The sequence below is a fragment of the Ovis aries genome, chromosome 5 (assembly GCF_016772045.2).
Source record: "Ovis aries strain OAR_USU_Benz2616 breed Rambouillet chromosome 5, ARS-UI_Ramb_v3.0, whole genome shotgun sequence".
Taxonomy (NCBI): domain Eukaryota; kingdom Metazoa; phylum Chordata; class Mammalia; order Artiodactyla; family Bovidae; genus Ovis; species Ovis aries.
This window is the reverse complement of record NC_056058.1, coordinates 84317888-84389976: the sequence shown is the minus strand read 5'-3', so window position 1 is coordinate 84389976 and position 72089 is coordinate 84317888. Positions and strand designations below refer to the sequence as shown.

General features: G+C 38.5%; 1 long non-coding RNA gene across 2 annotated transcripts; it reads left to right on the top strand.

Annotated features, from left to right (window-relative positions):
• Positions 1–16107: 16107 nt before the first annotated feature.
• On the top strand, positions 16108–65625 carry LOC121819674 (uncharacterized). 2 transcript variants are annotated; one of them, XR_009600921.1, is made up of 3 exons: positions 16108–16257; positions 37277–37465; positions 62582–65625. It is a non-coding gene; the product is annotated as an uncharacterized LOC121819674 (long non-coding RNA). The 2 variants fall into 2 exon arrangements; XR_009600922.1 differs by lacking the exon at positions 62582–65625 and adding an exon at positions 37976–51944.
• The last annotated feature ends 6464 nt before the right edge of the window (positions 65626–72089 follow it).

Sequence of the window (72089 nt, the reverse complement as noted above, 5' to 3'; positions counted from 1 at the left end):
CAGTGGATGTTGGCAATTTGATCTCTGGTTCCTCTGCCTTTTCTAAAACCAACTTGACTACCTGGGAGTTCTTGGTTCATGTACTGCTGAAGCCTAGCTTGGAGAATTTTGAGCATTGTCTTGCTAACGTATGAAATGAGTGCGATTGTGCAGTAGTTTAAACATTCTTTGACACTGACCTTCCTTAGGATTGGAATGAAAACTGACATTTTAATGTACGGTGGCCATTGCTGAGTTTTCCAAATTTGCTGGCATATTGAGTGCAGCACTTTAACAGTGTCATCTTTTAGGATTTGAAATAGCTCAGCTGGAATCCCATCACCTCCACTAGCTTTGTTCGTAGTGTTGCTTCCTAAGGCCCACTTCACCTCACACTCCAAGATGTCTGGCTCTAAGTGAGTGAACACACCATTGTGGGTTTCTGGGTCATGAAGATCTTTTTTGTACAGTTTTTGTGTGTATTCTTGCCACCTCTTCATATCTTCTGCTTCTGTTAAGTCCATAGCACTTCTGTCCTTTATTGTGACCATCTTTGCATGAAATATTCCCTTGGTATCTCTAATTTTCTTACAGAGATCTCTAATCTTTCCCATCGTATTGTTTTGGAAGGCTTTCTTATCATTCCTTGATATTCTTTGGAACTCTGCATTCTGATGGGTATATCTTTTCTTTTCTCCTTTGCCTTTGCTTCTCTTCTTTTCTCAGCTATTTGTAAGTCCTCCTAAGACAACCATTTTGTCTTTTTGCATTTCTTTTTCTTGGGGATGGTTTTGATCACTGCCTCCTATAAAATGTCATGAACCTCTGTCCATAGTTCTTCAGGCACCCTGTGTATCAGATCTAATCCCCTTGAATCTATTTGTCACTTCTACTGTATAATCATAAGAGATTTGATTTAGGTCATACCTTAATGGTCTAGTCTTTTCCTCTACTTTCTTCAATTTAAATCTGAATTTGTCAATATGGAGTTCATGATCTGAGCCATAGTCAACTCCTGGTCTTGTTTTTGCTGACTGTATAGAGCTTCTCCACCTTCATCTGCAAAGAATACAATTAATCTGTTTTTGGTATTGACCATCTGGTGATATCTACATGTATAGTTGTCTCTCATGTTTTTGACAGTTTGCTATGACAAGTGTGTTTTCTTGGCAAAACTCTGTTAGTCTTTGCCCTGCTTCATTTTGTACTGCAGGTGAAAAACTTGCCTGTCCTTCCAGGTATCTCTTGGAATGTCCAGTCTGTGAATCAAGGTAAATTGTAAGTGGTCAAATAGGAGATGGCAAGAGTGAACATCATTATTTTAGGAATCAGTGAACTAAAATGGACAGGAATGGGTGAATTTAATTCAGGCAAACTTAATTCAGTCATAGATAAGGGAGAACTGTATCTATTTCTTCACCTACTTATTTGGAACTAGTTTCCCAGTTATAGTAGTGTGGAGTGTTTGGAAAATCTACATACAGTTGGGTTTGATTAAGGTAAGGCAGAGGGAGTTTCTTGTGAGGCTTGGATATAGGTTGATGGATATAACATTTAGGGCAAGGATAATCTTTTGCTGAAAAAGAAGGACACTTCAAGTACAATAGCTCCAATAAGATTGAAGTTTCTCTCTTTTGTTGCAGTCATAGTAATATGTGAGTTCTTCAGTGTAAGGTCAGTTGTGTCAGTTGTCCTTGTCCACATGGTCACCAGTATCATGATCATGTTCCAACCTACAAGAATGGAGAAAGGGCACCAAAAGTGCCCACAGCTTTTAAAGCCAAAAGCTGGAATTATCACACACCACCTACAGTCATATCCCATTGGCCGAAATTCAGTTGTCTGACTATATGTAGTTGCAAGGGAGGCTGGTTGGTCTACCTACTCTACAGGTTTGTGGCCACATAACCAGCTGGATAATTTTTGATATTCTGTCATAAAAACAATGAAGGAGCAGGTTGGAGGAACAAGATGGTGGAGGGGTAGGTAGATGTGGAGTACATCTCTCTCTATTGATACATCAGGAATACACCTTCAGACACAGAAGTGCATGCAGAACACCAGCTGAGAGCAGGCAGGAGGACCTGCCCAGTGGAAAAGAATATATAGAACCATGCGAAACTCAGTAGGATGAAGGAACTAGGGGGGAAAACAGGAGTATGAGTAGGCCTGGTCCTGCCCTTGGTGAGTGGGGGAACAGAAGCTGGAGTCTGATCCCCACATCAGGGCAATTATCTGAGTCAGAGGAGAAACATTTAAGGCTGAGAGTGAAACAACTGATCTGTGGCAGCCTAAATGGAATGAGAAGCAGGCAGTCCTTGACACAGCCATACATACCCCGGACAGGGATGTAGATCCCCTGGAAGGTGCAGTGGCTGGGAGCTGGAGTTTGGGGATTGTGGAGCAATCCCAGGGCAAGGGCTGCTGTTGACTGCAGAGAGACAGGTCTAGGAGATGTGAGAGAGGAGATCATGGTGGGAAATGCCTGTGGAGGAGAGCCGGGCAGCCAAGGAAGCAAGACGATACTGTTGAGTCATGCATAGGGAGTGGAGCCATCACCATAGCCTCTCTTCCCTCACAGGCCAGCATTGACAGCTGGACAATAGAGAGACTGGCCCATCATATACCTTATGTATTGAATTACAAAGTAGGACCCCAGCAAGGGGGGGCCCCTCTATGTGTCTGACACGCTGAACAACAGAGAAGGATCCCAGGCAAGGAAGTCCTCTAAGTGCCTGAACAGGTGGAGCTACAGAGAAAAACTGGCCAAAGGGGCTTTCTGATCACTAGCTACAAGAGGCTTAAAAAAAGACTGACCAGGGCCATAGCTCCTGTGGTGGAGGCAGTCTGTGTCGCTGCACATTTGGTGATGCCAGGGTCCCCACAAGCCCAGCAGCTGCACCACCTTCACGCTCAATTCTCACTGGGGAAGTGCTGCCACAGGCAGAAAAAGTCTCATGTCTATGTGGGCAGGGTCGCTTCGGTTGTGTCCAACTCTTTGCAACCCTGTAGACTAGCTTGCCAGGCTTCTCTGTCAGGGAGAACGGGTTCTCCAGGCAAGAATACTGGAGCGTATTGGCCAATACGGGTTGCCATACCCTTCTAGAGCACTGTATTTCCTGCTGCCATAGCCCCTAACTCCCCTGAGTAGCTGGTGCTGCCAGAACCCCTGCGACCCAAGCAGCTACACCCCTCCACACCTGGCCCTCTCATAGGCAAACCCAAGTCCTCCAGGGCAGCCTCAGGAGCAAACCCCAGTGGACCACCCACATGCAGAGGTGGAAATAAAACTACAGTTGGAACCCAGGAGCAGTGTGACTAAGGAAGAAGACCCAAAACCTTCCCACCAGCTATACAAGCTGCAGATTAAATCCATGTGATCAACTAGGCAGACTCTGTGTCTATGGAATATATAAAAGGTCATTGAGAGCTCCCACAAAAGAAAACACAATAGTTCTGATAGCTGTGGACATTGGAGGCAAGAACACAGAGGAGTAGGACCAGACTAGAATCTGAGCTGCCCCAATAACGGGTCCAGAAATCAGCACAGTATTGGAGAGCATCCAAGAGAGATAAGGTGGATTGTGACTCCCAGTGAAGGAAGGGACACTGACTGCAGTGACTCAAGAAAAACATTTATTTTTCTTATGTTTTGACTTGTTCTGTAGATCCTTTTGGATCTTTTTCCCTTTTTTTCCCCTACCTCTGTTGTAGTTGTTGATTTTATTGGCACTATGAAATCTAATTATGCTTTTTTCTTCTTTTTTTTTCCTCAGTCACATTTTTTTTTATTGTTGTTTTATAACAATAATAACCCCTGCCTCTAAATTGGGCTTTTGCAGTTCTGGGGAGTTTTCCTTTTTTTTCTCTCTTTTTAATAATTTTAATTTTTTAAACCTATTATATTTTTTTCTACATCTCTTCCTTTGTTTGCCTTTCCTACTGTTCTTTCCCCCTAGCAGTTAATCTTTAATGTGTATAAAGCTTCTTCATCTACCTCTACTTAACTTTGTATAACTATTCTTTCTTTCTTTCTTTCCTTTCCTCTCAATATATTTGTGAGTTTTATTTTCATTGCTTTATTCCCCACTTGGCACCTTGCTTTAGTTTTGTTTTCCACTTTGTGCTTTAGTTAGTTTTGTTCTTAACTGGTAAATATAATTTTTGGCTTCCTTTGTTCACTGGGTCAATCTATTGTGCTTTATTTTTGTTGGACTGTTTTCACTTTGCTCATGGGTGTATATGTATATATGTACATTTCATTACTTCAATTATTATTTGCCTGGTTTTGTAACTGCCATTTGTCTGGGGTTCATCTTTGACTTCTCATTTTTGGATATTTGTTTTAATCTCACTTAATGCCATAACAAACCACTAGTGGAATCTTCATTCCTGACCAGAGATCAACCCCCGAGCCTTTGGAGTAGGAGCACTGACTCCAAGACCCTAGACTATCAGAGAATTAACCCTAGGGAGTATCAAATAGTGAGAACTCACACAAAGGAAACCACTTGAATACAAGACCCAGCATCACTGAATCACCAGTAGCACTGTGTGCAGGACACCTCATCTAAACAACAAATAAAACAAAAATATAAACCCAATCATCAGCAGACAGGATTACCACCTCACTCAGCCCTGCCCATCAGAGGGAAAAAAAAAAAAAAAAAACACCTCAGCACAAATCTCACCCTATACAAAGCTCACACAAATCACTGGACCAACCTTAAGAGGACAGAAGCCAAAAGGAAGAAAGAATTCAACCCTGAAGCATGGGGAAAGGAGACCTCAAACACAGTAAATTAAAAAATAATGAAAAGGAAGAGAATACTACACAAATGAAAGAACAAACTAGAAGCACAGAAGTCCAAATAAATGAAAGGAAATATGCAAACTACCTGAAAAAGAATTCAGAATAATGGTATTAAAGATGACCAAAAACCTTGAAAACCAAACGGAGAAAATACGAGGATCAATTAACAAATACCTAGAAGAATTAAAGAATAGACATACAGAGACAAACAATATAAGTACTGAAATTAAAAATACTCTAAAGGGAATCAATAGCAGGATATCTGAAGCAGAAGAATGAATCAGTGAGCTGGAAGCTAAAATGGTGGAAATAACTTCTGAAGAGCAGAATAAAGTAAAAATAATGAAAAGAACTGAGGATAGTATCGGAGACCTCTAGGACAATATCAAACACATCAATATTCAATTATAGGGTCCCAGAAGAATAAGAGAAAAAGAAAGGGTATGAGAAAATTTTTGAAGAGATTATAGTTGAAAATTTCCCCAACATGGAGAAGGAAATAGTCAATCAAGTCCAAGAGGCATAGACAGTCCCATACAGGATAAACCCAAGGAGAAACATGCCAAGACACATACTAATCAAACTAACAAAGACTAAACACAAAGAAAGAATATTAAAAGCAGCAAGGGAGAAGCTACAAGTAACATACAAGGGAAACCCCATACGCGTAATAGCTAATCTTTCAGCAGAAACTCTGCAGGCCAGAAAGGAATGGCAGGATATATTTAAAGTACTGAAAGGGAAAAATCTACAACCAAGATTACAGTACCTGGCAAGTATTTCACTCACAATTGATGGAGAAATAAAAAGCTTTTCAGACAAGCAAAAGTAAATAAAATTAATAACACCAAACCAGCTTTACAACAAATGTTAAAGGAACTTATATAGTCAAGAAATACAACAGAAGAAAAAAGATCTACAAAATCAACCCCGAACAATTAATAATATTGCAATAAGAATATACATCTCAGTAATTACTTTAAATGTAAAGAGATTAAATGCTCCAATCAAAAGACACAGACTTGCTGAATGGATACAAAAACAAGACCCATATATATGCTGTCTACAAGAAACCCACTTCAGATCTCAAGACACATATACACTGAAAGTGAGAGGATGGAAAAATATATTCCATGCAAATGGGAAGCAAAAGAAAGTTGGAGTAGCAATCCTCATATCAGACAAAATAGACCTTAAAACAAAGATTACACGAGATAAGAAAGGACACTACATAATGATGAAGGGATCAATCCAAGAGTAAGACATAATGATTGTAAATATCTATGCACCCAACATAGGAGCACCTCAATACATAAGACAAACACTAACAGACATAAAAGGAGAAATTGACAGTAACATAATAATAGTAGGAGGCTTTAACACTCCACTCACACCAATGGACAGATTATCAAAACAGAAAATTAATAAGGAAACACAAGTCTTAAATGTCACATTAGATGAGATGAATCTCATTTATATCTTCAGGATATTCCATCCAAATGCATAAGAATACACCTTCTCAGGTGCACATGGAACATTCTCTAGGATAGATCACATCTCGGGTCGCAGATCAAACCTCAGTAAATTTAAGAAAATTGAAATTGTATGAAGCATCTTCTCTGACCACAACTCTATGAGACTAGATATCAATTACAAGAAAAAAAACACAAGAAAGAAACACAATCACATGGAGATTAAATAATATGTTTTGAAATAACCAACAGGTTCCTGAAGAAATCAAAAGGGAAATAAAAAAATTTCTAGAAACAAATGACAGTGAAATCATGACAACTCAAAACCTATGGGATGCAGCAAAGGCAGTTCTAAGAGGGAAGTTAATAGCAATACAATCCTACTTCAAGAAACAAGAAAAACATTGAATAGACAACCTAACTTTACACCTAAAACAACTGGAAAAAGAACAAAAAAACCCCTCAAAGTTCATAGAAGGAAAGAAATGAAGATCTGAGTAGAAATAAATGAAAAAGAAATGAAAGAAACAATAATAAATATTAATAAAACTAAAAGCTTGTTCTTTGAGAAGATAAACTAAATTGACAAACCTTTAGCCAAACTCATCAAGAACAAAAGAGAGAAGAATCAAATCAACAAAATTAGAAATGAAAAAGGGGAGGTTACAACAGACAATGAAGAAATGCAAAGGTTTATAATAAAATGGATAACCTGGAAGAAATGGACAGATTCTTAGGTAAGTTCAATCTTCCAAGACTGAACCAGGAAGAAATAGAAATTATGAACAACCCAATTACAAGCACTGAAACTGAAGCTGTGATAAAAAAAAAAATCTCCCAGAAAACAAAAGCCCAGGACTAGATGGCTTCACAGGAGAATTCTATCAAACATTTAGAGAAGAGCTAATGCCTATCCTTCCAAAACTCTTTCAAAAAATTTCAGAGGAAAAAACACTTCCAAACTCATTCTACGAGGCCACCATCACCCTGATACTGAAACCAGACAAAGAAAGACAACACACAAAAGAGAAAACTATAGGCCAATATCACTGATGAACATAGATGCAAAAATCCTCGACAAAATTTTAGAAAACAGAATTGAGAAACACATCAAAAAGTTCATACACCATGATCAAGCTGGGTTTATTCCAGGAATGCAAGCATTCTTCAATACATGCAAATCAATCAATGTGATATACCATATTAACAAATTGAAAGATAAAAACTATATGATCATCTCAATAGATGCAGAAAAAGCCTTTGACAACATTCAGCATCCATTTATGATTAAAACTCTTCAAAAAAAAATGGGAATAGAAGGAACCTACCTCAAAATTGTAAAGGCTATATATGATAAGCTTACAGCAAAAATTATTCCCAATGGTGAAAAACTGAAATCACTCCCCCTAAGATCAGGAATAAGACAATGGTGTCCACTTTCACTATTATTATTCAACATAGTCTGAAAGTAATAGCTACAGCAATCAGAGAAGAAAAAGAAATAAAAGGAATCCAGATCAGAAAAGAAGTAAAGCTCTCACTGTTTGCAGGTGACATGATACTGTACATAGAAAACCCCAAATATAGTACCAGAAAATTACTAGAGCTAATCAGTGAATTTAGCAAAGTTGTAGGATACAAAATCAATAAACAGAAATCACTTGCATTTCTATATACTAACAATGAAAAATCAGAAAGAGAAATTAAGAAATAAATCCCATTCACCAATGCAACAAAAAGAATTAAATATCTAGGAATAAACTTACCTAAGGAGACAAAAGAACTGTACACAGAAAATTATAAGGCACCGATGAAAGAAATCAAAGATGACATAAACAGATGGAGAGATATTCCTGTTCCTGGATAGGAAGAATCAAACTTGTGAAAATGACTATACGACCAAAGGCAATCTACAGATTCAGTGCAATCCCTATCAAATTACCAATGGCATTTTTTTTTTATAGAACTACAACAAAATATTTCACAATTCATATGGAAACACAAAAGACCCCAAATAGCCAAAGCAGTCTTGAAAGAATGAAGCTGGAGGAATCAACCTTTCTGACTTCAGTTTATACTTCAAAGCTGCAGTCATCAAGAAAGTATGGTACTGGCACAAAAACAGAAATATAGACCAATGGAACAAGATTGAAAGCCCAGAAATAAACCCATGCATCTATGGGAACCTTATTTTTGACAAAGGAGGCAAGAATATACAATGGCGCAAAGATAGCCTCTTCAATAAATGGTGCTGGGAAAACTGGACAGCTACACATAAAAGAATGAAATCAGAACACTTCCTAACACCATTCACAAAGATAAACTCAACGTGGATTAAAGTCCTAAATGTAAGACCAGAAACTATAAAACTCTTAAAGGAAAATATAGGCAGAGCACTTGACATAAATCAAAGCAAGGTCCTCTACGATCCATCTCCTAGAGTAATGAAAATAAAAACAAAAGTAAACAACTGGGACCTGATTAAACTTAAAAGCTGTTGCACAGCAAAGGAAACTATAAGCAAGGTGAAAAGACAACCCTCAGAATGGGAGAAAATAATAGCAAGTGAAACAACTGACAAAGGATTAATTTCCAAAATATACAAGCAGCTCATACAACTCAATGCCAGAAAAACAACTCAATCAAAAAGTGGGAAAAAGACCGTAACAGACATTTCTCCAAAGAAGACATACAGATAGCCAACAAATTCATGAAAAGATGCTCAACATCGCTCATTATTAGAGAAATGTAAATCAAAACTACAATCACCTCATACTGGTCAGAATTCCCATCATCAACAAATCTACAAACAGTAAACACTGGAGAGGGTGTAGAGAAAAGGGAACACTCTTGCACTGTTGGTAGGAATGTAAATTAATACAGCCATTATGGAAGACAGTATGGAGATTCCTTTAAAAACTAGGAATAAAATCATCATATACCCAGAAATCTCATTCCTAGGCATATACCCTGAGGAAACCAAAGCTGAAAAAAAAACACATGCATCCCTTTGTTCATTGTAGCACTATTTACAATAGCTAGAACATAGACGCAACCTAGATGCCCATTGACAGACGAATGGATAAAGAAGTTCTGGTATATATACACAATAGAATATTACTCAGCCATAAAAACAATGCACTTGAATCAGTTCTGATGGGGTAGATGAACCTAGAACCTATTATACAAAGTGAAGTGAGTCAGAAAGAGATAGATAAATATCCTAGTCTAACACATATATATACAGAATCTTGAAAAAATGGTACTGAAGAGTTTATTTACAGAGCAGCAATGGACAAACAGACATAGAGACTAGACTTCTGGACATGGGGAGAGGGGAGGAGAAGGTGAGATGTATGGAAAGAGTAACATGGAAACTTACATTACCATATGTAACATAGATAGCCAATGGGAATTTGCTGTATGGCTCAGGAAACTCAAACTGGAGCTCTGTATCAACCTAGAGGGGTGGGATGGGGAGAGAGATGAGAGGGAGCTTCAAAAGGGAGGGGATATATGTATATCTATGGCTGATTCATGTTGAAGTTTGACAGAAAACAACAACATTCTGTAAAGCAATTATCCTTCAATAAAAAAGAAAGAAAGAAAGGAGCAGCAATTATCCTGTGGTTTCCGGGGCCTGATAGGAGAATTTGAAGCAAGCAGGATCTGAGCTCCTGAAAGATGAGCGTGGTTTGTGCTCTCCTCTCCCTCTAGTATTGACTCAGTTTTTGAATTTCACTCATTTGTTTACAATTTTACTTAACAGATTGATTTTATTTGTTATATGTAGTATTTGTTTTTTACTAAATATATTGAATTTCTAATTCACTAAAAGGCAAGCAAAACCTCAAATTATTTTTTTAAATATTTTACTTTTAAATGACCGTTAATAGTTTGATTGGGTGTAGATAGTGTCAATAACTTTCTGAAAGAAAGGGGGGTTAGTTATTGCTGATTTAGCCCTCCGGATACTCTAGCAAGGAAAGTGTGTTTCACTCTGATAAGCCTCTGGTGATCAAAAATTGCTATTTCAAAGCAGAATGAAATGCCAGCTAGTGGCTGCAGGTGGGGGATAAGTGTGGAAAGGGTGAAACATACTTTTATAATTTATTTAACTGTTTTAAAAATAGATGTGTGATAACTCTGCAGGAGGTCTTGGTAGGGCGGGCATCTAAATGAAATAAAGGCAATCAGACACAGTGAAGCATAGGGAGTACACAAGCACCCAGAGCTGAAAAGCTGGAGCTGTCCATCCTTTCACAGACGTGTGTGTTGTGTGTGTGCACTCAGTCACGTCCAACTCTTGGTGACTCCATGAACTGTAGCTTGCCAGGCTCCTCTGTCCGTGGGATTTCCCAGGCAAGAGTACTGGAGTGGGTTCTCATTTTTCTACTCCAGGAAATCTTCCCAACCCAGGGATCAAATCCACCTCTCTTGCATCTCCTGCATAGGCAGGCAGATTCTTTATCACTGTGCCACCTGGGAAGTGCTCCTTTATAAATAGTGTGTCAAATAATACCTTAATAGTACATTAGAAATAATATGACTTTAAATATATACAAAAATACTACAATTTCCCACATTCTTTTTTTTTTCAGATTGGGCTTGTGAATCAGAAGCAGAAACATAAAACTCATAAAACATATTACTCTGCTATAATCCCTGCTTTTAGGGGCTTACTGCCCCACCATGGGTGTGACAAGGTCATGGGACCTTCTGTGTCCTCTTGGGAGAGACTGAAAACAGTAGGGGCTGTTAAGGGAAAAGAATGGGAAACTATTTTAGGTACATGGTGTCACTTAACATTTACAACACAATCTACCCTTTTTAGAATGTCTCTGGATTCCAAAGTTTGTTGCCGGCTCTAATATTTAGTACTTTCCTATCCTCCTGGCCTTGTCTGATCGATGGTTCTGAACTATCACTTTGACCTCAGCTTTTGGTCCAGCTATTTAGCAAGTGTTTCCTTTTTAGAATGATTCACTAGTTACAGGCTCCACCTGGTGATCACCTGTATCTGCATTTCCACCAGGGCTGAACCACGCAGTTGGCTAAGCTTTATTTGCTATCCCAGCCTTGTCTCAGGTTTTCTGAGTTTGATTTTCATCCTCTTTTTATAAACTGCTCTGTTAGCAGCACAAGTAGTCAGACAGCCGATTCAGTTGTCCAGAAGAGCCCTGAAAATGGTATAGGAAATCAGACTAGAAAGATTATTGGGAATTTAAGGTAAGGAATCAGGCTAGAGGTGAGTTCTTAGCAAGGCCTTAAAGGATGAGGTGTGTCCAAGGTGGAATGAAACCTTTGTCATGCTGGAGTGAAAGCAGCTGGTGACCCACAGAGAACAGTGTGGGGTGAGGTGGAAGTGCTTGGCAGAATGTGTCAAGCTGCCCTTCATCTGAACCCTCCTTCTCATTTCCGGATACCTGTGTGTATTTCCTGCTTCCAATTTTGGATACCTCCCCAGATGAGAGCTTTTGAACTTCCTTGTTCCCTTGCTTTCAGGGTCTTGAGAATGATTAGCAGCTTTTAATATACAAATCTGTTCTTTAGATAATAGCCTACTTCCATCTTTGCTCATAAAATACTTAGTACTGACCCTGCATTCCTCTGGGGTTCATTTTTATTTAGTCCTATGTTGAATGAAATGAGTGAAAAGGTGGGGAAGAAGATCTTTTGGAAGAGAAGTCAAAGGCAATCTAATACTAACATTTAAGGGATCTGGAGTTTTGGTGGATAAAATCAAACACTGAGAAAAGCGACCAAAACTGTAAGATGTGAAACGTGAATTACATTAGACCAGAATCCTGATGCCAGTTCAGGAGATGAGGGAGATGTGAGTTTGATCCCTGGATTGGAACGATCCTTTGGAGAAGGAAAGGGCAACCCATTCCAGTATTCTTGCCTGAAGAATCCCATGGACAGAGGAAACTTGTGGGCTACAGTCCATGGGGTCGCAAAAGAGTTGGACATGACTTAGTGACTAAACAACAATTTGATTTTATCATGTAACATCTCTCCCTTTTAATATTGTTATTTAATTATTCACTAAATCCTATCCTTTGAATATTTTAGAGTACAATTCCATGATTTAGCTGTGGAAGAACAATAATGTGGCACTCTCTAGAAGATTAATTTTCCCAAATGCTCAACACATGGACCCTGAAAGCCAGCTGCATATTTATTTTTCATGTTACATTTGCTGATGAAAGTTATATCTGGAATTAAAAAATATTTGGCAGATTCATAAGGATCTTTTTTAGGTTAAAATTCAACAGTGTCCTTTTAGCATTTAATATCATGCTTGCTATGTGTAGAGATGTGAAAATGGAAAATGTCTTTCCGGGGAAAACACTGACACCTGGAAGGCTTCTGTCAATTTCCAATAAAAGCACTCTGAAAAACTGCACGTCAGATGCTACGCAAATGTGCTTCTATTTAGCATACGTGATCAAGTACATTGTATCCTGTTATTTTGAAACACATTGCAAAGTAATTTTAATATCCATTTTAGGAATTTTTACATGGATTCTTCTCATAAAAAGAAATGTCTCTGATAACCTTTTATAATTATTGCTTATTCCAATAGCAGAGGCTCAGTTCTAGTCATTCCTGATCACACCATGCTCTCCTTCAGTCCCTAGTGCCTTGTATTATCTCACTGATGCTGTTTGTCATTTTTAGCTTTCTTTACCTTTTTGCTTCCTCTCTCCTATTTGACTATGAACTCCTAAAAGACAGACTCCACATTCATTTCTCTCTTCTCCTGTATAACATTTTGCTTAACATTGGTACTTAAGGGAAGGAATTATGTTGTGATACTACGCTTTTTCATTTGTTACTATAACCTCCTTGAGGTTCCATAACAATATCTCATTCATAACTCCCAGCGCTGGTTCAATTCTTTAGTCTTCAGAAGAACCCAATAAATGACTGTCCCATAAATCAATGGGAATTTTATGCAGATGCTACGTTTTGTCTTACATGCTTGTGTTTCTTAGTGCTTTCAAGGAAAGAGATGCTGTGTTCAGACAGACCACAGGAATCACACGAAACGGTCCCATTGGTTCTCCAAGTCCAACAGACGTAGCTGTATAATGTTGCCAACAGATCACAAAGCTCCAAAGAATGATCTGGGACAGGTGCAAAATTTATACGGAGACACAGGGGAAGATTCTAAAGAGTAATTATACTGTTTTCACATTCATGTGTGGGAGACAAATATGATACAAACAAGCTCATTAACATTCTTAACTACAACTATCAAAATTAATTTGAAATCTCTTCACCATTGGTATCTAGGCAGATGGAAGAGATACACTTAAAGGCAATCTTTTGTGATATTATGGGAAGTATATCAAGTGGTTTGAGATTGCAAACGCCACACAGTTGAAGCCACAGATGAATGTGAAAATTATACCAATGAATTGTTACTGATGACCTTTTATAAAATATAGTTCAAGTAGTTAATACGGTAGAAAATTGCAAAAAAGATTGCAAAAAGAAGGACAGAAGTGAAAACTAACGGAGAAACTTTGGTAATAGAGAAGAGGCTGTTTGATAAAGAAGGCAATGTAATTTTGGTTTCCTGGTCTAATTAAACCTGTGCAAGGACCTTACTGACTTATTCCATACATCACATAAATCTGTCCTGATCTGTGGGCCACTGAATTTTCAGGTCTGTGTTATAGGTAAAATTAGTAACTATGTAACAGTTTCTGGTCATTACTGTTGATGTTAGGAAGATAAGACACATAATCCCATTTTGCATGCATCTAGAGGCTAATTTTTTAAAAACAAGGAGGCAGCTTTTCAAAAATGAATAACAGAAGCAAGGCCTTTATATAAAGGCAAACTAAGTTTGGTATAAAAGGAAAGGGAATTTTTAGAAACACAGATGCATGACAAGAAGACAGCATAATATCACTCCAAGATTTCAACAGGAGATTATTTTACTTAATTTGTTTTGAAATCAGCCAAATTTGTTTCAGATTTGGGGGAGATAAAGGGCTGAATGAATTTTTAGAATCTCTTTTATAACTATCATATGGTCTTGTTGAGATCCTCACCCTACGAAAAAATAGGGTTCATTCTAAATTTTGACAAAGCTGTGTCTATATTATTTTTTCTCACTTTTACGTTTTTTTTTTTACTGGAGGATAATTGCTCTCATATCTATATTCTTGAGCAATTTTTTGGATATGAATTGGCAAAGGAGAGTAAGTAATTAAGAAATGAGTGTGGTTTAAAGCTACTGGTGCTCAAGTGCTGGCATCCACCATGACATGTGGTTGTAGTGAATGGGTCAGGGCCAGACTTTGGGTAGAGAGCCACAGTAGGGTAAAGGCAAAGAGAGAGGGGGGAAGTAATTTTGATTCCATTTGCCGTATCAGTGTTATTGTGTCATGACATCTAAATTCTGATCTGGAGGTATTTTGTGATAAACTTCTTTCACTTTATTCTCTGCTTTTTCCAGTTCTTATAAAATATATGACAAAAAGCATGAGTCCTGTTTTTGATCTCTGATGCTTAATAATGATGAGCTACTAATTCAGTTCATTCTGCATGTTATTCCAACTTTCATTACCCACTCAGAGGGCCAGGAATCATCGAGAATTCAGCCCTATCTTCCTTTTTCAGCCAGATATGGATGGGTCTGTGAAATCCATTTTTTTGACAATCTTTTCAGGTGATTCTGAGAGTCAGCTAGGATTTTAAATCCTAAAATATGTCATTCTCTAACCCCTTCCCACCTCATGGAAGAAGCTGAATAACCTTTTCTTTGAGATTAATTGATCTCAATAATTATATCATTAATGTATTACACCTTCTTATATTTGCATTTCAAGATAGGTTTCAATGTTTTAAAACAGAGCATCAATTCTCTTTGGAGATTCCACCTCTTCCAGAATTTTCTAAGAACCACGATATTTCCTGGGGGTGGTTTACTCAGTCCAAAATGTTCTGTCCACTTCCCAAGGACAGCTGGAGAGAATACCAAGTGGTGGAATGTGTTCACGATTGCATGTGCTTCTGGCATTCACAGTATTAATAGATGCTTGCAGTCATGACCTTGGTGGTGAGATCCTTGCCTATACCCAAGCTCCACAGTTAGGCTTCCTGATCAGAACTCCCTTTATTTCAGACTCACATGCTTAAGAAACAACCCCACTTTTAAGACCTTCTAGATTAATGTTTCTGTGAGTGGGTGTGTATGTGTTTGCCTTCATGCACCAGAAGTAATCCTCTCTCAAAAATCTGTAGATCCTCATGATAAGCTATCACCTCAGCCCAGACCACCCTTTCCTCATGGTAAGATGGTGTCCTTTCTGGTTAGCAAACTAGGTCTCAAATGTTAACTTGCATTAAAAATCACCTTGAGGATTTATTAAAACACAGATGGCTGGGCCAGTTTTTTACTCAATACGTTTATGGATTGAGTTGTGTCTCCCCAAAATTTATATGTTGAAGCCCTAACACTAGTACCTTAGCAAATGACTGTATTTAGAGATGGGGCCTTTAAAAAGGCAATTAATTGTAATGAGGGACTTCCCTGGTGGTCCAGCGGCCAAGATTCTGTGCTCCCAATGCCAGAGGCATGTGTTTGATCCCTGGTCAGGGGACTAGAGCCCACATGTCACAACTGAGTTTGCATGCTGCAGCTAAGACCCAGTGCTGCCAAATAAATAAAGATATATATTTTTAAAGTTTAAATGAGGTCAAAAGGGTGGGACCCTAATCCAACATGACTAATTTTCCTTATAAAAAGAGGAAGAGACTGCAGGGGTGCTCACACACAGAGGAAAGGCCACAGGAGGACACAGCAGGAAGTCAGCCATCTGCAAACCAGAGAAAGAGAGCTCAGGAGAAACCAGATCTGTGGGCACCTTGACCTGAGACTTCTAAGCCTCTAGGACTGCAAGTCGACAGATTTCTGTTGTTCAAACCACTCAGTCTGTGTTGCTTTGACATGGCGGCCCTCGCTGACTAACAGTAAGTTTGGGCTGGGCTCAAGAATTTGCCTTTCTAACAAGTTCCCAGATGATGCTGATGCTGCTGGTCTGAGAACCACATTTTGTGAAATACTGAGCTGGCAAATCTTTGGCTTGTCCTGAAAACTAAAATTAACTATTAATATGAAGATGGTACTTCCTATTTGAGTCAAATTGTGTGATGTAAGCTTTTTTTTTTTTTTCTCCTCTCCTCTTTATTACTGGGGGTGCTCAGTTTCTCTCCAAAATCCTAACTCTGAATTGAGAATGAAAGGGAAACTTATTAATTTAAAAAGAGAGAAGAAAAACTGAGAAAGGATCCCTGGTTTAGAGTACTTAATCAGTATAGTAGGGATCAAGGAGAACATCAGATTGAGAGTCTGAAGAATCAGGAGTCTGAAAATTTGGATGGGGTCTTGATTCAGTCCCTAGAGGGACTAGGATAAACTTAAGTCTTAAGGTTCCTATTTGTATACATGGCATTGGATTAGATGGTCTTTAAGGTTCCACACTGTTCCAGGATTTCATAATTTATCCAACAAATGTTAATAAAACCCTGAGGAATGGTGATAAAAAGTACTCAACAATTTTAACCTTTTCCTCTTTCCCCAGTCAGTTCAGTTCAGTTCAGTCGCTCAGTCATGTCCGACTGTTTGCGACCCCAAGAATCGCAGCACGCCAGGCCTCCCTGTCCATCACCAGCTCCTGGGGTTCACCCAGACTCACATCCACTGAGTCAGTGATGCCATCCAGCCATGTCATCATCTGTTGTCCCCTTCTCCTCCTGCCCCCAATCCCTCCCAGCATCAGAGTCTTTTCCAATGAGTCAACTCTTCACATGAGGTGGCCAAAGGAGTTTCAGCTTTAGCATCATTCCTTCCAAAGAAATCCCAGGGCTAATCTCCTTCAGTATGGACTGGTTGGATCTCCTTGCAGTCCAAGGGACTCTCAAGACTCTTCTCCAACACCCACAGTCCAAAAGCATCAATTCTTCGGTGCTCAGCTTTCTTCACAGTCCAACTCTCACATCCATACATGACCACTGGAAAAACCATAGCCTTGACTAGATAGACCTTTGCTGGCAAAGTAATATCTTTGCTTTTGAATATGCTATCTAGGTTGGTCATAACTTTTCTTCCAAGGAGTAAGCGTCTTTTAATTTCATGGCTGCAATCACCATCTGCAGTGATTTTGGAGCCCCAAAAAATAAAGTCTGACACTGTTTCCACTGTTTCCCCATCTATTTCCCATGAAGTGATGGGACCGGATGCCATGATCTTCATTTCTGAATGTTGAGCTTTAAGCCAATTTTTTCACTCTCCTCTTTCACTTTCATCAAGAGGCTTTTAGTTCCTCTTCACTTTCTGCCATAAGGGTGGTGTCATCTGCATATCTGAGGTTATTGATCTTTCTCAGGGCAATCTTGATTCCTGCTTGTGCTTCTTCCAGCCCAGCATTTCTCATGATGTACTCTGCATATAAGTTAAATAAGCAGGGTGACAATATACAGCCTTGATGTACTCCTTTTCCTATTTGGAACCAGTCTGTTGTTCCATGTCCAGTTCTCACTGTTGCTTCCTGACCTGCATACAGATTTCTCAAGAGGCAGGTCAGGTGGTCTGTATTCCCATCTCTTTCAGAATTTTCCACAGTTGATTGTGATCCACACAGTCAAAGGCTTTGGCATAGTCAATAAAGCAGAAATAGATGTTTTTCTGGAACTCTCATGCTTTTTCCATGATCCAGCGGATGTTGGCAATTTGATCTCTGGTTCTTCTGCCTTTTCTAAAACCAGCTGAACATCAGGGAGTTCACGGTTCATGTATTGCTGAAGCCTGGCTTGGAGAATTTTGAGCATTGCTTTACTAGTGTGTGAGATGAGTGCAGTTGTGTGGTAGTTTGAGCATTCTTTGGCATTGCCTTTCTTTGGGATTGGAATGAAACCTGACCTTTTCCAGTCCTGTGGCCACTGCTGAGTTTTCCAAATTGGCTGGCATATTGAATGAAGCACTTTCACAGCATCATCTTTCATGATTTGAAACAGCTCAACTGGAATTCAATCACCTCCACTAGCTTTGTTCGTAGTGATGCTTTCTAAGGCCCACTTGACTTCACATTCCAGAATGTCTGGCTCTAGGTGAGTGATCACACCATCGTGATTATCTGGGTCGTGAAGGTCTTTTTTGTACAGTTCTTCTGTGTATTCTTGCCACCTCTTCTTAATATCTTCTGCTTCTGTTAGGTCCATACCATTTCTGTCCTTTGTTGAGCCCATCTTTGCATGAAATGTTCCCTTGGTATCTCTAATTTTCTTGAAGTGATCGCTAGTCTTTCCCATTCTGTTGTTTTCCTCTATTTCCTTGCATTGATTGCTGAGGAAGGCATTCTTATCTCTTGTTGCTATCCTTTGGAACTCTGCATTTAGATGCTTATATCTTTCCTTTTCTCCTTGGCTTTTTACTTCTGTTATTTTCATAGCTATTTGTAAGGACTCCCTAGACAGCCATTTTGCTTTTTTGCATTTGTTTTCCATGGGGATGGTCTTGATCCCTGTCTCCTGTACAATGTCACGAACCTCATTCCATAGTTCATCAGGCACTCTATCTATCAGATCTAGTCCCTTAAATCTATTTCTCACTTCTACTGTATAATCATAAGGGATTTGATTTAGGTCATACCTGAATGGTCGAGTGGTTTTCCCTACTTTCTTCAATTTAAGTCTGAATTTGGCAATAAGGAGTTCATGATCTGAGCCACAGTCAGCTCCTGGTCTTGTTTTTATTGACGGTATAGAGCTTCTCCATCTTTGGCTGCAAAGAATGTAATCAATCTGATTTCAGTGTTGACCATTTGGTGATATCCATATGTAAAGTCTTCTCTTCTGTTGTTGGCAGAGGGATTTGCTATGACCAGTGCATTTTCTTGGCAAAACTCTATTAATCTTTGCCCTGCTTCATTCCATATTCCAAGGCCAAATTTGCCTGTTACTCCAGGTGTTTCTTGACTTCCTACTTTGCATTCCAGTCCCCTATAATGAAAAGGAGATCTTTTTTGGGTGTTAGTTCTAAAAGGTCTTGTAGGTCTTCATAGAACTGTTCAGCTTCAGCTTCTTCAGCATTACTGGTTGGGGCATAGACTTGGATTACTGTTATATTGAATGGTTTGCCTTGGAAATGAACAGAGAACATTCTGTCGTTTTTGAGACTGCATCCAAGTACTGCATTTCGGACTCTCTTGTTGATCATGACAGCTACTCCATTTCTTCTGAGGGATTCCTGCCTACAGTAGTAGATATAATGGTCATCCGAGTTAAATTCACCCATTCCAGTCCATTTTAGTTCGCTGATTCCTAGAATGTTGACGTTCACTCTGCCATCTCTTGTTTGACCACTTCCAATTTGCCTTGATTCATGGACCTGACACTCCAGGTTCCTATGCAATATTGCTCTTTATAGCATCGGACATTGCTTCTATCACCAGTCACATCCACAGCTGAGTATTGTTTTTGCTTTGGCTCCATCACTTCATCCTTTCTGGAGTTATTTCTCCACTCATCTCCAGTAGCATATTGGGGACCTACTGACCTGGGGAGTTCCTCTTTCAGTATCCTCTCATTTTGCCTTTTCATACTGTTCATGGGGTTCTTGAGCCAAGAATACTGAAGTGGTTTGCCATTCCCTTCTCCAGTGGACCACATTCTGTCAGACCTCTCCACCATGACCCTCCCGTCTTGAGTGACCCCACAGGCATGGCTTAGCCTCATTGAGTTAGACAAGGCTGTAGTCCTAGTGTGATTAGATTGACTAGTTTTCTGTGAGTATGGTTTCAGTGTGTCTGCCCTTTGATGCCCTCTTGCAACACCTACCGTCTTAATTTCCCCAATCAGTGAATGACAAATCACAATAGTAAGAATCTTAGTAAATATTGAGATCTCCAAAGGGGCACTTCCTCTTCCCCATTGGGCTTCCAAACTTTAAGAAATAAGTGAGAGAAACAGAGGGGTAAGTGTCACCCTGATTAATAGTAGAGGCCATATTAGAAGAGATGGCTTTAAGTCTCATTCACCAATCATAACAACGCTGAGCTGGGCCAAGCCTCCCATGTAAGACTGAAGGCACGGGAAAGCACAACACACCTTTGTTCTCCATAACTTTGGTGGCCATGCTTGCTTCTTGAAGCTCAGTGTAAAGAGTTATCCTTTCCAAATTTAGTAATCAGAAAAGTCTTTCCCCAGAGGCAGAGCAAATGGAACATATAGAGAGGCCACTGAAGCTCTTTGGACCTGAAAAAATGCTCAGTAGTAAGGAGATAAGTTTGTCTTCTACAGTTCTCAACATCCCATGAAGCTGATGAGGTTTGCAAGGTGAACCACTTAGCTAGGGTCACACATCTAGGAAGATGCATAGTTGGGCCTGCAGCCCAGATCTGATTGCCTCTGATTATTAGCATCCCTAACTTCTCTTGCAAAGCTTTAGTTGTAGACATGAAATCTGGTGATGTGTATGCAAATATCATACTGATACATACAGAAGCTAAGCCCAGTCTAAGAGTCTGGACATTTCAACTGTGATAATCAACCATCAAAGCAGCCATTTTCCTTGGGCATATGTTCACTTAATTTTAAGGGAAGAAAAACATTCCCTGAATTTCCTCTCCATTCAGTCATGCAAGGTCTGCAAATGATTCAGGTTTAACTGATATATACCTGCTATCTAAGAGCGCTAATGCTCTTTGGGTTTTCACAAACACAAGACTATGTTACTTATTAAAACTGGGCTAAACAAGCATAGAAGCACATTATTTCTCAACATTCACATTTATCCTTCTTTCTAGTTAAATTATAGTCCTTAGAGTTTGGGAAGGAACTACTTCCCTTTAAATCTTTACAGAACTTTTGAGTTTGGAAATTAGATGGAAAAAGAAGCTTAAGAAAGTGAAATTCTTATTCGATTCATATTCACACACACACACACGAAAAATTGCTAGTAACAACAGATGCCTCTCCTTACAGGAACAGATTTATCCTAAATCTGGATACAATGAACTCATTTTATTTCCTTAGAAAAGCAGATCTTTGGCCAGATTTGGTAGAATATTTCTCTCTCGGTGAGTTAACAAAATTATTTCAGCCTGTATTTTAATTATGCAAACTGATGGAAAATGAATTCTTCATCACTTTTAAGGTATTATTTATATAATATTCTCTAGTTCCAGCACAAAGTTGACATAAAAACTCCCATTCATTTGGGTATTCCTTAGCTGATCTTGGCTTGGTTCTTTTTTTTTTTTTAAGTAATGTTTTAATATTTATATCATCAAGCATTCAGAGAATTCTAGGTTTCAAGACATTCACAGATTATTACAGTATGCATTACTGTTAGGTTAATTAGCTTATTGTTAATACAATAGATGATGATAGAAGATTTTTACTTTATCTCTGACAATATACCTGTCATTTATGTTGCTAGACATTTTTTACAGGTATGAAAGTTTGTAAGAATTGGATAAATGAGGAAAAATATGTTATTAGCAAAAACTTGGTCTTTAATATATTTGCACATCTAATTTGTTCCCATTAAGTGAACTTTAGGTATAATTTTTCAGAGAAATTTTGCAAATAATTGGTATTATCTATTTTATTCTATGAAAAAGTAAAAATGTTAGTGTCTCAGTAGTGTCAGATTCTTTGCACCCTATGGATTTTAATCTGCCTGTCTCCTCTGTCCATGGGTTTCTCCAGGCAAGAGTACTGGAATGGGTAGCCATTCCATTCTCCAAGGGCTCTTCCCAACCCAGCAACTGAACCGTCTCCTATATTGCAGGCAGATTCTTTACTGTCTGAGCCACCAGGGAAGCCTCATTCAATTCTATACACTATGCTAATTTGCTTCAGCTTTAAATCATACAACTTAAAAGGGCAATAGTTTATATAAGGGTTTTAGCAAGTACTAGGTTATTGGATTATCAGTTGTACTATTTTTTATTTCTTCCCTAATCATTGCTAATTCTTTCCTCCTGCTGGGGAAGTTAGTTTAGGTGTTCCTTTCCACCCTCTTCCTTTTCTCCTTCTTCTCTTCCTTCCTTCCATCTCTCCTTTTTTCTTTTCCAACACTTTAATTTTTTAAAAAAGTTTCTCTATCATTTTCTCACTGATGTACCAGTTTTCACATACCATTGTTAGCCTTAACAATTATACCTTAACTGAATAAAGTCAGTTTTCTATTAACCTGCTTGCTCAGTGTTTGAATGTACTTTTCTTGTTATTAGATGTCAACTGTCACAGAAACGGATTGATTTTGATGAAATTAGCACATTTACCCTTGCTGATTCTCTGCCTGGAATGCTCTCCTCAGATCTCCCTGTGGCATCCTCCGTGTCTTCAGGTTCCTGCTCAAATATCACCCAGTATGACCATCCCCAACTGCTATTTAAAATAGCTCCTCTGCTTTCTGCTGCTAAGTCACTTTAGTCGTGTCCGACTCTGTGCGACCCCATAGACAGCAGCCCACCAGGCTCCCCCGTCTCTGGGATTCTCCAGGCAAGAACACTGGAGTGGGTTGCCTCTGGTCACTCTCTATTCTCATGCAAACCCAGGTTTGCCCTCAGTCCCATCTTCGTCCATTTCCCACCGGACTGTTGGACACTGGGACTGGCTATGAAAGAAGTGAAAGTGAAATCGCTCAGTCGTGTCCAACTCTTGCGAACCCGTGGGCTGTAGCCCACCACGCTCCTCCGTCCATGGGAGTTTCCAGGCAAGAGTACTGGAGTGGGTTGCCATTGCTGTCTCCAGACGATCTTCCTGACCCAGGTATCGATCTCAGGTCTCCCGCATTGTAGGCAGACGCTTTACCATCTGAGCCACTCACCAGGGAAGTCGCAGGTTGACTATGGCAGGGCTATATTTTCCAGTCTGGCCTGTCAGCTGGCTTCCTGTTGCATTTGGCCAATGAGCGGCACTGATGCAGAGCCGGAATCCCTCCACCCTCCTCTGGAGTGTGTCTCCATGTCTCGAAGCAGTGCCTATTTTTCTCTCTGTGGCTCCAGCTCACTCCAGGTGCACTGTAGTTTCAGCTTCATCCAGATGACCCCCGTCCTTAGAATCTGGTTAACACGACCTCCTTCCTTCATTCTTCCCATCCAGGAGTGGTAATGACAGAGTGCTCTCTTGCTAATCTCTGAAAACTATGTCCTATTGATGCTTCAGCTCTGGCAGTAATTTATTACCTTTGTTTTAAATAGAGTATTTCCTTGATTGTATGCTAATTTATTCTTAGTGCGTTATTTTCTGGAAAGTCCTTATCAGGATCTGCAATTAGTTTTGTTATTCTCTGTGCTGTCTGTACTTCCCTGCGCTGTTATTGGTTTACGTGAATAGAATGTAAAAGCCAAGAGGATAAACACTTTGTCGTTTATCACTGTACTTTCACTAGCCAGCACAATACCAGGCATATTGTTGCTGGGTGAACATTTACTGAATAAAATAAGTCTGGATGAATTTCTGCAGATCTCAAATACAGCATGAGTAATGGCACACATAGTATTCTCATACTCTGAGTTTTTCAAACACCAGACCTAATGAAAAGACCATTATTTTGTTCCCAATCCACTGGAAATATGGGTATTTAAATTTGAGAGGAGGGTGACAAAAAGAAGTTTGATTCTACGAGATTCAGAGTTCTATGCTGGATCAAGACATTTATAAATCCAAATGGATTATTCCTAAAACACTGTGGTGTCCCCATTCTTGACAAAATGGTCTTTCATATATGGAAGCATATGTCATTTTGAATCACAGTGCTGATAAGGTCGAATTGTTTGATTGATTTGACAATGCTGTGATTCTCTTTGCTCGGCTGGTATTGACAAAGAGACATAAGGAATTTCTTACTTTGCAGACAAAATTGACATATCACTTTTTGTTCTAAGCAATATCCTAATGAATATTAGACAGATTTTATTCTGTTGATCTCAATTTTAATGATTGTACTATTAAAGGTGTTTTCAGTTTGGTAAAGACAACGCTGCTTTTGGACACTTGCATAAATTTGTGTGGAATAATCAAGACCTAAACATAGTAAAACTAAAATTTACTGTTTGATTAGTAGTTGTAAAAAAGCAAGTCCTGCCATACTGTATTTATTTATTTGTTTATTTATGAATCTAGCTATTCACCTATCTAGTCGTCCATTAGTAAACATTTCTGCCCCATTCTCCAATTCAGAAAATAGTTCTAAACATACTTACAGCAATATATATCCTATTCAGGATAAAGAGAATGAATGAATGATTGTGACAAGAAGAACAGAAGTAAATAGTGAATAGTAAGGGAAATGGAATGCAAATGTAATATACAAAAACCATGCCATAAATTCTTAATAGCTCCTAGAGGTAGGTTAGTTTTGAGCTTTTAGGTTCTGAGTTTTCTAACAACCAAAACAAAGAAACAATGTGATGATTCACAAGTTTGCAGTGTCTATAAACCTAACATATGAAAAATTATTTAAGCGAATTCAAGGTTTGCAAGGTATTGAAATCTGAAAGGCTTTTCCAGTGGGTTCTTATAAGTGGGACACTGTACATCCTTAAAAAGAAGAAGAACACACATTGGCTTGTAAAGAAATCACGTGGAGTATGTGAGATATGATTTCAAATATGGTAGGACGTCAGAAATTGGTAGATATGGATTGTCATTGTGCCGGCATGGGGGGCTGAGGACACATCCCAGAGAGGGAGAAAGTGTTGGTATGTACTGTCTAGTGAAGTTCTCTGATTTGATAGGGTCACACAGAGTCGGACACGACTGAAGCGACTTAGCAGCAGCAGCAACATCTGGTTTCAGAACAGATTAACAGCTTTCTCAAAGACTTGCAAGGTGTATGAAATTCAGAACTTTCTAATCAATGTCTAATCAATGGATTCTAATCAATGTCTCTGACTCCATACTCACTGTTTTTCCAGCTAAGTGAAAAATGCAAACTGATTTTATTTCCAGAGATCCATAAATCAGTGATAGTTAGAGAAAGGCAGGACATAGGCGTAGTCAGGCTGTGAGTCATAAAATTGATAGGAAATGAGGAGTTTAGACTCATAGGAGTTAAAAAGCAGGAGTTTGAAAGTTAGTGTGGTAGTGGGGGAAAGAAAATGGAGGTTTAATCAGACAGACCTGGTATAAATTCTATCTCTGCCATCTACCGGATGTGTGAACTAGACAAGTTATTTATCATTTTAGAGATCTCCTTTTCTTATCTATGAGATAGAAATAATGATACCCACACTGAAGGATTATTTCAAGAATGCAATAATGAGTGTATCTCAGCTTCAGTTCAGTTCGGTCACGCAGTCGTGTCCACACTTTGCAACCCCGTCAACTGCAGCACGCCAGGCGTCCCTGTCCATCACCAACTCCCAGAGTTTACTCAAAGGTATGTCCATCATGTCAGTGATGCCATCCATCCATCTCATCCTCTGTCGGCCCCTTGTCCTCCCTCCCTCAATCTTTCCCAGCATCAGGGTATTTTCAAATGAGTCAGTTCTTCACATCAGGTGGCCAAAGTATTGGAGTTTCAGCTTCAGCATCAGTCTTTCCAATGAATATTCAGGACTGATTTCCTTTAGGATGGACTGGTTGGATCTCCTTGCAGTCCGAGGGACTCTCAAGAGTCTTCTCCAACACCACTGTTCAATAGCGTCAATTCTTTGGCGCTCAGCTTTCTTTATAATCCAACTCTCACATCCATACATGACTACTGGAAAAACTATAGCCTTGACTAGATGGACCTTTGTTGGCAAAGTAATGTGTCTCCTTTTTAATATGCTGTCTAGGCTGGTCATAACTTCTCTTCCAAGGAGCAAGCGTCTTTTTATTTCATGGCTGCAGTTACCACCTGCAGTGATTTTGAAGCCCCCAAAATAAAGTCTGTCACTGTTTCCATTGTTTCCCCATCTATTTGCCGTGAAGTGATGAGACCAGATGCCATGATCTTAGTTTTCTGAATGTTGAGTTTTAAGCCAACTTTTTCATTCTCCTCTTTCACTTTCATCAAGAGGCTCTTTAGTTCTTCTTTGCTTTCTGCCATAAGGGTGGTGTCATCTGTATATCTGAGGTTATTGATATTTCTCCTGGCAATCTTGGCAGAGAGTAAATTCCTTGCAATGTTAGTCTTTACCGTAATTATGATTATTATCAGGCCAAAGAAATAATTAAGGAAGTAAAAATTTCAATGAATATACAGAATTTGAAGATCAGGACAGGCAAGAAATAAAAGACCAGTTTGGAAACCAACAGTCAAAAATGGTAAAGGACAAATCCAAATTTAAGATAAAAAAGCCACGGGGACAGAAAGGAGCAGAGCCAGGTAGTCAGGGCAACACATTCGAATAACCAGGATGGGAAAAGCTGGATTTGATGCACCATTAGGTTTAATTCAGGAATTTTCCATTTGCTTCCACCTGGCACAGGAAACCGTCCCAGCACTTAACCCATGGGGGCAGGAGTGATGTTCATTAAACTGAAAATGAGAGTGTATCCTTACCCAATGGCACAAAGTGTGCTATTGAAAATCTCATCAAAAGAAACACCTACTTCCCGAATGCTAATTTCAGTGCTTATGGATCTGAACTCATCCAGGGAAGTTGGTGGTACACAGTTCAACCCTTGGTGTACCACGTGCTGTGCTAAAGTCCTCCTGTTCATAAAATCTCAGGTAAAGAAAATGATGACCAAGAAACAAGCACAAATCAAGCACTGTGCTCTATCATTCATCATTTGCATATTAGATTGATTTTGTAGTTACCATGAACAATATCAAGAATTTTGATTACCATTTAAATAGAAAAAAAAAATCTTCATATTATTCCTCAAATCTGTTAAAGTTTCTTTAGCATTGCTATTTCTATTCTTGAGATGAAGAGAAACAGAGATACATATAGAAACAAAAACCTTTATGACTAAGTGCTATAATATCAAGTGCCAAAATTTCTAGTATGTCAACCAGAACTTCTGCAATTATTCTTCCCTCACCTCCCTTCAGATTTTTTACTTCCTTTCTCATAAATGAGACATTCTAATCTAACACACTACTCTAGAATTATGCCTTGCATTCTCCACTATTTTTTGCTCACATTTTCCCCACAACCTGTAGGAATATAGTTAGTTGTTCCCTCCACTCTTGCATATTGAAACCCTAGTTATCTAAATTTCTTTTCCTCTGTGGACTTCTTCCAAGTCTCTCCAAATTAATTAACTGCACTTTCTTTCCACTTCACTTTTGGTTACTGAGTAAAGCTTTTGCCAAGTATCCATTCCTCACTCCCCGCTTTCACTGTGCTAAGCATTTGTGCAAAGTTCTAACAGTGAGAAAAAGGAAAAGCAAACAAACAGGAAGAACCATTCCTGCCTTTCTCTAACTTATAGTTAAGTGGCAGAGACAAATATTAAACAAATTAATATGAGACAATATAATTGCATATTATGGCAAGTGTTATGAAGGAAAACAAAATCATACCAGGAGACAGGCTAACAAAGGAAATCTATTTAGATTTAGGGAGGTGCGGGGAGAGCCTTTCTGAAGTAACATTTAAGCTGAAAACTGAAGAATGAGTATCTTTTTATTGCAGTCATTTACATACTTGGGTTTTCCCCTGCTAGATCTAAGTTCCTAAATGCATATTCATTTTTATCTTCTCTATAAGATCCTACACAGGACCTTGCCTGTTGGCTGCCTCAACAAATGTTGCATGCATTGAATGCCCATGTAGTAGAAATCCAACTTGATAAATTCATCTTGGTCCTGAATAAATGTTTTCAGATTTCTCTCTAACCGGATACTTTGGACTGAGTACTTGGCTGTTCAGGAGTTACTGGAATGGGGAAAGGGAAAAGGGAAGTTTGCAGCTAGCCAGGTCTTCGCCACAAGATGAAGCTCAGGAGATATGCACACCACTTCTACTCAGATTAATTTTCAGTCCTTTCTCGGGAGGACATTCCATGGGTAATCTTCATCTTTGCAAAAGAGGGGATTCAGTTATCAAATTAGGGAAGATCAATTTGAAATTTAAAACATGGAGACTGTTGTTAACTAGAACACATTTAATATTTCTATTTTTTTTAAGTGGGAATCTGTTTAATTTATGTGGGGTTTTAGCAGTAGTGCCACTGTGATAAGTATATAAATCACATGCTATCTAGCCATATTCACCAAAATTGATTTTCCAGTTGGATACCTCTACATGTCCAGCTTCCTCTGGCAAGAGAATAAGATTGATTTCAAATTAGAGTTGGTAAGTCCTAAGGCATTGCTTTTGGAGATGACTGAACAGAGAGATGTGAAGTAGTTTGGCTACAACACTAACTTTTCATTGATTTCTAGGGTGCATTCAACTGGTCTGGCTCAATTGTCTTTACTTCAACTTAAATTTGACTTTTAGGATAACCCATCCAGTGTTCCTCTTCAGCGACTGATGAAAAACCCAAACAAGCATTCTGGGGAAAGAGTGAATCTAGACAGTTACAGCAGGAGGCCATTTGTCACATAGGACATGCAAGATAGTGAGTTCACCTGGAGAAGAGCCTAGGCCTCTCTTGCCCAAAGCAAATCACACCTTCATGGTCCTCGTAGGCAGGGCAGGCATCAGGGATGTTTGGAAGATTAGTAATTATTATTTTTAGTAATTTAATATGAGAGTATGATAGAATTAGAACTAAGTAAGCGAACTTTATGAAAGAAGAATATTGCTAAAATAGAGATGGTTTCAGAGTGGCAGCATTTCTGCTATGTCTAGGACCAGAAAATAAATATTTATCCATACTAAGAAACATACTTAATGATTTGTATGGACTGAATAGAAAATTAGCATTATTTTCTCACATTCTTTATATTCAAAAACATAACTGGGTAGTCTATTGTCCCAACACATTGTGATCTTTCTTAAGACATTTTCCAATTAATGGTATTGCTTGCTTAGGTGTGAGCTCCACAATTTAAATAGCAGTCTGTGTTCAGAGATGTATATCATGCTGTGTCACTTTATCAGAAGAGCAATCTGCCATTTTTGACAGTCAGTGACAAGTGGCTGAATCAGTGATACCTTAAAAAAGAACTCATTATCAGCCTAGTGAACAAAACATGCCTTATAAAATAGTGCAGGATTTTAATTTTCAATGTCAGTGATTTTTGTCTGCAGAGGCGTGATGGATTGGGGATCAGCTAAAGCAATTTCAAATATTTCATATCAGGAGATTAGCAAATTTAGGCAGTCAAGGATACCCTCCATTCTTGGAATTAGAAGACATTCTTCATGGTATAAAAACACAGGTGTTCTTTTCTTAAGAGTAGTGCTATGTTGAAGAGATATTAAGAAAAAATTAACATTTTCTATGACTGAGATGTCATCTTTTGAGGAATAAGGGAGCATTAGTAGCCATGAAGACATCGTTTATAAATATCATCAACAGACTTCATTTGCAAATTAAGGATGAATGAAACATGGACTCTGCTGTGCACTCTTCATTAATTCTGAAAGGTTCTTCATGGTTCTGTGTCACTGCACTCAATTTCATATCCTGTGAGAAGTCAGCAGATGGAAAAAACAAAACAAAACAAAACCAGAATGGGAAGAGGTTAGAAGAACAGCATCCTGCTAGTTGACCTAAGGACATTTTTAGACAAACAGTCCTAATCACTGACGGCCTGTGGCAGATTATTTACACATCTCTAGGCTTGGTTATTATATGAATGCCTCAAGTTATTTCAGCTATGGAAAGGTGACACTGTGATGGTGTCAGGTTGAAACCTCATTTGAGAGAATCCCACATTCCACAGTGACTAATGACTGGAAATTCAGATTTGATGAGGGAAGAGAGAGAAGCGAGCACAATGAAATTGCACTGACACCAGAATACTTGTCATTTTTCAGAAGAACCTTTTGAAGCTGAGCACTTACATTTAACCCCCTACAGGCATATCTAGGTCTCTGTTATGGGATTTCCATCTGGCCATATACTGTTTCTAAGCCTCTAACATCTCCATCAGAAAGTATTTTCACTTATAGTACGTGGAAAAGATTTTAGAAATACTGTGAGAATTTTTATGTTAAGTCTCTGGCTTCTTATAGAAGATGCAAAAAGGAAAAAATAAATGAGGCGAATCTATTCTTTCTGTCATCTCCCACCAAAATGCCTTCTCCTAATATTGGTATATGTCAGCGTCAGCTGCTAAGCAGTGGGAGGCAGTGACTGTTTATTAGGCTTTGGCATTATAGTGACTTGTGTTTAAAACAACTTTTCCACTTGTGTGGAATCCATTAAAAGTTTAATATGGAGAGTTACAAATATTATTACGGCTCCAGTGAGGAATCTAGGCAGCATTTGTTACCTTTCTGCTTCTATACTTTTCAAATCTTCTTGGTTACCAAATCCTGACCAACTGATCTCATAAGTATTTTCCAGTAATCATATCCTAACCAGCAATATCACCAAAGCCTCTGCTACAGCCATGGGCCTTTATCACTGTTTGCTTAAGTTCCTGAGATAACGTCTTCTTTGGATTCTTGCCTCCTGCCTTATTCCCTTATAACTCTTTCTATAAATTACTAAAAAATATAATTTTATAAAACTCAAATCTATTCACATCATAACATGTATTAGAAGGCTTTAGTGGTTTAAACTTTCAGCATAAAGTTTAAACTCATAAAATTGTACCCAAGACTCTGCCTTTCCTCTCTTACAAGACACTTATGGATCCGCCATGGGCCAGTTAGATTGAAACATTCATTATTTTCCTCTCTTTGTTGTTGTTTAGTTGCTAAGTCATGCCTGACTCTTTTTGACAGCATGGACTGTAGCCCATCAGGTTCCTCTGTCCATGGTATTTCCTTTTTCCAAGGGATTTTCCTGACCCAGGGATCAAACCCGTGTCTTGTGCATTGGCAGGCGGGAGTTGCCTGGGAAGCCCTTTCCACACTTCAGTCGGTTAGTTCAGTCGCTCAGTCATGTCCGACTCTTTGCAACCCCATGAATCACAGCAAGCCAGGCCTCCCTGTCCATCACCATCTCCTGGAGTTCACTCAGACTCACGTCCATCAAGTCAGTGATGCCATCCAGCCATCTCATCCTCGGTCGTCCCCTTCTCCTCCTGCCCCCAATCCCTCCCAGCATCAGAGTCTTTTCCAGTGAGTCAACTCTTCACATGAGGTGGCCAAAGTACTGGAGTTTCAGCTTTAGCATCATTCCTTCCAAAGAAATCCCAGGGCTGATCTCCTTCAGAATGGACTGGTTGGATCTCCTTGCAGTCCGAGAGACTCTCAAGAGTCTTCTCCAACACCACAGTTCAAAAGCATCAATTCTTCAGCTCTCAGCCTTCTTCACAGTCCAACTCTCACATCCATCCATGACCACTGGAAAAACCATAGCCTTGACTAGATGGACATTAGTAGGCAAAGTAATGTCTCTGCTTTTGAATATGCTATCTAGGTTGGTCATAACTTTTCTTCCAAGGAGTAAGTGTCTTTTAATTTCATGGCTGCAATCACCATCTGCAGTGACTTTGGAGCCCTCAAAAATAAAGTCTGACACTGTTTCCACTGTTTCCCCATCTATTTCCCATGAAGTGATGGGACTGGATGCCATTATCTTCATTTTCTGAATGTTGAGCTTTAAGCCAACTTTTTCACTCTCCACTTTCACTTTCATCAAGAGGCTTTTTAGTTCCTCTTCACTTTTTGCCATAAGGGTGGTGTCATCTGCATATCTGAGGTTATTGATATTTCTCCCAGCAATGTTGATTCCAGCTTGTGTTTCTTCCAGTCCAGAGTTTCTCATGATGTAATCTGCATATAAGTTAAATAAGCAGGGTGACAATATACAGCCTTGACGCACTCCTTTTCCTATTTGGAACCAGTCTGTTGTTCCATGTCCAGTTCTCACTGTTGCTTCCTGACCTGCATACAGATTTCTCAAGAGGCAGGTCAGGTGGTCTGGGATTCCCATCTCTTTCAGAATTTTCCACAGTTGATTGTGATCCACACAGTCAAAGGCTTTGGCATAGTCAATCAAGCAGAAATAGATGTTTTTCTGGAATTCTCTTGCTTTTTCCATGATCCAGCGGATGTTGGCAATTTGATCTCTGGTTCCTCTGCCTTTTCTAAAACCAGCTTGAATATCAGGGAGTTCATGGTTCATGTATTGCTGAAGCCTGACTTGGAGAATTTTGAGCATTACTTTATTAGCATGTGAGATGAGTGCAATTGTGCAGTAGTTTGAGCATTCTTGGGCATTGCCTTTCTTCGGGGTTTCCACACTTAGAGGCCTAAATTTACCCTCTGCTGACCTCTATATTCTTAACCCTGCATCCTTCCCTTTACCCAGACTACCCCCTCCCCTCCACACACACACATGTATTTGCACACACTCTTACTGGTCCTGACCCTGCTACTGAAATGGAGGTTTCTCTGGGAAACCTTCCTTTACTCACCATAATGAATTTGGTTTACCTTCCTCAAGTCTCAATAACACAAGCCCACACATCTTTCTGAGCATCTAGACTCTATTTTTAAAATAATGTGAGTTTTCAGGGCTGACTTTACCATTGCAGTATAGCACCCTCAAGACAGTGATTGCTTCTTATTTACTTTTAGATCCCTTGTAAAAGGAATCACAGTACTGTGGACAGCACAATAAATAAGCTATAAAGGACTGTTGAAAGGATGAAAGTTTAAGGCTTAAGTGTTACTAATTCTAGAAGTATTTGTAGTGTGAATGAAATCAAGGACTTCCATGAAGGAAGTGAGTCTCAAATTGTGGAATTTCAGGCTTAGGCCAACTGATGAATGAGGCATGTGTGTCTGCATGCGGACATGCGCTGGGCTGTGTCAGTGTGTGTGTTAAGGGATGCAAGAGGAATGTGGGGAGCGGGGAGGTAGGCAATAGGGGCATCGCGGAATGCTTTGAATAGTCAGGTAGTTGGCTATTCTATCAGTTAGGTATATGACTAATATAACTAATATGACTATTAGTCATGGTCACTTAAACACATTAGGACTTGTTTTTCTTTTGTTATAGAAGTTTGGAGGTAGGTAGCTGCTGGTTCAGTGGCTCAAAAACATCAGAACAGAAGTCTCTACGATTCTCGTAATCTTTTTCTTAAGGTCCCAAAGTGGGATTGGGGTTTGGGTGAAATTTTCCCCAGAGATGTACAAGGTTGCCAGTACCTTCTTCCTCTCCACCCCCCTCACCCTTCCCTTTTTCTTCATCTACTCTGATGAGACTTTAACTAGGGGTTTTCTTGTAAAGGTGCATGTAGACTAAAACTGGAAGATTATCAGATACTAGCTCAGCTCTAGGGATCAGAACTAATCTTTACTTTTTCTTTTCCTATTTGAACAAGTGGTTCCACAGCTAAAAACAAATTTCAAGGCTATACATCAAAAGCCATGGGTCAACTAAACGCCCTTCAGGGAACTGTACAAAAATTGCCATTCTTTCAGTTGAGATTCAAGCTGTTGTATATTTTGTTAAAGTTTATTCCTTAAATTTAAATTCCTTTTTCCTGCCTCGTAAATCACAAGGGTATAAGTCTTATTGCAACATCTGACATTTCAGAGCATTTTTGTTATAGATGATTCTGTTGACTTTTAATGTCTGCAGTTAGTGTTATTGGCTCAGTTGTGTCCAGCTCTTTGTGACCCCATGGACTGTAGCCCCCCAGACACACACCTCTGTCCATGGAATTCTCCAGGTAAGAATATTGGAGTGGGTGACCACTTCCTTCTCCAGAGGATTTTCCCAACCTAGGGATTGAACCTGGGTGTCCCGCATCTCAGGCAGATTCTTTACCATTTGAGCCACTAGGGAAGCCCTTTAATGTCTACAGCTTTTCTATATGATTTTTCCTGTGCAAAATAACTCCAATCAGCTAACTGGAATTTGTTCATCATAAACCATCCTGAAATGACACTCTACTAGATATATCTTAAGGCAGTTTCAAGTCTGTAATATGCTCAATAAGTGCTTTTAATATAGGTGAGGCAGTCTGTGACTCTGTGATTGGGCATAGTTATGTTTCCAAGTGTGGGACCTCTACTTTTCACTTTATAGACATAAATTTCAGAGATGTTTGTACATAAAAGGTTTTTGCTTCTTTGCCGTATGTTCACTTCTAGGGAAGCCTTAGCTGTAAATTCAGTTCTGTCCTTATGCCATAAAGCCAGGAGAGAATTCTTTATATTTCTGTTGCATTATTCTATTTTACTTCTTATCTTCTTTTCCCACTTCCTTCTTTTTTCTTTCCTTTTCTCTTTTTGGAGCAGATTTTTCTAATTTCATTAAATACTCTCCAAGAAAAATTGTGGTCTTTATTTAAATAGCAAAGGGCTGTTAGACTATGGCTAGTGTTATTCAAAATTTAAAAACCATTACTTAAAAACATTATTTCAGAAAAAAATGAAGCATTTTCTGAAAGGCGACATTTTGTGGTTCCATCATGAAAGATGTGATAATGTGTTACTAAAATGCTAGTAAAAGAGAATATTCAGATTATATAACTTTTCAGTGTGTATGCAAATATGTGTAGTCTTATTGCTTGCTGTTCCAATAAATTGCAGTCATTCAAAATGAAATGTAATAGGCTTCTTTAGAGGATTAGTGGAAAAAATTTTCAAATCTGTATTTGTGAAGGATGAACTTTTAAAATCTAAATATGGGAGAGAGAACTTGGAAATATTTTTATAGACATTTGGACTGAACTTCCACAACCGGAGAGGAATAAAGTTAACTTATTCAGATTGTGCTTATGTTTAAGATAAGAGGAAAGAAAGTGGTTTCTGCTATTAGATCCAGCATTAAAGTGCAACCACAAGAGGAGAAGCAGTTTCAGAATGTTCTGTGAAAGTGGCAAAAATGAAACGAAAATCTAAATGTGTGATGAAAAGTGAGCTATCTCTCAAGGGCAGGATTTTCAAAAGGGACTTACCCTAAAATCTCTTCAGATGTTCAGTCTGTAGGATGAACATTTAATCTTCTGCTCAGCTTTGAAATTATACCCATTTAAATCTGCCTTGTGCCATTTTAGAAAGATCTACACATTTGAGAAGGTATCTGAGTAATTTCTCAAATTAATGCCGAAGGCAAGAGACAAAGTCTTTGAATTTATCTTACTGGGACAAAATCAGAAGGTTTGGGGTTGCAAGTTCAGAGACACAGAGAAATACATAAGTACCAACCAATTCGTGTATTCTGGTTATGGACTGTGTGAGAGATAATTTAGCTTGTGCTATTACTCTAGAGAACAATCAAATAACTGCTATGTATATATTTTTAAATGACTTAATTCAGATTTTATAGATTGACTATGAAAGATCCTCTCCCTGACTTGTTTAGATGTGTGAGTTTTCAGAACTCTTTCTAGCAATCTTGTGATATGCTTGGATTTTCCACAAAGTATGAAGGAGAATGGAGCAAAAATGTCCAAGGAGAAGGAGAGGTGAGAAGTAAAGTAGCATATTGCCTATCAAGTAAATTAAATTGACATCTATGTGGAAACTATTCGCTATTATCCTTTAAAATAGCCTAGAATTGTCTCTCAGCTTAGTGCTCTATAGTTTTACTCTGTCTTGGAAATACAAAATATGTGTAGAAAATTTTATATATTCAAATTAACATGGGAAAGATATTTTAAAACTATTGTTTTTAAAATGGATTTTTTTTCTCCTTACTAAAGTGAAAAAGATTCATAAATCTATAAGCTATTCAGCTACATGTCTCTGTGGTTCTTTCCTGAACTTAGGTCACCCAACTAAGCACATTGTTTGAGATCTGTTTTTAACGTGGTACCTCTTAACCTCATTTTTTTTTTTCTGGGTTTTACTCACCGTGTCTTGTTGTTGTTATTGTTTAGCCACTAAGTTGTGCCCAACTCTTTTGTGACACCATGGGCTGTAGCCCACCAGACTCTTCTGTCCGTGGATTTCCTAGGCAAGAATACTCGAGTGGGTAGCCATTCCCTTCTCTTGGGCATCTTTCCCGCCAAGGGATAAAACTTGTGTCTCCTGCATTGGCAGGCAGATTCTTTACCACTGAGCCACCAGGGAGGTCCTCACTATATCTCAATCAGTTGAGTCCCTCAGTAATGTCTGAATCTTTGTGACCCCATGGACTGCAGCACGCCAGACTTCCCTATCTGTCACCAACTCCTGGAGCCTACTCAAACTCATCTCCATCAAGTCGGTGATGCCATCCAACCATCTCATCCTCTGTTGTCCCCTTCTTTTGCCTTTAATATTTCCTAGCATCAGGGTCTTTTTCAGTGAGTCAGTTCTTTGCATCAGGTGGCCAAAGTTTGGAGTTTCAGCTCCAGCATCATTCTTCCAATGAATATTCAAGATTGATTTAGTTTAGGATGGACTGGTTGGATCTCCTTGCAGTCCAAGGGACTCTCAAGAGTCTTCTCCAACACCACAGTTCAAAAGCATCAATTCTTCGATGCTCAAGTTTCTTTACAGTCCAACTCTTACATCCATACATGACTACTGGAAAAACAATAGCTTTGACTAGATGGACCTTTGTTGGCAAAGTAATGTCTCAGCTTTTTAACATGCTGTCTAGGTTGGTCATAGCTTTTCTTCCAAGGAGTGTCTTTTAATTTCATGGCTGCATTCAACACATGCAGTGTTTCAGAGCCCAAGAAGTTAAAGTCTTACTGTTTCCACTGTTTCCCCATCTATTTTTCATGAAGTGATGGGACCAGATGCCATGATCTTAGTTTCTGAATGTTGAGTTTTAAGCCAGCTTTTTCACTGTCCTCTTTCACTTTCATCAAGAGGCTCTTTAGTTCTTTTACTTTCTGCCATAAGGGTGGTGATTATTGATTAGTTTTCTGTGATTGTGGTTTTCATTCTGTCTTCCCTCTGATGGATAAGGATAAGAGGCTTGTGGAAGCTTCCTGATGGGAGAGACTAACTGTGGAAACTGGGTCTTTTTCTGATGGGTAGGGCCATAATCCTTAAATCTTAAATCCAATTTTCTGCAGATGGGCGAGGCTGTGTTCCCTTTCTGTTTGAAACTCTGTTTCCTGTGATGAAACTATGGTGGAGGTAATGAAGAAAATGGTGACCTCCTTCAAAAGGTCCCATGCAAGCACTGCCAACTCAGTGCCCCTGACCCTGAAGCAGGCCACCACTGACCCATGCCACTGCCAGAGACTCCAGACACTCCATGGGTAAGTCTGGGTCACTCTCTTGTGCTGTCACTGCTCCTTTCTCCTGGGTCCCGGTGTGCACAAAGTTTTGTTTATGCCCTCCAAGAGTCTGTTTCCCCAGTCCTGCGTAAGTTCTGGCAGCTCTATGGTGGGGGTTTAATGGTGACCTCCTCCAAGAGGGTTTTTGTCATGCCCAGGTCTGCTCTGCCCAGAGCCCCTGCCCCCGCAGCAGGCAACTGCTGACCTGTACCTCCTCAGGAGTCACTCAAACACACAAAGGCAAGTCTGACTCAGTCTCTGTGGGGTCTCCTGGTGCACACAAGGTTTTGTTTGAGCCCCCTGAGCATCTGTGGGGGGGATGTGGTTTGTTTCTAAACATGATTTCGCCCCTCCTACCATCTTGTTGGGACTTCCCCTTTGCCCTTGGACGTAGGGTATCTTTTTTTGGTGGGATCCACCAAAAAATGGTGATCCAACATTTTCCTGTTGACGGTTGTTCAACAGACAGTTGTAAGTTTGGATTTCTTGCAGGAGAAGATGAGCGCATGTCCTTCCACTCCACCATCTTGGAACTCCAGGACTTCTCAAGAGTTCTCTTCACTCCTGAAGTAAAATCACTTTACTCATTAATTGAATTCATTCCTTTAGGCATTTGTTGAATGTGTAAATATTCAGGAATTTATTTACTCATTTATTTATTACGTAAATCAAAAGGATACTGAACAACTACTCAAAATAATGTTTCGTTCTGGTGCTTGTGGTTTTCATTAATGACCAGCGCCTGACTCTTTCTTTTGAATAGCTTGCAATACACCAGAATATGTAATATGTATTCAAAAATAAGTGTAATACAAGAAAGAAAATGATGCCTCTGGAGAAGACAGGATTGCTACTTAAGATAATTCAAAAGATGAAATTGGCTACATATTGGTTTAGTATTTCATCTGCATTAACCTCTCCATCTAGTAACCAAGAATCATTTCAAGCAGATTATTTCAGGAGGGAAAGATGTACAAACGGAACCTGCTTAAAAGAGACATTTTTCATCTAGTATCTTCTGAATAATTCTGGACTTCAGGCACATTTATCTGTTTCTAGGTGTTGAAACTCAGATTTCTTCCTGCCGCCTTCTTTCAGAAGTCAGCTTCCTCTACCATATGGGGGAGGAGGTGGGAAAGACAGTCAGTTTAGATGTCTCTCTTCAGTCCTCTTTAGGGTTACACATTTTTTTTCCCCAGGTACTCCCTGTAGTCTCCCTAAGGTTACCACACCAGGTAGAGAAAATCTACAAATTTGTGTTAGTATACACATGGAGTCATTTTAAAAGGGAAATGATAAAGTAGGATAGGAAATATTTTACAACTTGATAACTAGAACTTACCCTAGGGTATGAGAGAGAGAGTAAGTTAGGCCCTTCCCAACACAGTCCTATTGGAATTCAACTTTTCTGAGATTCTGGCTCTCATTCTGGCATCTTCTTCACTTCTCTGTGATAATCTCCAACCACACCTCTTCTTAATTGCCATCCTACTTACAGGAAAGTTCCTACCCTCTGCCTCCAACAACTCCCTCCATTTGTTCAGTCCAAGGTCTGCATCTGGAGAAGCGCCATTAGGGCCATTAGGACGCCAGAGACACACCAACCATTAAGACCTGTTGTCTCTGGTTTTCTTATTCCTTGGACAATTGAACCAATATGAACTGCAGACAACATTTTTTAAACTATGACATGCTAAGGGCAAATATAGGCACCTCTCTGAGAGACCAATGTTAATTTTCAGGAACAGCTAAAAAGTCCAAACTCATACTGAAAAATGTAATGTTTCCTTAATTAACAAGTTCCATTTCCCTTCCCATGCAGTCAGTATATCTGTAAGATTTCACTGAGTCATAAACCAAAACAAAATTTAATGGCTTCACACAGCAACTGTTTATTTAGCTTTGTGTTTCCACGGTCAGAATGGTGATTTGGGCTGGGGTTATATGATCACTTTACTCCTGATTGTAGCTGATTGTGTCTCACTCTTGTGTCTGCCGTTTGCTGATAACCCAGCTAGGGCACCCTTGATGTGGCCGCCTGCACATGCCCAGGGGTTAGCTCAGTGTTAGCTGGGATGACAGGATTTGCCTGGACAGTGTGTGTCATGTCATCTGGGACATGCGCCCACACCATCCAGCAAACCTGCTCATTTCATATCGTTGCAAAGACAGGGCCTCCTTCACGTGGCAGCTAAAGTGTTTCCAGAGCATCAGGAAGTCAGGTCCCAAGGTGCAAAGCACTGTCAACCTTGTGCTGCATCATATTTGCTAAAGTAGCATCGAGCAGTGCAAGTCAATGACTCATCCAGATTTAAGGTGCAGAGAACTACATCCTATCCACTCTTGGGAAGATCTACAAAGTTATGTGGCAAAGTTGTAGATGTGTGTGTGCGGGGTGGGGGGTGGGGAGGGGGGAAGAACTGGAGGCTATGTTAAAAATCCGTAAGACCTATTTTTGTGTAGAGTAGGAATTGTTTTTCTCCTGCTTGAAGTCTATCAGAATGAGAAAGAAACTACATTATGCTGTAATGACTGGATCCTTCTCTAGCCTAAGAAGGAGTTCAAGTTGACAGTCCTTTGCTTCTCCTCAAGTCCTCCTCCACATAAAATGGAGCAAGGATGAGGCTGGGGGAAAGACAGGAGTTATCCAATTTTTCCTTTTGCCATTGGCATTGATAGAGCCCACTCTAGAAACAGTAAAAATGGAAGACTGATTTTGTCATGTTTTAAACACCACCATGGGGGTGGTGTACAGGAAACCTAAAGTTACTGGTTAACTATGTAAAACAACCGCTTGTTTTCGTAGTTGCTGTTTTTCTAATTTTTAACTTGCTTGAAAATATCTCCACAAGCCATAGATCTTTAGCCAAGTAGGTACATCAGTAATGTAGAAAGCTGACACAGTTTGAAAGATTCAAAACCCCTTGGTTTAAGAAGTTATCTCCTAAAACACCTACTAGAAGGCAAATGTATTTTTAGAAAGTGATGCCTGGTGAAATGAAGTATACAGATAGAGAACAAACTTTAACACAATTTAATTCAGCAGATAAAATATTTTATGAGGGAGGTAGAAGGGAAATATAATGATATATTTTACTGGGATGTCCTGAGAAGTCAGGAAGTAGCCTGGGGTGCTGGATTCATATGGATTTCAAAAAGAAGAAGATGCAGACAGGGATACTTCGTATTCTAATCAAATTCCACGTGCACATTTTCTCCTAATATGGTATTCAAGTTCCACTTTAAAAATATAGCTTGTAACAATAGAGTAAAAAATGTTTCCAAATTGCATTCTATTAAGCAAGCTTCCTGAATGAAACAGTTTTTAAACCATGTTTTTTCTTTTATAAAGATAAGATTCACTATGTTTGTTTCTTACATATTTTTAAAGGAAAAATTCATAGAAAACTTGATGTGATATATTCTTATTGATAAGTAGTCCAGTAAAACTTATCACAAAGAGCCTTGGAATTATGGCCAGAGTCTGCATTTTTATGTATTTGTATTTTTCTCTACTTTTGTCATTATATTAAAAACTACAGAACACTTACTAAACGATGATTAGAAAATGTGTATGTTAATAAGGTTTGTGGCCAATAACCTTGCAGTTCATAATCTACCAGAGTCCACACAACACATCCCACAGATATATGGTCAAGTGCTGCTGCTGCTAAGTTGCTTCAGTCGTGTCCAACTCTGTGCGTCCCCATAGACAGCAGCCCACCAGGCTCCTCTGTCCCTGGGATTCTCCAGGCAAGAACACTGGAGTGGGTTGCCATTTCCTTCTCCAATGCATGAAAGTGAAAAGTGAAAGGGAAGTCGCTTAGTCGTGTCTGACTCTTAGCGACACCATGGACTGCAGCCCACCAGGCTCCTCTGTCCATGGGATTTTCCAGGCAAGAGTGCTGGAGTGGGGTTCCATTGCCTTCTCTGTATGGTCAAGTAGATAATCTGAAAATTGAATGAATGAAATTGGGAATTTATAAATGAGTAATGAACTAAGTATATTTAATGGGATTCTCAGTGACTAAGTCATGTGCTATGTGCATGTTTAGACCACCTGGGATGGGATCAAATGGCCATCCTTCTGAAAGAGGCAAGGCTTTATAGAAGAGATGGGATTTCATGAGTTCTTTCTATGAAAGAAAAGGGAGAGTTTGGTCATCTGATTATATTCTTGGCTCTTAACTCTTCAGGTGTTGTTGGTAGTTTGAAAGTAGTCTTTCTTAATGATAATTTTTTAGCATATCTTTTTCAGTTTTATTGAGATATAATTGACATGTAATTATATATAGTGTAAAACACAATGATTTGATATATGCCTATATTCTTAAATGCTTCCCACAAAAAGTTCAGGCCTTTTGTCTTAGTTCTGAGTTCTTGATATCTTTACAATGGTATTAAATTGAAAACGAGTATATAATTACTTAATTGGAAAATACATAAATATAATTGAAACTAATTTGTGTGCCTTTTTTCTTTCTTCTGTCTACCATTTGTATTGATATATACAGATTTCAGACTCTTTGCTTTTCATGTGTGGCCTTCTAAGTCAGAGAAGGCTTTTTCTACAGAAAAGGACCAGACCCTCTTGCCACTGAGGTGTTTTGTTTTAGGATCTGGCTTCCTCGTACATCTGTAGGCAGCTTTTGCTTTTATCTTCTCAGCTAAATTAGTTCCTGCATGTTAAAAAAGGGGAAGTGGTGAACCGCCCCCACGGAAGACTGTATTTGGTTTTTAAAAGCGGGTTTGTTAGGATCCTGCTGTGGTTATTATAGGAGACAATTTTAGCACTTTGAGCTGTGTGTTTTCCAGAGGAAGTGTTTAAAGAAGAATTTTGCAAAATGTTGAAGGTTAGCATTACAGCCTTGCTAGTTGTTAAAGGTCAGGATATGTTTTGTGATTAAGTTTGAGAGAATTCTTGGGTAATATGAGTGATAGAAATTAATAAGGAAATATTATACAGTGCATCAACACTTTCTTACTCCTTTAACTTACTATTCAATATACCTGAAAATTCTTTGCATTTCTTTTTCAATGAAATACATTGTTGGAAACGACTCAAACGGCTTTCCGAAGAGTTGGTGAGTGGTAATTTTATATACAACAATAGCACAGGGTGTACAGTGGTGGAAGAGGGCACTGACAAATGTCTAGATCTTTTTAATATTATGGATATGTGTGGCTTATATTTCCACATTTGCAAAATTCCTTGACACAATACAATATTAGTGGTTGTTCAGGATACGTGAATGGAACAATCTACTTGTTGGTACTATGATGTAATAACTTGAAATTCCATACATGTTACAAAAAATCTAGATAGGTAAATTGGTGTTTTGACGGTGAAAGAAATACTAATTCTTGGACAAAGGTAGTTTCATAGTTTTGAATGGTGTTCTTCAAATCATTGCTTTGAATTTTTAATTGCTTCTAGTTTCTTACCCAGGTATCAGTTGTTGTGATACCTGTAGAGAAATCATATGTGAAACTATATCACTGCTTCAGTCCTGGAACATGGCAGTTACTCAACTACTGTGGTATGTATTATAGCTAAACAGCACATAGTGTGGAGGAAATATTATCTATAAGGAAATATTAAGTATCTATTAGGCCTAGAAATCTGCTTCCAGGAGAGCAAAAGAGGAAATTGGAGAGAGCCTAAAATGTCAAAATGTCAACATCTTTTCTCAAAGGTCATCCAAAGGGAACTAAAGTGCTTATTATCACATATAAGGTCCTCATTTCAGATTGGGAAACTGGGAAGGAGGGTATTTGCAAATAGTCCTTTATTTAAGCAAGTAGGAAGAAATTCTCCAAACAGTAATTATGTAACACTTCAAAAGCTCTTGCTATGGGCCACTCAGAGTGCTAAGTGACTTACAGATGGTGTCTTAATTAATCCTAACAATGACTGGATGAGGTAGATAAGGATCGTCCTACCTTTGAAGCAGTAAGTGTTGAAGGCACTTACAACTACTTCAAAGTCAGTTTATTTGTCCTGGTTAGTAGCTGTTGTCAACTTTGAGATTAACAACACTGAAGCTCCATTCTGTGCTTGGCAGACTCATCACTGATTAAGCCTGTGTTCCTTCCCTTTACTTAACAGAATCCCATTTCTGTGCTGGTTGGTATAATAGCTTAATTTTTGTCTTTACTGCTTTGTTTTTCTGCCACTTTCCTACTCTTTGTCTCCTCCCCTCCCCTCCACTCCCCCCCTCCAACACACCAGGAACTGTATAAATTAAAAAGCAAAATTGTACCTGTTTACAATCCATTAACATTTTTTTTCTCAAGTGTAAAACTTTCTATAGCAATTTAAACGAGGCATTTTTCAAGAAGTGCTTGTTACAATTATTAACATTTCTTCTTAATAGGACAGAGAGTGTCCACACAGTCTCCATCTCTACGGAGCAAACACGGAGCAAACACGTGTGTACCAGATCACAAGCAAACATGTGTGTACCAGATCAGGAGAAATAGGACTGTCCGTCACCTCGGTTTTATTCAGTAGTTGGTAACTAACTTGTAACTTGCAGTTTGCTTGTACCCTTGCAAACCTCTCTTTAAGGCAGGCTTTTTGCAACTGTTCTTGTTACTTAGTATCGCTTTTACTTCTGCCATGTAGCAGCCTCAGGGCCGAGTTCTGACAGCTCAGCAGATTCCCGCCCTGGCTGGCTCCACCTCAGTTCCTCCTCCTCTATCTCTAATCTCTCCATGCATAACTCAAGATTGGGCTTCCTGCTTCCCAGTTGTAACATTTTAATCCACTGCCCCCACTTCCTGTGTTATCCCTTTATTTTTAGTTCTATAAGTGATAAAAATATCATTTATTCATTATCATAAATTTTACAGTTAGTTCTGTGTTGGTTCCTACAGCAGTCTGCCTTGCGTTCTTTTGCTTAACTATATTAAAAGCTCCTCAGAGTTAGAATGTTCCTATCCTTAATGCCAGCCAAGGACAAATGTTGAATGCCAATAGTTACTGCTTTGAATGATAGTAGATATGAAAAATATTAAATGAGAGTGCGCCCTCAGCCCCCACTTTAGACCTCATTTCTCAGCCTCTCCATTTCTACGAGGAGTTTTCTAGTAGTATTCTATAGGCCTGTGTACTTATGAAAGGATTGATGTAGTTATTCTTGATATGTGTCTTATTCTTCTATATCCAGTCCATTAGGGACTTGGGTTTCCTCCTCTTTCACCATTTCTCAAATTCACCCTTTTGTTTCCTTTTCAAGTACCCCACTATTAATCAGATTCTTAGCATATCATGCCTGAATTAATAGATTTAGTTTTATGGCTAATATGGAAAAATAAACTCATCTTTCCGTAGACCCAACCTACATAACTTACTAAAACATTCTGTTCATATGTCACCCCTGGTTATAGAAACTATAATGTCTGTCTAACCTATCAATTTCAAGTTCTTCAGCCATATATTTAAACCTCAGACTACCTGACTGTATAATTTTGTTCATTGCTCCCTAATATATTCAGTCTATTTTGCCCAGAGTGATTTCATCCATTCTCTTTCCACATGCATTATACTCATTTCTATTTCTTTTCTTTAATTAAGTTGCTTCTGAGGATTGAGGATGTCTTGGTTACTATCCTTTGCTTACACTCCAATTAGATTTTCCTGTGCCCTTCATGAAACATTATCTAAACATTCAATTTATTTTTAAACACACACACGTAACTATCTTTCCCAAATGTTCACGGCAAAGATATTTATTCTGTAATTTAACTTTGAATGGTTTGTAAATTATTCTGCTTCTTTGTTTTATTTAACATTTAGAATGTAATGTCCTTAATGTCTAGATTAAATGTAATTTTCTTATTGTTTAGATATTATCAAATGTTTAAGAAGCATCCTGGTTCAAAATTCCATCATGGTCTTCATTATCAATGGAGGTCTTCTGTATTTTGAGAACAGGGAAAAAAGTAGTCAACTTCCAAAGGCTTGGGTTTATCTTTGCTGAGGGACAAAGAGATTCTGGACGTAATGCTAAATCTTCAAGTTGTAAGTTGTTTCTCACTTTTTCTGCTTCTAAAATAAAGTGTTTTTAGCAGCAATTTAAGATTGTTCATTGGAGAAGGCAATGGCACTCCACTCCAGTACTCTTGCCTGGAAAATCCCATGGATGGAGGAGCCTGGTAGGCTGCAGTGCATGGGGTCACGAAGAGTCGGACACGACTGAATGACTTCACTTTCACTTTTCACTTTCATGCATTGGAGAAGGGAATGGCAACCCACTCCAGTGTTCTTGCCTGGAGAATCCCAGGGACGGGGGAGCCTGGTGGGCTGCCATCTATGGGGTTGCACAAGAGTCGGACAGGACTGAAGCGACTTAGCAGCAGCAGCAGCAGCAGCAAGATTGTTCATATCAGACAATATTTTATAAAATCAGGTTCATACTGTTTTATAAAATAGCTTTTAGCAAGGCACATACTATGTTCTCTGGGTCAAGAAGCTCCACTGGAGAAAGGAAATGGCAACCCATTCCATTATTCTTGCCTGGAAAATCCCAATCTATGGGGCCACAAAAGAATCAGACATGACTGGGCAACTAAACAACAGTAGTATGTTTATTGTTAGTTCAAAAACAAGAAGGCTCTTCCCTAGTTTTCTTCAAGCAGAGCTCTGGGCAATTAGAATACATCAAAGTGTCTAAAAGGACAGAACCGATTTCTAGCTCCCTCCTGATCACCTGTGCAGTGTATTCTCACCATTGGGGGCCACTGGTCTTGTGGCTCTTGCTTCCTGCTCACTAGACTGTTAGACTGTTGGTTGATGGGCTGAGGGTGTGACTTTGTTCATTTCCTTTTTGTCACCTCACAAAGCCCTGGTTTGTTTGCTTTATCTAAGACCTCTCTGCTACCTAGCTAAGCCTGGCTTCCTGTCCAGTGCTGTGCACTGCATCTCCATGGTCCCAGCTCAGTTGGAAGAAACTTGACTGAGGTTCTGAAAGGCTGCTGAATGTTTAATGACTTCCTCACACTTCTCGCTTACCTTCAGTGCTGGCAACAGCCAGGTCAGAGGAGAAAGTACTAGGGGTGACTTAAATTTTAGCACAATAAAAATGCTAAGCGTTCTGCTGGCTGAAACTGCATGGGATAAGGAAGGGAATGGAAATTTTAGGGCAAAGCACTAGTTTATATTGTGTGTATGTGTTTGGGTTTAATAATATTTTTGGTACCTTCTGTTGGTGAGGAACAATAAGAATTTGACATCCTTTCATGGTGGTGCTTAAGTAAATCGCTCCTACTTACTCTAAGGAGAAGTAGGATGATTTTGGAGCTGGTGCAAGTCAGAAGTCTGGATTTAAAAAGCATACTGGTGAATCCACAGTCAATATTAGGGATAGAGGTTTAATAGTGAAAAATGAATAGTCATCCTAGAGAAGATATGCAAGACCTATTTCTTATATAATGAATGAATATTTCTTCTCCAACCAAAAGTGGAGTCTTCAAGAGAGGTTTCTTTGGAAAGAGTTAAACCTGGGGTGAGGGTGGATCATTCTAGCAGGGGGTACTTTTTAGGTGTCTTCCTTGCAATGATATCTCTGAAAAGTCTGGATGTAAATTCCAGAGACATGGCATAGATATGATGGGACAGGCTTATACCATCCAATTGTAGGGTGAGTAATCAACTCTCTGAAAACAGTATACATCACCCAAGGGCAAACAAAAACCACTTGTGAGTAACCCACATCTGTGAATGCACTGAGATTTACCATAGACCTAGGAATGAAAGCTTGGAGAGTCTCCATCAATCTGTAAACTGGCACAGCTACTAAGGTAAACAATATGGGAGTTCCTCAAAAAATTAAAAATAGAGCTACCAGGGTGATGGTGGAGGGAATAAATTAGGAGGTTGGGATTAACACATACAAATAGATAATCAATAAAGATCTACTACATAGCACAGGAAACTCTTACTGAGTACTATGTAATGACCTATGCAATAAAAGAGTCTGAAAAAGAATAGATATATGAATATGTATAACTAAATGGCTTTGCTGTACACCTGAAAATACAACATTGTGAATTAACTATAATATAAAATAAACAAATAGACATGCCATATGATCTAGCAATCCCATTGCTAAGTACAAATCTGAAGAATATAAGATCACTATCTCAAAGAAATGTTTCATTCCTTTGTTAAATGAAATATTATTTACAATAGGACATGGAAACAATTGTCCACTGATAGATAAAAGGATAAGAGAAAGATGTGGTATGTATATAATTGGTATATTATTTAGCCATAAAAAAGAAGGAAATCTTGCTATTTGTGACAGTATGGCTGGACCTTCAGGGGATTATGCAAAATGAAATGAATAAGACAGAGGAAGATAAATATTGTATGAATTCCCTTGCATGTGGAATCTAAAAATAGGAAACTCACAGAAACAGAGCGCAGAGCGGTGGTTGGTATGGACTGAAGGATGAGGAAAACGGGAAGACAGCAGTCAAAGCATACAAACTTTTGGTTATAAATAAGTTTCAGAGATCTAATGTACAGTACTGTGACTATAGTTAATGGTGCTGTATTGTATACTTGAAAGTTGCTGAGAATGAAACTTTAATGTCCTCACCATAACAGTAATAACAAAATGGCAATTATGTGAGGTAAAGAATGTATTAGCTAACCTTATTCTGATATTTTGCAATATATAGTTGTATCAAATCATCACATTCTATACCTTAAATTTACACAAATTAATATATCAAGTACATTGCAATACAGCTAGGGAAAACAAAAGCTGAAGTACTTTTGGGTGTCTTGATTGAGGTCACGATCTTTGTCACTATATACACACATTACCACTATTATGAGTTATGTAATATACATGTCATATATAATCATATGTGTGTTCTAAGTTGCTTCAGCCGTATGCCTGACCCTGTGTGACCCTATGGACTTTAGCCTACAAGGCTTCTCTGTCCATGGATTCTCTAGGCAAGAAGACTGGAATGGATTCCCATGCCCTTTTCCAGGGGATCTTTCTGACCCAGGTATTGAACCCAGGTCTGCATTGCAGGCAGTATTTTTACCATCTGAGCCACTCAGGGAAGCAGCCCTCCAACTGTAATTAGGTATCAGTGTGTGTAGACAGCATATATAGGACCTCCCTGGTGACCCAATGGTTAAGGATCCACCTGCCAATGCAGGCGACGTGGGTTCAGTTGCTAGTCTGGGAAGACCCCACACGCTGCAGAGCGACTAAGCCTGTGTGCCACAGCTAATGAGCCCACGTGCTGTACCTGCTGAAGCCCGTGTGCCTAGAATCCATGCTTCAAACGAGAGAAGCCACTGCAACGAGAAGCTCACGCACTGCAATGAAGAGTAGCTCACAGTTGCTGCAACTAGAGAAAGCCTACACCCAGCAACAAAGACCCAGCACAGCCAAAATAAATGAATAATTACATATCCAAGCATACATGTATATATCTTTATTACGCAGTGTTTTACTACAATAGCAAACATCCACAAAAACCCTTCTCAGATGATATTTTATATTTTAACAAATTGGGAATTAGAGGAATGTCCAGAAATGAAGATATTTATATATTAGAATTTTTGAAGATTGACTTGGTGGTTTGGGGTTGCTAAATTGAGTATAAATTTTAAGACCACTTGACGTTAAACCCTCTCCAAAGAGTGATCTGAAATTCCACTTCTTAAAGTAGTAGAAATAAGCAGAAATTCTGAGGTATATGTGGTATATACCAAAAATATCTGCATTTTCTACACAAAGAATAAACACTCTCTAACCCCTTTGCTTTTTCATAATTTAATTAACTGACAGTTATAGATCCTTATATGAATATAGGATAAGATAATAAAGCATGAAAATTCTAAGAGTTCAAGCATAATATATGGTGAAACTAGTTTTTGAAACAAATGCATTTTTTAAAGAGTATGAATTTACTCTTCTAATAAAACTTAGAAGTCATTATTTAGATTGGCTTCTAGTTTCATTCAGTATTTCACAATGAAAAAGTTAATCAAAAGCAAAATGGGAAGTGATAGCTGAAACATAAAAAAATATACATTTTTCGAAAATGATATTTTACTTTTAGAATATTCAATAATAAAAATTTCCCCTCTTCCTAACTGGACCCTTTAGAAACAATGAGGGCTTATGAAATTTTCTAAATTTAAAAAAGTGACTTTAGAAAAATAATTATACAGAAATACATCAGTATAGAGTCAGAAACAGCTGATTCAGTTCTATAATTAATGAAATACTTATAAGCAGCTCTGTGAAGGAGAAATTTTCTTATTGGGACACTTCAGTGTGTGCCAGTGTGAACTGTGGAATAAACTTTCTCCTTTCAAGTCACCTCTGCCATTGACAACTGTGTGAACTTGAACAAGTTATAGGCTTGCTTATGCCTCAGTTTACTCATCTTGAAAATGGAGATACAATAGAACAAACCCCAAGCAGCTGTTAGGAAGATGAAACAAGGTTATGTAAAGTACTTGGAGCATATCCCTGGCACACAGGGAGTTTGCATAAGGGTTTGTTATCATTATTAGTGCAAACTAGTTTCCTGCAGGCTCTTTATAACTTTTTTCCACATTTAAATATCAGAAGAATAATACAGATTTTTTTTTACTTTCTCTTGACCAAAAAAAAAAAAAAAAAAAAAATCTGGTCATATGTAGCAGTGGCTATAGCCCTTCCCACCCGTGGCCCTGCTTCTCCCATTCAAGTTGACGTCCACCCTTGCAGTCCTGGGTGGGTCACAGTACTTCAGTGCCAAGAACCTTTATGGGGTAGAACTTGTGCTGACGAGGACACTCAGGACAGAGCATTTCTGTTCTCCCCTCACCTCTTGGAATTAAGGATGTGTTTTTTAATAAGTAAAAATGTCAAAGTTAAAACAGAAGTAAAAATGTTCGAGGATGTCCTTTTCTTTTTCTTTTATTTTATGCTCTTGGAGCTCATTGTATTTCAACTGTCCTCGCCTTTGGCCCCATCCTGTGGTCATTCATTCATGTGCACTCTCTATGTCCTGCAGTGAGAACTACCCAAATTGTAAATAGCCTTTATAATTGCAGATTACTTAACTAACACGAGATAGCTTCTAACATCTATCTTCATCCATTTTTAATACTCCCTTTACCCTTGCTGTGCTAAATTAAACTGACATTTGTTTTTTAGGTTGTTTTTCTGTAGAAAACACTATAAGCCAGCTAGTCCAACAGAAAAAAAAAAGTAACCATGAAAATAAATCCTTTCACAGAAAATATTAATGTTGAAATATTTCATTTTCATGCCATTACAAATGTTGTTTTAGTCCATGATACTCTGAACATCTAGATCCTATAATGACAAATACATCACTCATGGATCTGACATTATTTAATTTACCTGAACAAATAAGACCATTTTCAGACACCTTCTTGTCATCTGATATAATGAATGGAATAGCTCAAACATTTGTGGTTACAAATGCATTAACACTCTGATGTTAAGGTGATAAAATTCTCAAATTTGTCTAAACCTATACTTCATTTTTCTTCATTATATCTTTTATAAGATCTTAACAGAGACAGTATTTTCCTTTAAATCAGTGACAAAATGTCACTCAGTCTCATAAGGCTGACTCATTTTACAACTTGCTTTAGAAATGTGTTACAGTGTTAGGCATTAAATTACAGATTTAGATGATATTCTATGTGGGTTTTCTGAATTGTAAGAAATAGATATGATAATAAAATGTTATACATTTCGGTATATTCTGCTTCAAGCTGTCAGTTGATCATTTAATGGTTAATTTGTTTTTTTTAGATAGGTGATATTCAGATTAATTTTAAAGTTGATATTTTTGCACTGCATGGCTTATTTTCACTACTTTAGCTTACTATAATTTGTTTCATCCCTTCACCATCTCTTTTAGAAAAAAATGTTAAAATTTATAATTCCTGTCCTGAACTATCTCAGGAAACTTCATTCGTTTTGACAAACAAAAATAGCAGCATACTAGAACTGGGCATCACTTCCCACCATATCTCTGGAAGTGTGACTTTTCAAACTCAGGCAGAAAGATAGCCAAAAGTGTCATTTTTATTGTTTGGTTTCTATTTTTTAAACCAAATTAACATTAATTTCACTTAATCTAAAATTAACTGATTTTTGAATTTAATCCATTGACTAGGTAATAAGATCATCTTCCAAAAAAAAAAAAACAAAACAAAACATTGAATTATGTGTAGTGTGCAAAGCCTGCCTTCTATTATCTCTTTTTTGCATTTTCCTCCTCTCTGCCTTATACATACATCGGTAAACACTATATTTAATTGTGCATTCTTCCAGAGATTCAGTAGGCAAATATAAGCCAATAAAAACACAAAAGCAAAAATCACAAAGAAGAAGAATGACAATTTGATGCCATCAAAAAAACAAGATAAAAAGAAAACAGGTACTCATCAGAAAAAGCCACATATAAAATTAAAAGATAAGTCATGATATAGAAGAAAATATTGTCTCACATAAAGCAAATGATAGATTGTTTTCTAGGAAGTTAAAAGAAACACTGAAGTTAATCAATATGAAAAAGACAAACCATAAAATTTTTTTAAAAAGTAGGTAAAAGATTCAAACAGCAATTTCACAAAAGAGGAAATCCAAATGGTTATTAAACACATAAGATGATATTTCAGCTGCAAAAATCAGGGAAATGCTAACCTAAAACAGAATAGGTCATGTTTCTACCATTAGATGGACAAAGATCAGAAAGTTTGAAAATATCAAATACTAGGGAATCATCCTTATAGATAGTAGCCTTTCCCTTCTCCAGGATCTTCCTAACCCAGAAATTGAACTCAGATCCCATAGACTGAACCTAGGTCTCCTTTTTTTTTTTTTTTGGCAGGCAGATTCTTTACCAGCTGAGCCACAGGGAAGCCTAGGAATACTGGAGTGAGTAGCCTATCCCTTCTCCAGGGGAATCTTCCTGACCCAGGAATTAAGCTCAGGTCTCCTGCATTGAAGGTGGATTCTTTACCCGCTGAGCTACCAGGGGAGCCAAATAATGGGAATATGAATTAGAATTCCTTTTGCAGTGTTTGGTAACATTTAAACATTTGCTGTATTTGAAATTCATGTTGGTGTGCAGTGTGAGGTATGGATTTTACTTAAAAAAAATATTTTTCAGAAGTTTACACAGCTGCTTTCACAACTTTGGTTTAAAGTCTGTTTTTTCACCTGACTTGAGCTGCCATCTTTGCCTTATACTAGATTCATGTGTGTATTTGGGTCACCTTCTGAATTTACCAATTTGTTCATTGATCTGTCAATTCATGTGTCACTGCCACACTTTTAATTATTAAAGATTTATGATATGATTTATAGTGTTGTGGGAGTTACTCTTTTTTTTTCTGTTTTTTCTTCTTGTTGGCTGCATTTTTCTGGTGAGGTTTTGTTTTTGAAATTTTTTTTCTGATACTACCTTTTCAGTTCTGTTCAGTTCAGTTGCTCAGTCGTGTCCAACTCTTTGCGACCCCATGAATCGCAGCATGCCAGGCCTCCCTGCTCATTACCAACTCCCGGAGTTCACTCAGACTCACGTCCACCGAGTTAGAGATGCCATCCAGCCATCTCATCCTCGGTCGTCCCCTTCTCTTCCTGCCCCCAGTCCCTCCCAGCATCAGAGTCTTTTCCAATGACTCAACTCTTGGCATGAGGTGGCCAAAGTACTGGAGTTTCAGCTTTAGCATCATTCCTTCCAAAGAAATCCCAGGGCTGATCTCCTTCAGAATGGACTGATTGGATCTCCTTGCAGTCCAAGGGACTCTCAAGGGTCTTCTCCAACACCACAGCTCAAAAGCATCAATTCTTCGGCACTCAGCCTTCTTCACAGTCCAACTCTCACATCCATACGTGACCACAGGAAAAACCATAGCCTTGACTAGATGGACCTTAGTTGGCAAAGTAATGTCTCTGCTTTTGAATATACTATCTAGGTTGGTCATAACTTTTCTTCCAAGGAGTAAGCGTCTGTTAATTTCATGGCTGCAATCACCATAGGCAGCGATTTTGGAGCCCAAAAAAATAAAGTCTGACACTGTTTCCACTGTTTCCCCATCTATTTCCCATGAAGTGATGGGACTGGATGCCATGATCTTCGTTTTCTGAATGTTGAGCTCCTCTTTCACTTTCATCATGAGGCTTTTTAGTTCCTCTTCACTTGCTGCCATAAGGGTGGTGTCATCTGAATATCTGAGGTTATTGATATTTCTCCTGGCAATCTTGATTACAGCTTGTGTTTCTTCCAGTCCAGTGTTTCTCATGATGTACTCTGCATATAAGTTAAATAAGCAGGGTGACAATATACAGCCTTGACGTACTCCTTTTCCTATTTGGAACCAGTCTGTTGTTCCATGTCCAGTTCTAACTGTTGCTTCCTGATCTGCATATAGGTTTCTCAAAAGGCAGATCAGGTGGTCTGGTATTCCCATCTCTTTCAGAATTTTCCACAGTTTATTGTGATCCACATAGTCCAAGGCTTTGGCATAGTCAATAAAGCAGAAATAGATGTTTTTCTGGAACTCTCTTGCTTTTTCGATGATCCAGCGGATGTTGGCAATTTGATTTCTGGTTCCTCAGCCTTTTCTAAAGCCAGCTTGAACATCAGGTAGTTTTCGGTTCACGTATTGCTGAAGCCTGGCTCGGAGAATATTGATTATGTATTTACTCCTTTTCTTAGTTATTATCAAATGGGTTGAATTTTCCTAGACCAGATATTTTCCATAGATTTCATTATGGTTAAACAGAGGGAGGGGTCACCACTTAGAATACTTCTGCTTGTTTGCTGCCACAGAAGCAGACTGCTCTTGCAAATAGTATTAATCAATGTGATTCTTCTTCAGAGTTGCTCATGTTCTGTTACTCTGAATCAAATTGCTACCTGTATTGCTCAACACAGTTCCTGCACCCTTGAGGCAAACAAGGATTACAGTTTTGGATTTCAGAATGGATCTTTCATTTTCAGAAAGCTGTATTTTAGTTGGTACTTTGGGGGACATCCTCCAACATCAGGCATGCTACATGCTACACTTTCTATTATTTCACTTATCATGGACTTTGGTAATACTTCTGACTAATCATAATTGTGTTTGTCAGTTCATAGTTATATTCAGGTTTTGTTACCTACTTTATTTTAAAAGATTTTTTATTTATTTATTTTTTTATTATTCTTGGTTTTGTTTACTTCATGAAGAGGAGGATGAGAAAGGATTTCAGGCTTTTGTAGCCTTTTTCTCACTTAAAAGGACCTGCGTTGCCTTTTTCATGTGCCTATCCCAGCTAACATAACATGTGTTTGCAGTTCTGACCACACAATGCCACTGTGCACAGTAAGCCTCTTTGAATTTTGCCCATGACTGAAAAGCCTTTCTGAAACTCCACCACTGACTTCTCCCTTTTCACTTGGCTTATTCAGACTCATTCTTGGAGATCATTTAATGTATCACTTCTTTGTAGAAACTTTCCCTCATATAATAAGGAAGAATAAATCTGACTCGAATATTTCTTTTACTTTAACCTTTTTATTCTCTTACCTTTTGCTCTAAGTTAATAACTAGAAGAAGATTGCCTATGGACTGAAATATACAGGTTAGCCCATTATCAAGTTCTGACCTCTAAAGCTGTAACACTTTTCCATTCATATTGAGATAAAAAGTTGTATTCTCTGAGATAAACGGAGAATAACATTTGTCTTGTTGGAGCTTTATAGGAAACACTGTGGCCAGACTTACATGGACGGCTACAAGAACAAAGGATTCTGGCACCAAGAAGTTTGCAGTAACTAACTATACACCCCTCTCCCCTTTCGGTATTGATACAAAGAAAGCCCTGAAATGGGTAACCTAATTGGGTGGCCTAACTTGGGTTACATGGTTCTTTGGGACACTAGTCCACCTCTTCCTGGTCTGCTGGCTCTCCAAATAAAGTCACTATTTCTTGTCCCAACAGCTCATCTCTAAATTATTACCCTGTCCTGCAGTAGTATAAGCTTGGATTTAATAACATATACTCTCAGTCCTTGAAACCTTTGTTTGTAGTTATATTCCACCCATTTCGTGAAGGGCATGGCTTTGGGATGATTCAAATGGAGTACGCTTACTGTGTACTTTATTTATAATCTAATATCACCAGTGATCTGACAGGATCAGGTCCTGTCAGAGGTATTGGTCCACAGCCCAGAAGCTGGGGAGCCTTGCTCTAGAGGGTATTTTGCAAAGTATTCTCAACTACTGCTTTAAAATGCACTGTGAAAACAGTTTGGTGTGATCAGGGAAGTTTGGAAAATAATACATACTATATTTTGAGCCTTGGAGAGTCACAGATTATATTTGAATATTAGAAGTTTTACCAATCAGCCCTTAGGTTAAACCTCCTGACTTTAAGTTCAAATTTGTGATTTACCTTGGGAGTAATGATTTACCTTTGTGATTTACCTTGGAAGTAATGAGTTACATTTGTGTTTTACCTTGGAAGTAATGAGTTACATTTGTGATTTACCTTGGAAGTAATGAGTTACATTTGTGATTTACCTTGGAAGTAATGAGTTACATTTGTGATTTACCTTGGAAGTAATGATTTACCGTGGAAATAAGAAAACCAATCAGAACCCAACACCTAGCCCTTCCACAGAAGGTAACCAATTAGACGTCTCCCAACCCAGAAACTCCCGTTTTTCAAATTTTTCGTGCGCGAATACCCTATATAAACAATGTAACCCAGAGTTCGGGGCTCCTCTCCTTAGCCACTGCGTCGGTAATGGTGGGAGCCTCAGCTCGAGCTTGGTAATAAAAACTCTCTTGCTTTTGCATTGGAAAAAAAAAAAAGTTTTAAAAAGTCCTAAGGAAAAGATATAACTCAGAGTGACCCCAAGTATTTGTTTATGAAACCGTTATTTACATGTGATACACATTAATTCATTCCAGTAGGCTACACAAGAAGAGCCTCCTTGGCGGTGTCGATGGCAGAATCTTCAGTTCTTAGCATAGTGCCTAGAACATAGGAGCTACCAAATATATGCCTGTTGAATAACTTAATCTATCTTATATACTATCCAAGATGCTCAGTTATTTAGACAAACATTTTTATAAGATGGTTTTACACCCAAGAGATTATAATAAACTCTGTAGGCTTTTGCAGGCAAGCCTCAAATAAATATATTTGACTTCAATATTTGGTGCTATTTTTGACATAGGGGGCATTTGCTAAACAAAGAGCATGTAGAGGAGGGTGGGCAGGTTGTTTAAGGAACTTGGAAAACTTTGGGAAGTGGCAAGACATATTATACATGTTTACTTTGGAGAAGAAAGGAAGACAATTCTAGCTTCAAATATTTGAGCAATGACTAAGATAACCTTTCCCCAGCCAAAAATTTCACAGTAGAATGAAGAAAACATATACTTGTTACAACGTAATGAAGCAAGCCCTGGTAGAGTCCTTTGGAACAGACAAATGGGGGTGGCTGCTCTACTTGGAGGGTGGGTGAGGGGTAGTCAGGGAGATTCCCTAAGGAGGAATCATCTTAGCATACTTCCAAGGGTGAGCATAACAGAAGGCTTCCTACCATGACACAGCCCACCTCTAGAGTTCTGTATCATCAGAAGGGCTGAATATATTCAGAAAATAGTTTGCTTTACAATTTCAAGGGTGGAGACCATTGCATTTAATAAAAATGAAAATACAAATGATTTTAAGTATGTTTTTATGAAAAAGAGAGTCAAATTTAAATTTATTTCTAACAACTATTTCACTATACAACTTCTTTTATACAACTTTACTTTTAAAATTCTAAATAAATTGTGTTAGCTAGTTGTTTTTTCCCATATTAAACTGTTAGGCTTCACTCATTTTTGAAATCTTACTGTGTACCCAGCTATTTATGTTTTTAAGATTCTGATAATAATTGTTAAAAATTAATGTAAGTTGGTTACCAAGTGAGACTGGACAGTGCTTCTTTGACGATGTTTAAACATATATTGTCTATCTGGGCTTGATTCTGGAGTTATTTGACCATTCATTCTTTCATCCAGGAAATATGTTTTTAGTGACTATTACCACAAAACACTGGAGGTTCTCATTATTTATAAGATGTTAGAAACATATATACAAAATAGAAGCTAGTCCTCTCAGCATTTGTCAAACAAGTCATTTCAGATGGCAGTGTAGTTTAGGAGAAAGGCAATAGGACTTTAGAATCAGATTAATCTAGGTTTGCATCTGGGCTCCTCTACACATTAGCTGGTAATTTTTGGTAAGTTATTCAATTTTCCACTTTTGAATATCAAACAAGATAAAACTTGTAAGGGCTTCCCTGTTGGCTCAGTAGTAAAGAATCCACCTGCCAAGGCAGGAGACCCAGATTTCAGCCCTCATCTGGGAAGACCTCACATGCCCTGAAGCAATTAAGCCTGTGTACCATAACTATTGAGACTGTGCTCCAGAGCTCCGGAGCTATAACTACCATTGAGCCCACATGCTGCAAAGCCTACTGAAGCCTGTGCGCCCTGGAGCCCACCACAATGGGAAGGTCATGTCCTGCAACTAGAGAGTAGCCCTGCTCACCACAAGTTACAGAGAAAAGTCCATGCGATGAAGACCCACCACAGCCAAAAATAGATAAGTAATATTAAAAAAAAATTTTTAAAGCATAAAACTTGCAAGTACCTATAACAACGTCTAATACCAGCAAATATTCAACAGTCAGCATTACAACAACGCAAATAGGAATGATTAATGTAAACCTTAGCTTATTTTCTCCTGTTCTAGGAATGACTAGTCTCAATCCATCGGGCAATTTCCAGCATTATGGAGTATTGACCAATAAACAATACCATAGAATGACGGTTTTTCGTAATTATTCATATTTAAACAGCTTGAGCAAATGTTCATAATTGTTTCACACTTTAAAATGCAGTTGTTCGGGGTGTGAGCAAAGATGACTGCTTTCGACACTAGGGGAAAAGCTTCCATATAAGCTTGTATGTTTTTAAAATGTTATGTTAAGAAAACATGTCGAATAATTCTTTAATTTCTACTTATTTAGGTGAGGAAAAAGAAATATAAATAAGTATGATATTTCTTTTTTTTTTTTTACTTTCGAATATTTTCTACAACTTGCTAAAACCCCATCTATTACAACTCTTTTTCTTGTGTGTCAGGCGTTAATTTCTCCATGCTACACTCAGTTTCTGACATTTCAAGTATTATTTTCTGCTTTCACTCTTTGCCTTTGGAAACAGCCTGTATGGAAATAACATCTATAGAGTATTAATGTGCTGTAGTCACATATGTCCTTTTTTCTCCATATTGATAATTTAGCAGCAACGAGAAAACAATGACCAGATCGATATTCTTTTGTCTGACGAGAGGTTAATATAGAATCAGACAAGGGTCTCAAGTGGTCTAAAAATCTTGGATTAGTTGAGTCCTGGTCATTTCAAGACTACAGACTCTAAAGTAAAGTAGAGATTCAAATAATAAAAATAAATCTGCATTTACTCTACCCATTGACTTGGGCTTGTTCCAGAGTCCTAACATCACCCAGGCCTCTCTTGCAAAGAAAGCAATTCCCCAATAGTGTAACCTTTGTACTAAAGGATTATCTACATGCACGTGGATTTCTGGAGACCTCTCCTGACAGAAGACTATCCTGGCCCTTGTGAGCCAGTTTCTTTGGTGTTGGTGAGCAACTGTCGGGGCATTTCAGTTTTGCACTTCTCACTGGTAACATCTGCTTTTCTCATAAGCTTTAGTGATATAGAAAAGATCTCTAGAGAATGTCAAATGCTCTTATTCCTTTCCTGGATATTCTTTAAAGTATATTTTCAAACTTCCCCACTAATTAAATTCTTCCTTTTCCTTTTCCTGTTTAAAAACTTCATTGTGTTATGCAAAATGGAGGCCTTGATTTCACGGAAATGGAATACATTATCATTTACTCCTTGAATTGTCAAAATAGGAATTGATTCCACCAAATAAGACAAGAAATATGTATAAAATCTGTACTTTTTGGGAAACTTTAGTCAGCAAAGCTCAGCATGAAGTAGAAGTTGGAGTTTGTGGAGAAGTGGGAAAGAGACCAGAGTATACTAGCCTATTACTTACATGGAGATGCTTGGTCTTTGCTGACCAAGTTTTAAAATTATGATCTATGCTAAGCTGAAGAAAACAACCTAGATGCTTTGTTATCAGTTTTGTGGTCTGTTCAATTCATTTATGGTTGAAATGCATCCAAAATCTCCTAAAGTTGGGCCTGATCACTGTTTCCTCTCCTAACTGCTGCCTAGGTTACTAACCACTGTTCTGAATGGGTTCCCAAAATCATTCAAATTTAGGATGTCATCTATATATTTCTCCAAATCGTCTAAGGACTCATCATCACTGGTCAAAACGTTATCTCCTTACAATCTCTATTAGTCATTTTAAAAGAAAAATTAGCCATTAGAATGCTACTCTAAATTTAAGTTTTAGGATCTGAATAATAATTTTTCTCACATTTGAACTAATGTTCTTTAGAAGGATATCAACCACATGTCAATCGGAATAGGACTAAAGGACAACAAAGTTAAATTTACTTTTAAGCAACAGAACGGACATGATGTCAGTTTACTACCAGACTGCATTTCAGCCTGAATGATAATATAAGCAATTAATAAAAGCCAAGTGGAGTTTATTTTGCTATATGATACATAGTCCATACCTTCTATTTAAAATTATAATTTCTTGTTAGAAAACTAGCTGAGTCTCCAAACATGCCAACACTCAAAATGATCCATAATAATAGTTTTTCTAGATTTTCTTGCCCTAATGATTTGTTTCTAAATTATTCTGTTTTAATTTTTACTATTCTTAACTCCAAAATTTTAGTAAAGCTTTCAATGGTATTATTTCTAACGCTAGTGGCTTTGATAACTTAATATTTGCCAAATTGTGCTGAAAGTGAAAAAACTGAGTATGGTGTTAGCTATGGCTCGTTATGTGCTTGTGTTCAGTCGTGTCTGACTCTTGGTGACCCCATGGCCTGCACCCTGCCAAGTTCCTCTGCCCATGGAATTCTCCAGGCAAGAATACTGGAGCAGGTTGCCATTCCCTTCTCTAGGGGATCTTCCTGACCAGGGATCAAACCCAAGTCTCTTGCATTGCAGACAGATTCTTTACCATCTGAGCCACCTGGAAAGCCAAACTGTTCTAATTTAGATCTTTACATGGATCATCTCATTTAAGCATCACTAAAACCCTATAAAACAAGCAAAACCATTATTTCCAGTTTACTTTTGAGAAAAATGGAAATGCATAGAAGTTAAGTAATTTACATAAAGTTATACGGACAGTAGTTAATCTAGGATCAAACTCATATCAGCATTCTGATCCACAGTCATCTTAGTTGCCAAATAAGTAGTAGTAGGGTTCATATTTTACTAACTTAATTTTAAAGTTGAATGCATCATTGTTCACTGTTTCCATAAAAATCTTAGGAAAATCATTATTTGGGTTTGAGAATACAAGTTTAGAAAGTCTAAAGACCTTGGGAGTTACTTCTTTTTTTTATCAACAAATTTGTGAAAAATATTTAATGGGTGAAAAAGTAGACAAGTGACCATTATTATTAAGATCCAGTTTAAAATAGTTATACAGGGATTTCCCTGATGGGCCAGTAGCTAACACTCTGAGCGCTCAAGGCAGGGGGCCCAGGTCAGGAAACTAGATCTCACACGTGGCAGTAAAGAGTTCATGTGCCACAGTTAAGACCTGCCACAGCAAAATAAATTTTAAAAACTACATCCAGAAAATAGTTACACATACGTGTGTAGGGCAGGGAATGTATGGAAACTCCCTATACTTTCTCTTTAATTTTGCTTTGAATATGAAACTGCTCTAAAAATCAAGTGCATTAAATAGCTGCGTATTTGAATCATGGCTAAAAATACTTGAGAGGAAACTGTTCCGTAAGTGCTTTTCAGTCCTTTCCCCGGAAGTGCCTCTAACAGCAGAGGAGAGTGAATGTTTATCTTAGGAGTTTAGTGTTATATGAGTCTGGGTCCAATTAGGAAAGAGAAACCACATAATAATTTGAATAGGGAAAGTTGAATGATTAATTACAACAGTGGATTGGACTAATGAGAGATTGGTTAAGAAGTCAAGATTCTTCTAAGAAATATAGCAATGGCAGGTATGAGGGGCAAACACTACCCACAGGACTAAGAGTACCTGGAGTGTTCGAGGAGAGGCCTCAAGGCTGAGATCCAGATATTGGATCCAGGCACAGATGTGGCTTCTGATACTGTGATGCCAAGCTAAATGGGACTGGCTGGAAACTCACCCTTGGGAATTGACTGAAATCTGACTTCTAAGGTGTTAGGGAGTGCTGTTCACAGGAGGTATCTCAGGAGAAGCACTCTGCTACAAAATTACCCCTAGAGAATGCCAAGGAAATCTGCTAGCTGCTATGCACTGTGGGAGCCAAACACTGGAGAAGTTGGATTGCTTCAGAAGCCAGCACAGAGTAAGCAACCAGCACTGTAAAAGCAGCATGCATTGCAAGAACTTGGAAAACAAGCCACCGGAACCAGGAAGAAAAATCCTTCCTTCTTCAATGTCTCTCTAACACTCTCTGCTGAAGAGACTTAGCGTGATATCTGCTGGCAAAGGAAAAGTACATAGAAGACTCAGATCCGTTATCACAGAACAGGCAGTGAAGGGTGAATTTGTTGTGGAGAAGCAATACCTTAATACATGGCACAGATGGTGTAACCAAAACTGCTTGCTTTATGAGTATACTTTTTTTTGGAAGTCTGGTCAGAAATGAATTTGTGATGAGAAACTGCCTGAATGAGCTCATGTTCGCTTCTGTGGACTCTGAAGTGACAACTGATTAGCCTCTCCTGGCATGCTGCTGGACTGGCTTTCCTCCCTACTGCTTCATATGAGCTGGATGGTTTGCTCTGTTTTTCAGCAGCTAACTTCTGTCATGCAACTTAGCTTCGGTCATGCATGTAGCTCCAAGTATTTTCACCTTCTATCTAATTTACCTCCCAACTTGCTTTTTCCCCAGTCATCCATGTCTTGTTCCAACATCTGTTCTGGCGGCCTGTGTAGAAGATGAAGTGCTTCTCTCATTCACCCACAGGTAGTGCACCCTAAACCTGGAAGATGACCAAACACTCCTGGGTATGTGGAGACACTTGCTTATGTGCCACTTTTTAGCCAATCCCATAAAAATTAGAAAAGTATAAAAAGAATATATGAAATGGAACAATGCCCATTTATGAACTGGTCTGGGCATCCCTGGTGGCTCAGTGGTAAAGAATCTGCCTGCAGCGCCAGAGTCGTGGCATTGAAATTCCATAAGGACCACACACAGTGACTTACTTTTTGAATAGCTTCATCATATTATGAATACCAGACTCCTCTCCCATTGATAATTAGGCTGTCTCTAAATTATTGCAAGTATAACCAAATTTATATTAGGGCATTTTGAAACTAATGTTTTCATTACATATAATTTATATAACACTAAAAATTGTTAAGTGCCATAAAGGGATAAGGCTTTGTCTCAGGAAAATTTTATGACAAAGAAGTTTTAAAGGATGATTTTCCTGCAAGACTGCTGCCTTCCAATGTTTTTCCCTATTTCCACTTTGTTGAGGAATATATTTAAAATTTAGTGAAAGTCTTTCTGAAATCACAAACTCAAGATGCTTATTCCCTAAATATCATTACTTATCAAAAATAATGTTAGAAAACATGTTCAGAATTTGATGCTTAAAAAAGTAATGCTGAAAATGACTTAATGTTTTATGAATTAATATACAGGAAATTCATTAATTTTGCTTCATAATTTTTTTTAATTTTTAAAGAGCAACCCACTAATTAGTCTATTAATGCTACTAGTAGAAGAGGAAAAAAAAAAAACTTGAGAAAATGGATTTCCAGGAATTATAATGTAGAATGCTAAGTAGATCAGCAATATTGAGCCCGTAATTTTCACACTTAAAGGGGATCTTCATATTTTATTTCACCATATGACATGTATTCAATTTGGACAAATGTGACAGATGATGCATTTAAACCTACTGCAAAATTACCCAGTAGCAATTTACAATTCAACAGACTTCATTTTATTAGTAATTTTGTATTATTTAGATGAATTAGCTTATAGCTTCCCTTGTGGCTCAGCTGGTAAAGAATCCTCCTGCAATGCGGGAGAGCTGGGTTTGATCCCTGGGTTTGATCCCTGGGTTTGATCCCTGGGTTGGAAAGATCCCCTGGAGAAGGGAAAGGCTACCCACCCTAGTATTCTGACCTGGAGAATTCCATGGACTGTATAGTCTATGGGGTTGATCGCAAAGAGTCGGACATGACTGAGAGACTTTCACTTTCTCTATGACTGAGGCTAAGTGTATGGCCACCCTTTGTTTTTTCAAAAGTAATTAATTAATTAATTTTTATTGAAATACAGTCAATTTACAATGTTGTATTAGTTTCAGGTGTATAACAAATTGGTTCAGCTGTACATACTTATTTATCCATTTTTCTTTTAGATTCTTTTCCCTTAGCCACTAATTGTTTTTAACTGATCAGTTAATCAAAATTTAACCTATTGGTCCTGATCATTTATTCATTGTTTCAGTGTATGTAAATAATGCTGTTTTATGTTTTTCCTGTTTTGATTGTACTGATTCAAGGCACTTAGGCTTAAATTTAAATAAGGAAGATATATTTGAACTGATACAAATGGATTAGACATTTACACATGCATATTGGCTAATACACTTGTAGCATCTATTTATTTCTGTATTTGGCCAGGAATGTGGAAACAGATGCAGCAGTAATGATCCCAAATGTTTTTAAAAGTTGGATTATTTTAAAATAGCATCTGGCTAATCTGGAGGAGAAAATGATTGACACAGTCCATACTTGGAACATGAGTTATGTATATTTAACAAAAATTAAAAGGAAATACTATTTAAATCCCACATTTTTGTTAAGGATGTTGAATTTTGTTTTGTAAACATCCTTTAAAAATAAATGTTCTCTTGAGAAATGAGGAAAAAGTATTATAAAAGATGGCGATTTCAACAGTGGTTAAAATTACAGTAAGTAAAATTTGGATATGGACTAAAGTTTTATGCAGAATTTTTTAAAATTAAATGCTCTCTCTTAAACTTGATGCAGGGAGGGTGAGGGTATACAGTTTTATAGAACAAACATATTAGCAAATAATTTTCAATATAAAACTCTATATACCAATAATTTTTAAAAATCCAATAATTAAAAAGCCATAGTTTTCTTTAAGTCTCATAAGTAATCCTCTACACACTTGAAAGCAATAGTATTAAATGTCTCAGCTATATTTTAAATTTCTGCTACTTGCTTCCAGTATTTATTTGAAAAAAGGGATTTTTCAATATACTGCTCTTTACAATCATCAAAAAAATTTATGAACACTTATTAATTACTAAGTACTCTTGTCAAGGCTATGGTTTTTCCAGTGGTCATGTATGGATGTGAGTTGGACTGTGAAGAAAGCTTAGCACCGAAGAATTGATGCTTTTGTTTGTTTGTTTGTTTGTTTGTTTTTTTCTTGAATTGATGCTTTTGAACTGTGGTGTTGGAGAAGACTCTTGAGAGTCCCTTGGACTGCAGGGAGATCCAACCGGTCCATTCTGAAGGAGATCAGCCCTGGGATTTCTTTGGAAGGAATGCTGTTAAAGCTGAAACTCCAATACTTTGGTCACCTCATGCGAAGAGTTGAGTCATTGGAAAAGACTCTGATGCTGGGAGGGATTGAGGGCAGGAGGAGAAGGGGACGATAGAGGATGAGGTGGCTGGATGGCATCACTGACTCAATGGACGTAAGTCTGAGTGAACTCAGGGAGTTGGTGTTGGACAGGGAGGCCTGGCATGCTGCAATTCATGGGGTCGCAAAGAGTTGAACACGGCTGAATGACTGAACTGAACTGAACTGATGGGCTCTATGCTTGCCGCACTCAAGCTAGACTTACCTTCTGCTTGGAGGCAGCAAATGAAAAATTTCAATTCAAGATTATTTGAAGTGCAACAAAATATTTCTTGATTTATAAAGCATCACTTTCCTACTTTCCTAGTAATCAGTTTCTGTCCTACTCAGATGCTGTAATCTCTTGACCTGCAGTTTCAGCATGTAAAAATTTTGGAGCACTTAGAGTCAAAATGGAAGGGTTAGTGATGTTGGAAAAAAACACTTCTTCAGCTCAAATGTACAGAATTGCTAAAGGCATGTAAAATTACATAGCTGAGTTTCAGGAGAAGAAAGTTACATTTTCAAGTGCTAGAAAGCAAGTGGAAAAGACCGGTGAAAGGAGGGAGTTGAAGCTGTGTGGTCCATAAGGGTGAATGCTTTAGAAGCTGGGGCTTTAATGGCAACAAAACAGCAGGATTCAAGATTGTAGATAATGGATAGAGAAGGCTAGCCCTCAGAACCTCAGCAGCATAAAACCAGGTGCTGCAAATATACAGTCCACTTGGAAATACTCTTCCTCCTTATCCAAGGAAGGGATGTAGATTATAGTCATTAATCCTGGACTGTGCATGGAAATGCAATCACAAGACCTTGAGGCTTTATGATTTTTGTGGAAACTGAGCCAAGAAACTAATGTGAAATCTGCCCTGAAACCAGTGAATACTTTAACCCTCAACAGAGTTGACAACAAAATTTCTCCCCCCTCAAATGTCTCCTTAATAAGAGTCATACACAGTATCCTTTACAAGACAATTAGGTTACAACAGGGATATGCTTTTCCACTGTGAATGGAAAACCACTATGGAATTTGCCCTCTTGACAAACACTGGAAAATAGGAAAAATATGTGAAAACAACTGTTTTCAAATATTGGTTAACAGACAGCACAGCACCGTGAATCCTGATAGGAAGAAAGCAAATGAGATGAACTCCATGGTTGCCTTCAGCTTTCTATTTGGAGGCAGAAAGTGGAGAGTCCTAACAGGTTAATGGGTTGAAGGGACCAAGTCCAGATATTAGAAAGTCAAGGTGACTAGAATCTGCTGGTAAGATTCACAGAGAAGAGATTGCTACAGAAATCTGTAAATGAGCCCTCCTTAGAGTTTTTGGCCAAACACATATCTGTGCATATAAATTTGGAACTTTATCAGGTGAGGTAAAGTAAAACTGTCAGGGAAGGAATAATTAATGGAGAACTATAAGGTGAACAACTCTCAGAATTTACACAGGGCAAGGAATGATTTGAGTTCCTACTAGCCAGAGTAGAGATCTCACTGAGTACATGGAACATTCAAAAGAAATTCAGAAGTGATGTTAGTAGTGAGGGCTAAGCTAGACCAGGAGCAAAGGTAATTCTAGACCTGCTCTAAAAACATTGAAAAACAACCTTGAAAAATATCATGCTGATCTGAAGTAATCTGCTGCTGCTGCTGCTAAGTCGCTTCAGTCATGTCTGACTCTCTGCAGCCCCATAGATGGCAGCTCACCAGGCTCCCTCGTCCCTGGGATTCTCCAGGCAAGAACACTGGAGTGGGTTGCCATTTCCTTCTCCAATGCATGAAAGTGAAAAGTGAAAGTGAAGTCGCTCAGTCGGACCCCATGGACTGCAGCTTATCAGGTCCTCCATCCATGGTATTTTCCAGGCAAGAGTATTGGAGTAGGGTGCCATTGCCTTCTCTAACTACCTACAAAAACAAAGCCTAACATTCTTTAAACATTCTTTAAACTTTCATATAGTGAAATCCAGCACTCAACAACATAAAATTAATAATGTCTGACATCCAAAGAATAATTACTAAACATTTAATAAAAGCAGGAAAATGTGATCCTTAACCAGGAGAAACTTTGATCAATTAAAGCAGACACAGGAATAGCAATAATTATGGAATTTACACACGTGACTTTAAAATAATTTTATGCACACACTCATACATGTGTGTGTGTAGGCATTAAATGTATTTGATGATCTAAAGGAAAACATGAATAAGATGAGAAAAAAAGAAAATTATTAAAAGTGAACAAAATGGAACTTTTAAACAAAACTTTTATAAGATAGAATGGCCTACAAATTGGACACAGCAGAAGAAAAGAGTAAAGATTTTGAAGTGATAGTAATATAAATATTCTAAATGAAACACAGAAAAGACTGAAAATAAAAATTAACAGTCTCTGTGACCAAAAGCAGCCTAACACAGAGCCATAGACACATACACAGTTCAAGTCCTACAAAGAAAGGGGAACAGAAAAAAAAAATGTAAATAGTAGCCAAATACTTCCCAAATTGGTGGAAGCTAGACTGGGAGAAGGCAATGGCACCCCACTCCAGTACTCTTGCCTGGAAAATCCCATAGACGGAGGAGCCTGGTGGGCTGCAGTCCATGGGATCGCGAAGAGTCGGGCATGAATGAGCCACTTTAATTTCATTTTTTGCTCTCATGCTTTGGAGAAGGAAATGGCAACCCACTCCAGTGTTCTTACCTAGAGAATCCCAGGGACAGAAGAGCCTGGTAGGCTGCCATCTCTGGGGTCGCACAGAGTTGGACATGACTGAAGCAGCTTAGCAGCAGCAGCAGCAGCAGACAGGGAACAACAGATTGGTTCAAAATTGAGAAAAGACTATGTCAAGGCCGTGTATTGTCACCCTGCTTATTTAACTTATATGCAGAGTACATAATGTGAAATGACAGGCTGGATGAATCACAAGCTGGAATCAAGATTGCTGGGAGAAATATCAACAACCTCAGATATACAGATGATACCACTCTGATGGCAGAAAGCAAAGAGGAACTAAAGAGCCTCCTTGATGAAGGTGAAAGAGGAGAGTGAAAAAGCTTGCTATAAAACTCAACTTTCTAAAAACAAATATCATGTCATCTGGTTCCATCACTTAATGACAAATAGAAGGGGAAAAAGATGAACAGTGAGAGATTTTAATTTTCTTTGGCTCCAAAATCACTGTGGATGGTGACTACAACCATGAAATGAAAAGATACTTATTTATTGGAAGAAAAGCTATGACAACCCTAGACAGCATATTAAAAAGCAGAGACATCACTTTGCTGACAAAGGTCCATATAGTCAAAGCTATGGTTATTCCGGAGAAGGCAATGGCAACCCACTCCAGTACTCTTGCCCGGAAAATGCCATGGACGGAGGAGCCTGGTAGGCTGCAGTCCATGAGGTCCGACTGAGCGACTTCACTTTCACTTTTCACTTTCATGCATTGGAGAAGTAAATAGCAACCTACTCCAGTGTTCTTGCCTGGAGAACCCCAGGGACGGAGGGGCCTAGTGGGCTGCCATCTATGGGGTCACACAGAGTCGGACATGACTGAAGCGACTTGGCAGCAGCAGCAGCATGGTTATTCCAGTGGTCATGTATGATGTGAGAGCTGGACCATTAAGAAGGCTGAGTGCCAAAGAATTGATACTTTTGAATTGTAGTGTTGGAGAAGACTTCTGACAGTCCTTTGAATAGCAAGAAGGTCAAACCAGTCAATCATATAGGATATCCACTCTGAATATTTACTGGAAGGACTGATGCTGAAACTGAAGCTCCAATACTTTGGTCACCTGATTTGAAGAGCCAGCTCGGTGGATAAGACCCCAGTGCTGAGAAAGATTGAGGGCAGGAGGAGAAGAGGGTGGCATAGGATGAGATGGTTGGATAGCATCACCAACTCAGTGGACATGAGTCTGAGCAAACGCCAGGAAACTGTGAAGGACAGGGAAGCCTGGTGTGCTGCAGTCCATGGCATGGCAAAACATCAGACCTGACTTAGCAATGAAAAAACAACAGACACCCGCAGATCTAAGAAGCTCAAACAAACCCAAGCATGATAAACACAAAGAAAAACACACCAAGGCACATTATAAATTGTTGTAACCTAGTGATATAGTATTAAAGAAAACTGGAAGAAAAACTAGAGTCACATTATGCACAGAGGAATTTAGGAAAGGATGACTACGTGATTCTCATTAGAAGCTAATCAAGCTGGAATGACATATAAGTGCTAAAAAAGAGGGTAGAGAATTTTATATCCAATATTGCAATACACATTGTGATTGAAAGTCAGTGTCCCTTCAATTCATATGTTGAAAACATAACATCCAAGGAGGCAGAAATGTCATGAATAGTATTAGTGCCCTTGTAAAAGATGCCCTTTTCATACTATTCACACTGTTCACAGGGTTCTTAAGGCAAGAATACTGAGTGGTTTGCCATTCCCTTCTCCAGTGGACCACTCTCTACCATGACCCACCCATCTTGGGTGGCCCCACATGGCATGGCTTAGTTAGCCAGGATTCAGCAATATGTGAACCGTGAATTTCCAGATGTTCAAGCTGGTTTTAGGAAAGGCAGAGGAACCAGAGATCAAATTGCCAACATCCGCTGGATCATCAAAAAAGTAAAAGAGGTTCAGAAAAACATCTATTTCTGCTTTATTGACGATGCCAAAGCCTTTGACTGTGCGGATCACAATGAACTGTGGAAAATTCCTTAGCAGATGGGAATACCAGACCACCTGATCTGCCTTTTGAGAAACCTATATGCAGATCAGGAAGCAACAGTTAGAACTGGACATGGAACAACAGACTGGGTCCAAATAGGAAAAGGAGTACGTCAAGGCTGTATATTGTCACCCTGCTTATTTAACTTCTACGCAGAGTACATCATGAGAAATGATGGGCTGGAAGAAGCACAAGCTGGAATCAAGATTGCCAGGAGAAATATCAATAACCTCAGATATGCAGATGACACCACCCTTATGGCAGAAAGTGAAGAGGAACTAAAGAACCTTTTGATGAGAGTGAAAGAGGAGAGTGAAAAAGTTGGCTTAAAGCTCAACATTCAGAAAACGAAGATCATGGCATCCGGTCCCATCACTTCATGGCAGATAGATGGGGAAACAGTGGAAACAGTGGCTGACTTAATTTTTCTGAGCTCCAAAATCACTGCAGATGGTGATTGCAGCCATGAAATTAAGACACTTACCTCTTGGAATGAAAGCTATGACCAACCTAGATCCCATACTGAAAAGCAGAGACATTACTTTGTCAACAAAGGTTCGTCTAGTCAAGGCTATGGTTTTTCCATGGTCATGTATGGATGAGAGAGTTGGATTATAAACAAAGCTGAGTGCTGAAGAATTGATGCTTTTGAACTGTGGTGTTGGAGAAGACTCTTGAGAGTCCCTTGGACTGCAAAGAGATCCAACCAGTTCATCCTAAAGGACATCCTGAAGGAGTCCTGGGTGTTCATTGGAAGGACTGATGCTGGAGCTGAAACTCCAATACTTTGGCCACTTGATGTGGAGAGCTGACTCATTTAAAAAGACCCTGATGCTGGGAAAGATTGAAGGCAGGAGGAGAAGGGAACGACAGAGGATGAAATGGTTGGATGGCATCACTGACTCAATGGACATGGGTTTGGGTAGACTCCGGGAGTTCGTGATGGCAGGGAGGCCTGGCGTGCTGTGGTTCATGGGGTCTCAAAGAGTCAGACATAACTGAGCGACTGAACTGAAGTGAAAAGATGCCCTAGAGAGAGCCTCACTTCTACCTTGTGCAGATACAAAGAGAAGCTGGCAGTCTGCAACCTGGAGAGGACTTTCACTAGAACTCTATCACGCTGTTACTCTGATCTTGGATTTCAGTTCCCCAAACTGTGGGGAATAAAATTATGTTGTTTAAAAGACATCTGATCTATTATTATTATTATTATTTTATATAGCAGCCCAAATGGACTAAGACATCCAGTGAAAACAATTTTCATAATGAAGATAAAGAATTTTTAGACAAAAACAAAGCTTAGAAAATCAATTGACAGCAGAGCTGCATTATAAGAAATGTCCTAGTAAGTTCTTCAGGCAGAAGAAAAATTATGAGACAGAATCTCAGATCTTCATAGAGATCTGTGTGTGCACTGGGAAAGGAAAACAGATGGGTGAATAGAAAAGATATAGTTTTCTTGCCTTTAAATAACGGACTTTTGGACTCAGAGGGAGAGGGAGAGGGTGGGATGATTTGGGAGAATGACATTCTAACATGTATACTATCATGTAAGAATTGAATCGCCAGTCTATGTCTGACGCAGGATGCAGCATGCTTGGGGCTGGTGCATGGGGATGACCCAGAGTGGGAGGGGGGTTCATGTTTGGGAATGCATGTAAGAATTAAAGATATTAAAATTTAAAAATAAAAACTAAAAAAAAAAAAGATATTTAGTTTCCCAAAACATAACAATGACAATATGCGTGGGTTTTGCAACACTTGTAGAAGTAATATGTGTAGAAGTAAATGCAAAATGACAACAGCATAAAGAACAAAGGAAAATGAAAGTATATTACTGTTAGTTTCTTATATATGAGGTAGTATAATATTATCTGAAGATACACTATCATAAACTAAAGGTGTATTTTGATAACATTATTAGCAAAAATACTAAAAAATTACAGTAGACAATCATAAGCCATTGTGAAAATAAAAATGAAGTACTAATAATATACTCAACCCAAAATAAAGGTAAGAAAAAAACAATAAGATCAGATGGGACAAATG